Source organism: Ursus arctos, unplaced genomic scaffold (assembly GCF_023065955.2).
Source record: "Ursus arctos isolate Adak ecotype North America unplaced genomic scaffold, UrsArc2.0 scaffold_28, whole genome shotgun sequence".
Taxonomy (NCBI): domain Eukaryota; kingdom Metazoa; phylum Chordata; class Mammalia; order Carnivora; family Ursidae; genus Ursus; species Ursus arctos.
This window is the reverse complement of record NW_026622963.1, coordinates 26,458,695-26,530,783: the sequence shown is the minus strand read 5'-3', so window position 1 is coordinate 26,530,783 and position 72,089 is coordinate 26,458,695.

Below are 72,089 nucleotides of genomic sequence, written 5' to 3'. Positions count from 1 at the left end.
GGCAAAGGCAAATCAAAACCACAAATGGTACACCTGTACATAGCCAAAATGGCTAAAATGAAAAAGGCAATATTAAGTGTCTGTAAGGATGTGGAAAAACAAATTCCTATATACTGTTAGTGGGTGAGAACATACATTGGTACAAAGGCTTTGGAAAACTTTGGTCAAGTTTTATGGTAAAGCTAACCGTGTGCATACCCTATGACCCTTCCCCCAGTTTCACTCTTAGGTATATAACCCGACAGAGTTGTGCATGCATTCAATACGAGACAAGCCCAAGAATAGTTAGAGCAGCACTACTGGTATAATTGCAAAAACAGCAGCAGTATATATTCTTCTGTATCTGAGATGATCAGTTACTTGGGACTCTACAATGGAAGACCATACAGAAATGAAAGGAAGAACTAAGGTTGCATGCAACAACATGGATATTTCACAAAAGAAACAAGACAGCACAAATACATGCAATGCGAGATTTCATTTACCTGAAGTTCAAACACAGAACAACACCATCTATGGTGTTAAAAGTCAGAAGTCTGGGGGTGTAGCGGCTAAAAGCCATGAAGTGGAATTTCTGGGATGATGTCAAGGTTTTTGTCATTTTGGTCTGGATTCTAGTTACATCAAATTGTTGACTTTGAAATTCACTGAGCTGTAAACTTATGACTTGTATAATTTTCTGCATGTTTACTAAGAGGAAAGAAGAAAAATTATGAAGCATGGCCATTTTATTCCTAATTTACAATAAAAGAAACTGAGGCTGATTACTGTTAGTATTTTAAACATGAAAGAAGAGCACTAATCCAAATAAACATTTTAAATTGTGTAAGAGTTGGGAGTCATTTTAAACAAGCCCAAAATGGACAGTTCCTCAATAATCTCATTGCGTTTGAATATTCAATGGTGTCTCACAAATCAGTCGTCATTTTGAAAAGATCTTCATTACTAGGAGTACAAAAAGTGACTTCCTCTAACTGATCATCTACAGAAGTGCTTTACATGAGCAAATTGGACCTTGATACCTCAGGATCTGAAGTGTTCCAGAAAGTTCTTTCTTTTGGGGCAGATGGGTGGCTCAGCCAATTACACGTCCAACTCTTGGTTTTGGCTCAGGTCATGATCTCAGGGTCCTGATCTCAGGGTTGTGAGATGGAGCCCCGTGTTGGGTTCTGTGCTCAGTGCAGAGTCTGCTTGGGATTCTCTCCTCCGTCTTTCTCTCCCTCTCTTTCTCCCCCAACGCATGCTCACGCTCTCTCTTAAATAAATAAATAAATAAATAAATAAATAAATAAATAAATAAAATATTTTGAAAAAAAGTTTTCTCTTTTTACAGGTTATACTTAATGTTCATTGAACCTGACAGTGCAAGTAGTTAAGTTTTTGGGGGGAGTCAAAAGTTATACCCGGTTTTTCCACTGTCCAAAGGGTCAGTGTGCCTAAACCCCTGAATGGTTCAAGGTTCAACTCTACACACATACACAGATATTCCTAAATTTTTTAAAATTTCACATATCTCTAGAAATTGATCTGTAGATTCCAATTAAGAACCCAAGAACCTGTATTTTCAGGCAAAACATTCAGATTTTTCTGAATGATCTCTTTGCCTCTTGCTCCATTTGACACCTTCGGTGGAAGATGTGTTTTTCTAGAAGCCCAATGTCAGTAGGCTGCTCAGTGCCAGCATTCAATTCATTCATTATTCAATCCAGCTTTTTTCTGGGAAACGTTTTATTAGGCTAGTCTTTACAGCTGAGAAATCCTGAGATTTCAATTTGCTTTCCATTCCTTTAATTCATTACAATAATACATACAAGCTTCTCTTCTCCATGTATTTTCATTATCAGATCAAAGCAACTGGTTGGAAAGGCAAAGACACGTGGAATCATTTGTTCAACTGCATGATGAATAGCTGGCATAACCGATTTCGTAACTGCATCTACCAGATAAATTGTGATGTGCATAGTGGTAAAGGCCATGGTTTTTTTGTTTTGTTTTGTTTTTTGTTTTTTGTTTTTTTGTCTTGTTCTGTTCTGTTTTGTTTTTACCTCAAAAGTTCTGCACAAGCTGGAGAAGTGATCCAGCAAAAAAAAGTTAACAGGGACAAGTAGAATGTTCCTTTTACAATGAAAGGAGACAGCAGATTTTTTTTTTTCCTAATTGAGGCATGGATCACCTGCATTGTATGTCTACTGCACGTGGGGCTGGGCCCAGGGAGAGAATGGGGTTTGCTGAACAAGTGAGAGACAGAGTCTCTCTGACTTTTTGAAAGGGTTGGACAGCAGTGGCAAGTTGTACAGAGAGCTGTGATCCTGGGCAGAGCTGAGCTCACACGGGGAGAGACACGGGCATGTGTTATCTCCAACTCTGAAAGTTTTGCCCTAGACTATGTTTTTTGTCAATCTCAGCAACTTGTGCCCCGGGGGACTTGGAAGGGCAACCCAGAACGTGACTCTGATCAGAGAAGCCTCTTATCATGTAAGAATAGCCTTTCTTCTTTTCATAATACAGTATATTCCATTTCTAAATCACCTAAAATGTTTGTGTATTTTTTCTCTCTTCCAAACCATTAATAAAGATGTTAAAACAGCACATGACCTTGATTCCTTCCACCCACTGACCAGACACCTCTCTTTAACTAGATCCAGTAGCATTTATCACTCTGACCACCTTGAAAAATATAACTGTCAACTTGCCAGTGTGCCTTTTTTACAGCAAATTAAACTTAAAATTGGAGCTTTGTGAGATCCCGCTGTATCTTCTCCTACTTATTTCTTTTTGAAGATTTTATTTATTTATTTGGCAGACAGAGAGAGAGCAGAAGCAGGCAGAGCGGCAGGCAGGGGGAAAGGGAGAAGCAGGCACCCCGCTGAGCAGAGAGCCTGATATGGGGCTCGATCCCAGGACCCTGGGATCATGACCTGAGCCAAAGGCAGCTGCTTAACCTACTGAGCCACCCAGGCGCCCCTCTTCTACTTATTTTAAATAGCAAACAGATCGCAGGATTATTTCTAGATAAGCACCCCCACTCTAATCAGGTTTCAGCTTCATAATTTATAGCAGTGTATTTGCTTGTAAGACTCTGGACCCAGTTATAACCATCCCAGTAATGACTATTTATGCACTGTCACTTACAGTCAAGGCACTCTAAAATCATAGTTTTAGTCAATTACAAAGATATTTTGCATAATTAACATGGTGTGTCTGGGCTTAAGGTTTTGATCTGTGCTCTGATTCTTGATTTTACATGAACCACTTCAAAAGTGTCCTGGTTGGGGGGAGGGGGGCTTGAGGAGTGGTGAATTCTCTCGGGTCTGAGCAGTTTTAGAACTATTGACTTTTGAATGATGAGGTTTCCTGACATTTTTTCCCCCTTGCTTCTTATAAATGGTTACTTGGTCAGACTGTCCATTTCTTCCGAGTATTCATATTGGCTGTTCCCGTGAAAGATTTCCTAATGAATAGTGTCACATTCATTTAATAATTAATGCCTCCTTTTCTCCTGACCCTTAGTTTTTAGCCTGGATTTCGATTATTCATAGTCATGTGGGAGTGTGCGTGAATTCAATTCACGTGTGCTCCTAAAACTTCCCATTAAGTGTTAAACTCTAGTAGTTTCAAACTTCTCTCCCAATGTTCTGATAATCTATAAAATTGCTACCTTATTTGATCTGTTTCACCCACTTTCTCTTTTTTATGGTCGTCCATTCTCTAATTCAGAGGCAACAAAAATTTTACATGTCCTAGAACAGGCAATTTAAGAGGGGAGAAAACTCAGAGGACTGCTTGACCCCAAATTTGGACTATACTGAAATAAACACTAGGTGTTTTGTTGTTGTTGTTGTTGTTGTTTGTTTTGTTTTGTTTTTTCCACCTGCCTTTTGTTAGTATTTGATTGTGGCTAGTTTGGAGTTGGGTGAGCTCAATGTCCTGGAGCCAGAAAGATAGGGGTTCGAATCCAAGATCTGGTACTGTGGTACCAACTTACTGTTTGTCTTTGGACATCCCATTTATCGTCCTGGAGCCCCAATTTCCTTTGCTACAAATAGAAATAATAGCACCCAAATTATGAGGGTTTTGAATAAAAATATATATCCTCAGTATATACGTTCACTTTTATTGAATTAGGATACACACAGAGTAGTAGTAGGTATACAGCTTCATGGTTTTTCAAATTGAATATTCTCATGAAACTAACACCCAGATCAAGAAACTTAACAAGACTAACATCCTAGAAGCCTCTATGTGCCCCTTTGGATTACTGCCCCTCAAGGGTACTTATAAAATTTCTCAAACTCGGCACTATTAACCTTTGGAGCCAGATAATTCTTCATGATGGAGTGGTGGGATACTTACCTCTGCAGGGATGTTTCACAACATCCCTAACCTCTACCAAGTAGATGCCAGTAGTACCCCTCCCCCTCCCCCCGATCTGGGAAGATATGACAATGAAAATGTGTCCAGATATTAGCAAATGCTCGGGAGACGGGGGCGGGGGGCAGTGTGAGGAGCAAAATATCTCCCTAAGCTGAGAACCACTTCTTTATACTGTGCATTATGCTGCCAGAACCCCAGGCCAAGGGGGACCCCTCCCCTGTGAGCTGTCCTTTGTTCTCCAGTCCTCCCCATTCTGTGGTAACTCACCAGCCCCAGCGGCAGAAACTTTAGGTAGGTTCCTAACTATCAGTCCTGAAAGGAGGGCGTCCCTGGATCTGGGCCCCCAAAGGTCTTGCTTCTGTTCCCATTTCTCCACAGCTTCTCTCACCCCCTGCCAGTGGAAGTTTTCATTGGTTCAACCATGTTGGAAAACTGTTGGCCCTATTTATTAAATATTTACTAAACTGAGCGTATGCTTACCCTGGTGATTCTCTTTTGAGTATCTATTCAATCATTTATAACTAACCTTTTCCCAAAAGAATTGAAGTAACTTGCAACTACAACATTATTATGTTCATTAACTGTCCTAGTTTAGCAGAGCCTTACAGCTGAAAATAAGATACATTATTTCTTGGATATGTGGGATAAGCATCCAGGAGCTCAGGATTAGTATTAATTGTTTTGTAATAAATGATCTTAAAATTTACATCAAATTCTTAATGGATCTACGAATTGTGACTGTTGGATATGTCTCTGAAATCTCTTTTAAGTCATTATGCTTCTACTCTTTTTTTTTTTCTTGCAATTTATTCGTTGAAGGAACTGGTGTTTTCTCCTGTAGAGCTTCTGACCATCTGAATTTTGATAATTGCACCCCCATGGTGTGGTTTAATATTTTCATCTGTTTTTCATGTTCTCTGCAAATTGTAGTTGGAAAGAAGTGTCCTCAGATACAGCTTTGATACTTTTGGAAATACTTCTCTGTAATGCTGGTATACTCTGCCACCAAGAGGCGTATAATTTGGGCAGTTGTTACAGTTTAGATCCATTAATTCATTAGAGCTACAGTATAGGAATAGTTTAAATCTTGTTTTTCTTCTGTATTTATTAGTTTATACTGCAAAAAAAGTGAATGCCTCATTCTACCACTCGTTTAACCAATAGTAAAAATTTTTTAAAGTTTTTATTTAAATTCCCGTTAGTTAGCATACATTATATTAGTGTCAGGTGTACAATATAGTGATTCAACACTTCCATACATCACCCGGTGCTCATCACGACAAGTGCCCTCCTTACACCCCGTCCCTTATTTCCCCGACCCCCTCAACCACCTCCCCTTTGGAAACCGTCAGTTTGTTCCCTATAATTAAGGGTCTGTATCTTGGTCTTTCTCTCTCTCTCTTTTTTCCCCTTTTGCTCATTTGTTTTGTTTCTTAGGAAGTGGTATATAAAAACAATGGGATATTACTCAGCCATTGAAAGGAATGAACTCTTGCCATTTGCAATGACTTGGATGGAGTCAGAAGGTAGGTTGCTAAGCAGATAAACCAGTCAGAGAAAGACAAGTACAAATAGTAAAACTCTTATAGGAAACTGAGGATCTTTCCCTTTATTTACCATCAAAAAAAGATGTATTCACCAGCATCGAATGATTAATTACATCTTTTGTCTATAAACCAACAGGTTTAAGCTTTTTACTATGTTTCCAATTATTATCCCTATATACAGATTGTCCCATTTTTGACCAATGAAGGTCCCTTTGAGTCAGCTTCTGATTTCTTTTGACATGATCTTAGTAGTTTTTGATTGTTTCCTTGATATTTGACATAATGAGATGTTCCAAACTCATACTATACCTATCTTACTGTGGACCAGAAATCAGTCATTTCTCTCAAGAGTCCTGGTTCCTTTCGATGGGAAATGATATTCCCACACCACAATCTGGGTGCATTAGTTAGGATTCTCCAGAGGAAAAGAACCGTAGGATGTGTGTGTGTGTGTGTGTGTGTGTACTTATAAAGAGATTGATTATAGGAAATTGGCTTAGTGACTCAGCAAGCTGGAGACCTAGGAGAGGCAATGATGTAGTTCCAGCCTGGAAACCTCGAAAACGCTGGCCAATGTGTCCGTTTTCAGACTGAAGGCAGGAAAAAAGCCAGTGTCTCCAGTTTGAAGACAGTGAGGCAGAGAGAAACCTCTCTTACTTACAGGAAGTGAGAATTTCTGTTCTAGTCAGGCTTTCAACAGATTAGTGAGGCCAATACGCACTAGGGAGGGCAATCTGCTTTAGACAGTCTACCAATGTAAGTGTCAATCTCATCCCAAAACATCCTCACAGAAACGTGCATGAAAATGTTTGATCAAATATCTGGGCACTGTGTGGCCCAGTCAAGTTGATGCTTAAAATGAACCATCACACTGGGTGCTGGGGTGCTCAGTACTGCTGAGTTTCCAGTTGTCTCTAGCCATTTTCAGTGCACAGAACTAGGAAATATTTTTTAATGACATACATCATGAATTCATGCTGACACTTCTGATTACAGAATTTTTACTTTATTAATATCAATATTAATATTAATTAATAATATCAATTAATTAAGTCTTTAATATTACTTGTGTGTCTTATTTCCCCTAGATGGTGAATCCCGGGTTTCAATAACCCCCCTAATGATACAATTAAGATATTACATAATAAAGCATGTTCTTTATCCCAGAACACAGTCACAGCAGTCTGAGAACAGTAACGCCAGCACTCCCATTCATAACATTATCACTAAATATTTTAATCGATTTATGTAGTTCTTCAAATTTTTGTCTTTGAGTTACTTAGAATAGTTTCTCTCTGGCACGATGCTAACAACCGCAGACATATGTAGGTTCATTTGTTTTATTTACTTATTTTCATCTTTAGGGATTGCTTTTTAATATTTAATTTTTTGGATAATAGGTAAATAGTCACTCTCCTCCAAAGTCAAATCTACAGCACAAAGTATCATCAAATAAGCCTGATTTCTATTGCTGCTTTCTCCAGATCAGTCTATCCTTCTTCCCAGAAGTAACCATTCAGATCAATTCTGTGGCTTTTCCCGCCATCTTGTTTTTTCAATTTTTTAGCATACGCACATACAGACACACATAATTCTTCCCCTCCTTCATAGAGAATTGGTACCCTTCTAAAATGTTTCCATGCAACTTACATTTTTCACTGGAAAACACATTCTGGAGAGCACCCTGCAACAGCATACAAAGATGATCCCATTCTGTTTTGCAGCTTGGCTGGAACAAGCAATAGATATTTGGTTCTTTCCATCTACTGCTTTACAAATGACCCTGCAATGAATTGTTTTGTACCTACATGTCTTTATAGTTTTACCAATGATTCTTTTGGATAGATTCCTAGAAGTCGGATTTCTTAGTCAAAAGGTAAATATACATGTAATTTTGATAGGTATAGCTAAATTCTTCTTTACAGAGCTCTTAATAATTTTGTATTGTCTCCAGTGGTGTTTGAGAATGCCTGTTCCCCCAGCCTCACCAGTGTGGTCGGTTGACAAACTTCTGGATTTTTACAATCTGATAAGTGAGAAATAGTATTTGAGTATAGTTTTAATTTGAGTTTCTGTTATAATGAGAAATGCTTTCCCTATGTTGAACATCCATATATATATTTTTTTGCATTTCTTGTTCTGTGAATTATCTGATTATTTATCTAGCCCATTTTTTTGTATAGGAATTTTAGTATTTTTTTATTTTTTAGAAAATAATTATATAGGAATATTAACCATCTGTGATATGTTACAAATATTTTTTCCAAGATTATCATTTTTTAAACTCTAATTATGGTGTCTTTTGTAAAAAAAATAGTTTTAGTTTTTATATTATTTTTTGGTTGTTCTATAAAATCATTTCTTCTGTGTTTTTCCATATTGTTCCTGGATTTTGACTGATCATTAAGGAAGTTTTCCTCATTCACAGGTGACAGAAGAACCTACCCTTGTTTTTTGTTTTTTTTGTTTTTTTTTTTCATGTGATCGTTTTGTTTGCCATTTTATTTTTAAGTATTTGAGCAGTTTTTGTTTATACATTTAAATCTGTTTGATTTTCTTCTGACATAGAGGTTGCTGTCAAAAAGTCTAATGTTGGGGCGCCTGGGTGGCACAGCGATTAATCGTCTGCCTTCGGCTCAGGGCATGATCCCGGCGTTACCGGACCGGATCCAGTCCCACATCAGGCTCTTCTGCTATGAGCCTGCTTCTTCCTCTCCCACTTCCCCTGCTTGTGTTCCCTCTCTCGCTGGCTGTCTCTCTCTGTCGAATAAATAAATAAAATCTTAAAAAAAAAAAAAGTCTAATGTCAGTCGGATTTTCTACCGCTTATAAGTGACTTACTATTTTTCCTTGGAAGTTCAGTAGTTTTACTAGAAAAATGTCTCAATTTTGATCTTTGTTATCCAGTATTGTTCAGTTACCCCAAGTATAGAGTGTGCCTATTCAAAATGGCATTTCAGTCCATGTTCAAGTCCTGCTGAGTATATCCTCGGTAGACTTACTGAGTCATAGGGTAAGAACATCAAGCTTTAGGAGATACACCCAAACACTTTCCTGAAGTGGTTGTACCAATCTGCATTTCAACCAGCATTGTAGGAGAGTTCTGATGGCTCCACATCTTCCCCAACACTCCACACCTCCATCCCATTTCATTGTAGCTCTCTGCATGTGTGCAGTAGTATCTCCTTACAGTTTTAATCTGCATTTTTCTGATGGCTAAACACACTGGGCACATTGTCATATCTTCCCTTCACCATTTAGATATGGTAGTCTCCCCTAACCACCTGGGATAGAAATTGCAAATATCTCTCCAAGTTTGATGTCTTTAAGCTCTGATTGTGGTGTATTTTGCAAAAAAAAAAAAAAAAAAAGTTTTAGCTTTTATGTATATTTTCCTTTTTACAAATTTTTTGGTGGTTTTGCTTTCCGTGGTTTCAGTTACCCGTGGTCAGCCGTGATCCAAAAGCAGACGATCCTCTTTCTGGTGAATGGTCAGAAAGTCAATAGCAGCCTAAAGCTATGTCACTTCATTTTATCATCTCACATCTTCACAAGAAGGGTGAGTACAGCACAAGAAGAAATTTTGAGAAAGACAGACCACATTCGCATGACTTTTATTGCAGTATATTGTTACAATCGTCTATTGTATCATTAAGTGTTATGAATCTCTCACCGTGCCTAATTTATAAATGATCATAGGTATGTATGTATAGGATAAAACATGGTACACATAGATTTGGTACTATCCAAGGTTCTGGACATCCACTAGGGATCTTGGAACGTATTCCCAGCGGGGATGGAGGGACTCCTGTATGAAGTGTTTATTCAACCCTATTGCCATTTTTTTCCCCAAAGAGCATTATCTTCTTTTTCTTTCACTCTTTATAAAACCTCCTTCCATGTAATCTGCCTATGAACCAGTTAGCAGAGACATGGATGACAAGCACTCTTCCCATTTTATGACTTGCCTTTTCACTTCTTATGACTTGCCAATGATGTCTTTCAATGAAAAGAAGCTCTACATTTTAACACAGTGCAATTTATTACTTTTGTCTGGTTTTAGGATGGAGATGTGGGTCAGGATAGCTTCACAGCTACTGTTCTTGCAAAGCGATAAAAAAACATGGCTTTGCCCTTTGAGTTCTCTCTCCTCTTTTTTTTATCGCTGGTATCTAAAATGTCTGCCTCCTTCGCCACATTGTTCATGTTGCACTCAATTTCATTTCCACTCATAACAGTTTTTAACTTATCAGGGGACTTTGTCCTAAAAGGAAGCTTTGCTCTGTGGGTTTTGATATGTGAGCATTCATAGTGCCCAGATGGCCCCAGTTCTGTCAGACCCTACCACGCACTCACCTAAAAACCGGAATGTGTGGAAGTCCTTCCTAGTCTCATCTGCTGTCCGCACATTGCCTGCCATACTTCTCTGACTACTTTCTGGAAATTTGTTTTTGTTTTTATCTCAGTTCCATAGATGTCCCATGCCTCCTCTGTGGATACCATGTAGGTCTTGAGACTATCAAGTTTGTCCTCACCCATTTACATTTTGGGGCTCTTGGAGATGTCATGTCATCTAGTTTGGGTGGCTTATGTAATATATACGTTTTGGTTATGATATCATAATTTCCCTGCTTGTCTTCGTGAAATGATTTGGAAAGATTATATATGTATATAATATACATAGTCTTCATCATCCTCCCTGAATTTCTCATACTATAATTATTATCATTCTCATCTTGCAGAGGGGAAACCAAGCCCTTATAGAATCTCTATCAAAGCCAGTTAATGGAGATGCCTGGGAGGCTCAGTCAGTTAAGCGTCTGCCTCCTGCTGAGGTCATGATCCCAGGGTCCTGGGATCGAGTCCCACATCGGGTTCTCTGCTCAGCAGGGAGCCTGCTTCTCCCTCTCCCTCTGCCCCTCCCCCTGCTTGTGCTCTCTCTATCTCTCTCTCTCAATCTCTCTCCCTCTCTCTGACAAATAAATAAATAAAATCTTAAAAAAAAAAAAAAAGCCAGATAATGGTAGTATGTGGAATGGGAATCAAGCCTATTTCTGTGAACTCCAAGGGTTTTTTTGTTTTGTTTTGTTAAGATTTTGTTTATTTATTTGTCAGAGAGAGAGAGAGCACAAGCAGGGAGAGCGGCAGGCAGAGGGAGCAGCAGGCTCCCCGTTGAGCAAGGAGCCCAATGTGGGACTGGATCCCAGGAGCCTGGGATCGTAACCTGAGCGGAAGCAGGGACTTAACTGACTGAGCCACCCACGCATGCCAAACTCCAAGGTTTTAATACTGTTTCACTTCTTCTATTCTATGGCCTACTTTCATTTATTTATTTATTTGTTTATTTAGATTTTATTTTTAAGTAATCTCTGTCACCAACATGGAGCTTGAACTCACAACCCCAAGATCAAGAGTCACATGCTCCTCTAACTGAGCCAGCCAGGTGCCCCTGTTTATTTTTTATTTTTATCTAATAAAACAAAAGTCCTTGTCTGGCATGTTTCATAAAGTATATACTATTTTAATCATTTTGTATAAACATAATTTATAAATAAAACTACAATTATCAGGGGTGTTCAAAATACTTTAATTGCTCAGTATTCATGGTTTCAAATAAAATGTAAAGATATATGGGCACCTGGGTGGCTCAATCAGTTAAGCTTCTGATTCTTGGTTTCTGCTCAAGTCACGATCTCAGGGTCCTGGGATTGAACCCCACATCAGGCTCTGCGCTCAGTGGGGAGTCTGCTTGAATTCTCTCTCTCCCTCTGACCCTCCCCCTGCTCTCTCTCTCTCTCAAATAAATAAATAAAATCCTCAAAAAATTTTTAAGATGTAAAGATCTGGTAACTTACTCAGTATGCATTAAACTATGTAACAGGAAGTTTGAATACTTGCTATAATGAAGAAAATAAGAATCCTAGAAAACAAAGATTCATTTTCATCTTCTTTATAATAGCCAGTTGTTATAATGTGAGGAAAGACAATGAAAATACATGAGAAATTATAAACAACGGCTTTCATATTGTGGATTCTGACGCTGTAGATATCCAAATTTCATATGCAACAGAAAATACAAATTACTGCAGTTTCATATCACATTAGCTGAGTTGGGAAAACAACATCTACTTGGAGGGATAAACATTTGATGGAAATTGGCTAAACACTACACACCAGGCTATTTTTTTCCCTTCCTTCACTGTTGCTTAAAAGTATAATAAAGAGAAGTACAATGAAAATGTCTGGAAGGATAAAGTCTCCCAGAATCATTAAAGAGCACAAGTCAGATTATAAACAGAAATGTTCAGTGAGGTTTAATTTTGAGGCCGTGTCCCCTTTGCAGGTCAAAAATGATAAGATGCATTAAAGGGACTCCTTTGTGTTGGTTTCTATGGCTGCTATCACAGATTGCCGGAAATTTCGTGGCTTGACACAAGACAAATTTGCCTTATAGTTCTAGAAATCAGAAGTCCCAAAAGATCTCACTTGGCTAAAGTCAAGGTGTCAACAGGACTACATTCCTTCTGGAAGCTTTAGGTGAGAGTTGATTTTCCAGGTTTTATTTTTTTTTATTTATTTTTTTTTTTTAAGATTTTATTTATTTATGTAACAGAGAGACAGCCAGCGAGAGAGGGAACACAGCAGGCGAGTGAGAGGAAGAAGCAGGCTCCCAGAGGAGGAGCCCGATGTGGGACTCGATCCCGGAACGCCGGGATCACGCCCTGAGCCGAAGGCAGACGCTTTAACGACTGCGCTACCCAGGCGCCCTGATTTTCCAGGTTTTAGAGGCTACTCCCACAACCCTGCTCCTTGCCGTTCCCCCCACCCAACCCCCATCTTCAAAACCAGCAATGCTGAGCAGTGTCCTTGTCATTCTGCTTTTCCTCTGGTTGTCTTTTCCAATTCCCTTTCCATGTGTAAGCACTATAAAATACTATATATATAATGATTATATTGGCCCCACCTGAGTAATCCAGGATAATCACCCTATATTCAGGATAGCTAATCAGCAACCTTGATTCCCCTCTGCCGTGTAGCCTAACACATTCACAGGTCCTGGGGATTAGGATGTGGATATCCATCATGGGTCATTATTCTGTCTACCCCATCCGCTAAGGTTTCCTAATCTAAATTGACCAGTTTGGGCAGGAGCACATTTCTCTCCTGTTTTCTTAGGAGATTCTGTCGTCCATATTTATTTTCAAAGCAGAATTTCTTATACTTCTGCGGGTTATGCCCATCCATTCACAGGAGCGTGTCGCATATATACATATACACGTCGTTACTTTATTCAGAACATCACCGAAAACTAAAAGTAGGTGAAAAAAAACATCCTATGCTCTTAATGTCTTAATAAAGGCTTCAAGACAGTATGGGATGATATAAAACGCATCAAGCTGAGAATCAGAAAATCTATGTTCTCCACCTGAATCTGCCCTTTTATACACTTTCATGTAAAACATTAGTAGTGGTAGTACTTGAACGAGCTGCATAGAGAGGCACGAGCCTTTATTTCTCTCCGAGGTATTCCCCATCATTAAAATTCCATTAAGAAGCCTCACAGCCAACTCATGGTCAGCTCCAGCGGTGAAGCATGGAAGGAGGATAATCCTGGTGTAAATTTAACTCAGAAGGAAATGCTTTTATATAGTAGGGCCAGGAGAGGAGCCTCATCTCTGTTAGCCAAATAAAAGCCAGACTCCAAAACTCTAATTCTTGATGTCATCACTAATACTAATTCTTGAACCAGCTGAGTACAAAGTTGTAGTACACCCTAACTCAGTTTCTCCGCTAAAGTAATAGGATGAGATAGTTAGGGATGGAACCCTAAATTCTAGTCTTGTGCATAAAATGTTTCCATTTTTGAAGATCTCAGCATTAGATCAGTCCATTTTGTTGTGTAACAATACTGCCTCAATGCTCAGCAAAAGCGGATGTTGAAACTCATCATTAGATACAGTTTGGGCTTATATTTCCCCAATTCTCAGTTTCAATTATCTGTGCTATACTTGTCTCCTATCATTTCAGAAAATCACAAGTTGGCAATCATAATTACATAAGTCTTTTTGAACAAGCTGTCAAAAATAGAGGCTTAACACTAAAAAAAAGAGAGAGAGAGAGAGAGAAGAAGAAATGGCAGTCCTTTAAATTGATTGGTTTGGGGAATTTTCTCTCTGGATTTGGCCCAAGATTGGATTGAAGTAGTTGATGATCTTAATAGTATCCTTAAATTTTAACCACACAGTCACATTACTTGTGACTCACACTAGGAAATGATTATGTCAGAACTGGAAACTATAAAGCTAGAAATTGTATAATAATAGAAATACCAATTAAGCTGTGAGTTGCCAAAGCACGCTGGACTCTGCTAGAACCTAAAACCAACAACCAACTTGCCGTATTTCTTTTGTCTCTAAATCTGTATTCTATTAATATCGGTGAGCTGCGTGGAACTCAGTCTGCTAAAGAGATATTAGGTGCCTACGTGTGGAAATGTACATATGCTTTTCAACAAATAGACAACAGGTCAAGCTAATGAGAAGTGTTCACCTGAGGAATTCATCACATTTTAATAGGTTTGTCATATTGACATGGGGACTGCGTGAGTCATCATTTCCCGCCAAGGTGAATCTCCACAGTGGACAGCAGTTTTGCATTTTAATACTTGATGCATGAAAATTCCACTGCTGGCATCTACTCCTGCCATTTACCATCCTTTGGGACATAAATTTAGCTGGGCTCAATTGTGTAGAGAATTTTTTCAATGCCGGGACCGGGAGAAAAGCTAACTTCCTAGCGGTGCGAACTTCAGTCAGTTCATGCCACTGTGTCTTGGCTTTCAAATGGGGGTTTTGTGCGGAGGAAATCTAGTAATTTCACACAGATAAAAAGAGATCAGAGAGAGAGAGAGAGCCAGACCAGCTGTGTAAGCAATTTGGAAAAGTGCAAGTTTTTTTTTTTTTTTTTTTTTTATCATTATTGGAAATGCTACATTTTTGTGTTAGGTTAGGATAACGTATGTTGTTTAATGTATAGATTTCTGTACTGTGAAGTACTGCCAGGTTAAATTAAAATTTCTTTTTCTTTATGGCTTTAAACCATGTGCCTTTATTTTTTTGTTCTGTTAACTTGAGCCAGTGTTTCAACTCCTCCATCTTTGAATTCAGGATGCCACTGTCCTGCCCTTGCACCATGTCTCAACCCCCTCCCACTTGTCACCTCCTCGTACTGCGAATACCCCTTCCTTTCTCTCTTGGGTCACATCTGTGGCTTCCTGGGCCACATGCCCTCTCTCCGATTATGCTGAAGGACATCTAGAAGCAATTTTTTTTTTAAATTTTTAAAAGATTTTATTTATTTGAGAGAAAGAGAAAAAGAAGGAGCATGAGTGGGGGAGGGGGGCAGAAGGAGACGGAGAAGCAGACTCCCCACTGAGCAGGGAGCCTGACTCAGGGCTCCATCCAAGGACCCTGAGATCATGACCTGAGCCAAAGTCAGATGCTAACTGACTAAGCCACCCAGGCGCCCCTAGAAACAACTTTCTAGGACAGAATATATAGAAAGTTACGTATTTGAGCCCTTTGCGGTCTGAAAATGTATTTATTTGCCACTGGTGCTTGTCTACAGTTCAAAGGTCATGGTTCAGTGCTGACTTCACAAAAATGTTTCTTCCCTCGGAGCCCTGGGGCTGTTGCATTTAGTGGCCCGCAAGAGGTTGGCGCCAATCCGCTTTTGCTCTGTCGGCAACCTTTTATCCTTTTTCACTTTTTTTGGTTGTGTTTGTGTTGTTTTTAAGAATTGTTAGTTTACGTTTGCTTGCACATTTCACAAGGATTCACCGAGATCTAGATCACTTTTCAATTCATTCCTGTTGGCACTCAGGCTGGAATGAAGCCTTTCAAGCTAAACCTTATTACCCAGTTCAGGCCTAAAAATGTGTCCCCTCTTATCTATGGACGTAATTTCTCTTCCTCCTGATTGAGGCAACTGTAGACAGAGAAGTTAGACTTTGAATAATCCTTTGTCCCTCTCTCTCTCTTTTTTTCCTCTTATATTTCTTCTTTTGCTCTACACTCTGGGAAACTTGACTTTCTGTTTCGATCTTTCGATTTATTATTTAATTTGACAAATCATATTTTAAATTCTGTTATTGTTTCCATAGCAGTCTGTTCCCCTCCCCCCCCCTCCTCCTCCTCCTCCTCCTCCTTCTTCTTCTTCTTCTTTACTTTTTCTCAAATCTGAAGGTAATAGAGTGGTTTTTTGTTTTGTTTTGTTTTGTTTTCATCTGTCTTTCTGAATCATCTATTTCTTCCATGTCAGTTCTTCTTTCACATTATTTGTTTCCCTCACAGATCTGTAGATCCATTATTGATTCTTCTTATTTGGGACCGAAGAGCTGGATTGGCTGTCCTAGGCAACACCCGCAGGTCTTCTCTGCTGGTGGGTAAGTAGGTCCCTCTCCTGATAAATCCATCTTTGGAAGAAGATCTCTGTCAGTCTGGGGAGAGTGTGCCCACTGGCTGTATGCGCTCAGGTAGGCAGAGAGTCTGTTCCAGGCTGTGAGTCCTTCCAGAATAAGAAAGACTTGGTTCTGAGCTTGCCAACACCACCCTATGAATGTTGATATTACTCAGAGCTGACATTTAGGCAGTGTTGTAAGTATTGTAAACATAATAATTATTTAATCCTCAACACAACCATGTGCAGTAGTTATACTATCATATCCCCATTTTACAGAAAAGGAAAGTAAGGCACACATAGTTACAGAAATTGTTCAAGGTCACACAGCTAGTAAGAAACAGACCTGAGCTTTAAGTCCAGCCAGGCTGGCTCTGGGGCTTGTGCCCTTGACTATTACATATTCTGCCTGAAGAAAATCCATTGATATTCTCAAAAGGAGAAATCTTAAGTTTTATGTATTGAGGCCATGCCAGCTTCCAGTGAATCTCTCTCTTCCCAGAACCTCTTCTCATTCGTGCCCCTTTTATTTATTTATTTATTTTTAAAGATTTTATTTATTTATTCGACAGAGATAGAGACAGCCAGTGAGAGGGGGAACACAAGCAGGGGGAGTGGGAGAGGAAGAAGCAGGCTCATAGCAGAGGAGCCTGATGTGGGGCTCGATCCCATAATACCGGATCACGCCCTGAGCCGAAGGCAGACGCTTAACCACTGTGCCACCCAGGCGCCCCTCATTCATGCCCCTTTTAGACCCTGCCAACTTAAAGATGAGCTTTCTGAGTGTTGCCAAGGACCAAGTTGCTTCCTGCTCCACTCCACAAGTGCAGAGACTCCACTGGCCTAATCCCCTATTTGGCATTTCCTCTCCACCTGCTATTGTCATGTTCCATTCACCCCCACACTGCTCCACAGCTCGTCTGTCATGACTCCTTTATACTCTCAGCTTTTGTGCGTTTATTCTCTTTTGTATGATCCTCTAATTTTATTAGCTTCTTATTAAAGAAGAACCATTCCACCGCGTTCAGTTCAACAGATTTTATGAAACCAAATTAAGCATAATTTTTGGCCCTTATGTACATATTTATCTGTTCAAATGGTTTAAAACAACCTGTGCCAATTACCACTATGACATTATCATTCTAAACTAGTAATTAGTTTTGGTTAACCCAAGTTAGTCTAGTGATAAAGACGGGAATGTATTTTACTGTTTTCCATATGCCTAGACTTACATATGTGCTTTGATATATCTAAAAGCCTAGGCATAAGAAAGTGTCTGAAGACATTTGAAATTTTATTCTGAAAGGGTCTTATCATAAAAACGTATTCAATTTCCACTAGTTCCTTCCATAATTTTTGAATACTGACTATGGACGGAAGCACTGAGCGAGTCTTAAGGATCTCAGACAGGAGAAATTCGCTGCCTTTTAAAGCCCCATAATTTTTGTCGGAAAGCTTAATTATAGGTCTATTTCTCAGGTTTTAGAAATAAGTTCTACTAATATAATAAAAACTAATATTTTAAAGTTTAAACTTTCTTATTATTACTTAAAAATGACCCAGTGAGGCCGGTTCTTAGACATGTCAAGTCACTGAATATTCTTTTTTCCTGTGAGAGAAATATCAGTAGAATTTGAGCCAGAAACTTTACTGAAAGTCAATGCCACCTCTTTGCATTTATCACTGCCAGTCTGGCTCTGCATATTTTTTTCCTATTCGCCATGCATTGTTAACGGTGATTGTCATGTAATTAAATCACTGCTCATCACAAGAGCCTGTTTTTATGCTGAGATAAGCATCAGAAGCCTGCTGCAGGACCCCCAGATCAATAAAGATGTTCCCAGTAGGATTACAAAGAGGCTGGGGTTGAGCAGGGCACCAGAATTAATTAGGAATGATTTCTCTTTTTCTTTCTACTTTCAATATATTTTTTAATTGTTTTTCCATTTTCAATGGGCACTGCCCCCCTCTTTTTTTTTTTTTTAATTCTACACTAAAGCTCAGACACTTCTGTGCAGAGACCTGTGGAGGCTGAGCTCTTAATTTCACCCCCTTTTTCAGTCCTATTCTGAACTTACATTAGTCCCAGTTATCTCCGAGTTTCATCATTGTTAAAGAAACTTTGGAAGCAGAGGTGGTCTTCCAATTTCAGAAAGCTATTTGGACATTAAAATACAAGCTTTGAACTGCAGGTGGATTTCTTGTTTGAGTTGGCATGCTCTTGAGACAATGTGATAGCCAGGTTTGGGAAGTATGAGTGTATTCTAAAATGGAACCAAATCCAAATCAAACGTGAATTTAAAAGAAGAAGAAGAAGAGAGGGAGGAGGAGGAGGAGGAGGGAGAAGAAGGAGAAGAGGAAGAGGAAGACGAAGGAGCAGGAGGGGAAAGTTTTCGATCCTCCACAACTCTGTATGACATCCTCTTGTTGAGTGATATGTGAAAGAACCAGAAATACTAAAGCTCATTTTCGAGACTGAAAACATTGTATTCTAAGTAAGAGGTGTGTCTGGGGCAGATGGGGATGCCATCACAACAGGAGCTCCTCTATTCCTCACTTCAAGGATTATTCAAATTCCTGGCCGTGGAAATGGAGAGCAGAAATGAGTGAGGCCAAAGCGCCAGAAGGTGGTATCAGTGGGGAAAGGGAGGCGATGGTTTTCAGAGTAAAAGATGACTGGAATCTTTCTGGGACTTGAGACACATATTTCACATGATAGGAGAAAAGAAGGAAATAATCAAATATTTCAGAACAGGAAAAAGAAACAAATGGAGATGAAAATACATCTTTATTGCTGCTAGTGAACAAGGAGGACGAGTGGGTTTCCTAATACTAAGCCCCAGAATTAAATAGTCATACCCAGCTAGACACAGAGAGTATAGGATACCAGAAGCCTCTCCACGCAGGGGAATTACCTGATCCTGTAAGCCTCAGGGCAGAGAAGAGCAGAGTGAAATGCCCACTCTGTGCAGACAGGCAGATTCCAAAGAGAAAGAGGGAATGGCTCTGATGGGCACACCTCCTTCCTCCCCCCTGGGCAGGTGTATTGATAGAGGCGCTGGAGGAAAGTCAGGAGTGTTACTCCAACATAACTCTCTTTAAGGCAGTCTCTTAAGTGGTAGACTAGGGTTAAGGACGCTTCCTCTAGACTGGAAGACATACACATATAGATTCCTGCCGGGCAGGAACTGGATATAGTCCAGTATGGCAACTAGAGCAATAAATAAGCAATAATAATGTATGTGACCAATTTTCTTTTCCAGCAGGTGGGGCATGTTGGACAACTTAGAAAGTAGTTGGCCCATGGGGCGTCTGGGTGGCTCAGTCAGTTGAGCATCTGACTCTTGATTTCAGCTCAGGTCATGATCTCAGGGTCATGAGATGAGATCGAACCCTGCACTGGGCTTTATGCTCAGTGGGGAGTCTGCTTAAGATTCTCCCCCCCCCCCCCAGCTTAGGCATGTGCTCTCACTCTCACTCTCAAATAAATAAATAAATCTTTAAAAAAAAAAAAAAAGTTAGAAAGTAGCTGGCCACAACCTTGTTTTCCAGTCCGATATAACCATACTGTCCCCAAAACTGGGTCGATTTGACTCAAAATGCACTACTCGGCCATCCTTAATACATACTCCTGCTTTGATCTGGAATAGCCTTTTCTCCTCTCTCTCTCTCTGTCTCCCAGTGACATTCATTTTCAGTGCTTTTCCCATATTGCACCTCTCGAAGAAACATTCTTTGATCCCTGCAACTCTGCATTCCTGCTTGTAACAGAACCGGCCACTTTGTTCCTTTCGCGGGGCTGTTCCGTGCCTCCGCGCTGTATCGTAAGAATGCCTATGCTGGGCTCATCCCTTCTCGAATTGTGGCATCCCCACATCTACATGCCTTCTAACATCTTCCTCGGAGGCTTTGCAGAAGGGATGTGAAGTTAAATGGAAAGAAGCTAAGCGCCCCTCCTTTCATGACCGATCAGGCTCTTGCTGGCTTCTCAATTCGCTCTGTGTGCTGCGATCTCCCGCATCCAGAGGACGCAGGAAAGAACCAGAGGGCTCGCACAACCGCCCTGAACCCTCTAGCCATCGTGCCTTCATTTCTCCGTGCAGAACTGCACGGGCCGTTTACCATGGGAAGGTATTTAAATCTAGAAGGTGGCAGACGTGTGGTCAAAGGGAATTTGGGTTTTTCTGAAAAGTGCCGGGGGAGTAAGGAATTTCATGATTTGCTCCCTGCAGTCTTCACGCTATCCCTGCATTTTGTATTTTTCATAAAACAAAACATTGTGCCGTCACAGCAGAAGCTCGAGTGACCTTCGTGCTGTTTATTGCCTCCCTGGCTGTATTAAACCTCCAAGCGGTGCAGCGGGATTTCTAAAGGACACAGGCCTCAAACCTGCCAACCTATCAATTTAGTGGGGAGAAAAAATAAAAGTTAGTGTGCCTCTCACACGCCTGAGATTGTATTTGTAAGTAACCTTCAGCGCAGACCGCATTGCTCACGAAGAGAGACCTATTCTCGCGGTTTCGATCACCTGTCCCTCTCCCCTCCCCGTCTCGGACCTTTCCGCGGCTTGCTTTTGTCCCCCAAGACCGAATCGTTCCTTCTCTTCCTGCAAGCAACTCTCCTCTCCAAGGACGGTGATATAATGTCTAAAGCGAACCACTTCAGCCCGCAAGTCCCCACAGCGGCCTGGGAGGTGACGTGCAGTGTAATGAGGTCTTGCTGCCACTAGGGCCTGAAAGACAATTACTAGACAGAGTGTATCCTTGGCAACTTTCCAACTTCATGTGTGACCCTCTCCACGGGCAACCACTTTCTTGGTTTTTGGTTTGTTTGTTTGTTTATAAGGATTTGAGGTTTTTTTTTTTTTTTTTTTTTTTTTTTTTTTTTTTTTTTTAATTTGAGGACTGGAACAATACCCCTCCCAGGTTCCTTCTTCTGCCTATGGAGTGTTAACTCTCTATTTCGCAGAGGCAGGTGACCCAACCAGGACTGGAATTCGGTTCTGTACATAGGCATTGAAGAGACCTGTTAGATTTTTATCTCAATTTGCCAGGCTGGAAGGAGTTCCTGGCAGCTATCTTGTCGCCAAGTGGACAAAATCTGCCGGCCGAATAAAATCCAACAGACATGACGCTAGGAGATGAGAGGGAGCTATTAGGTCCTCCTGGGACTGAAGCAACGTTCATCCCCAGATATCCCAGTTAACTGATCCAATAATTTCCTTCTCTGCATAATTTGCATTGTGTTGGGATTCTGTCGCTATGACATGAATCTTGACTAATGCAGATGATAATGCAAAAGTGCTTTCTTCTGCTAATTTGCAGAGCTTTGATTACACATAAGACTGAGCGTTAATTCATGTTTGCTGGATATTTCTATTCCTTCACTAATTATTTCTTCATGGTTGCTGCCCATATTTGACAATTTTCTTTTTGTTTTGTAATAGCTTTTACTGTACTTAGAGTATTAGTCTCTCTTCTGTCATATGTGTAACAAATATTTTTTCCCAAATTGTCATATATTTTTGACTTCGATAGGTTTTCTTGGCAAATAAATGTATTTTTTTAAAAATGCATTCTGACCTTGGCATTATGCTTTAAAAAGGCCCCCCTAATTCAACATCGTTTTTCAAGTGAGCAGCAAAATAAAATTTGAAAATCAACAGCATTCGTCCATACTGGGAATAACCATTCAGAAAAGGAAATAAAAAATATATCTTTTAATATAGCAACCAAAGCTCTAAAGTGCCTGGGTTTAACCTAACAAAGAATAAACAAGGATGCATGGTGAAAATCTTCAAAGAATTACAGAGCATTAAAAAAAAAGATTTGATTAAAGGAAGAGGTATTCTTTGATAGTAAAATTTAATAATGAACTTCAGATGAGTTAATATCTGTTGAGGGGTACAGCGTGGTAGGTGTTTTCTAAAGGGCTTCTCATGTGTTAGCATTTAAACTGCTCACTAACCCTACATAGTAATGTTCTTTCAAGAACATCAGGGTGGATTCTTGGAGGGGTTGAAGAGTATGGAGCCAGAGAAGTACAATGGGAATGATGACGGGGAGAAAATCAAATAAAATGATGGGAAATGCGTTTTATAAACCAATGGATGATAGTGAGCCGTAAACTAAGGAGTATTGTTATATCATGTTTGTTCCTGAGGTCCAAAAACAAAGAAAGAACAAAGTGAAGGAAAACGAAATGAAAATATGAACCTATATTATCTTCTAGTATTTTTAATGTTTTATTTTTATTTGGTGTAAATTGTGAGAAAAGTATTGACCTTATCTGGTTCTCTCCTCCTCCCCCTAAAAATATTTAGCCAGTTGCCAAAATACATTTTATGGATAAGTCCTTCTTTCCCACTGTTTTAAAATGTCAAGTTGATTTTATAATAATAGGCATATGGGTCTGTTTCTGTTGTTTCTTCTGTTTGGTTGTTTGCCTCTCTTACACCAGTGAAAAACTTTAAAAGAAATCAGCTTTATATTGGTCTTTTGAATTTCCAGTCCATCAATCAACAAATCTCATTAATTCTACCTTCTGAGTATTCGTCAAATCCTTCAATTCTCCATTTCCCTGGGTAGTTACATCACCATCTTTCTCCTGGGTAGTTACATCACCATCTTTCTCCTGGAACACAGCATAGCCCACCATGTGGTTGCCCTGTGTGCATTCTTCATTGCATCCAGAACATTCTCTGCACAACAGAAAAGAATGAACTCCTTATACTATTTGTTTCATTATGTCACCTCCTTTCCCAGGACCCTTAAGGAGATTATCACTGCACTCAAATAAAATCTATTCCATGTTGCATGGTCTGCATGTGGCCCCAACTGTTTCTCTCCTCCTCTTTCCCCAAGTCTCTGGAGTTCCATCTTTTGGTTGACGCCAGACTCCTTTTGTTTCTTGACTGTGCCAATATCTGCTTGTTGCAGGGCCTTCAAACCTGCTTTCCTTCCCCTGGGAACTCTCGTTCCCTTTCCATTCTTGAGTCAGGTTCAGTGTCAATCCCCGTGAAGACCAACACTTATGGCTTTGGGTGTGCTGCATGGCAGCCCAGTGACACCATTTGTGTGCCCACTGAAGGAAGTGGTGTTCTCCAGTTTGGGCATAGAAGTACTGTGTAGCACCAAACACTCCTCTCCATGACTGGCAGCTTTCTTGTAAAGCACCTGTTACTGCTTGTAATTAGAGATTTACAATACCAGGGTCATTATTTTTTTACTCTCTCTCTCTTTTATGAGATTGTAAGCTTGTTGGAGGCAGGGCCATGTCTGTTCTCTCTCCCTCTCCCTCTCCCACAAGCAAAATGCACACAGTGGATCCTCAAGTATTTACTTAATGAATGAGAAAGATCTGGTTGGTCATGTCCTTCCCTATCCCTCTTCATTTAAAAAAGTCCCAAGCTATCTATCCCACCTTTTTCTTCTACATACATTTTCAGAAATTTTTCATGCTCTAAAATATCCTACTGGAATTTCATTATATTCATAAATTATTTTTGGATGATTTGCAATCTTCACAATATTAATCTCTCAATGTGTAAACATGACATAATATTTCATAGTGTTTTCTTTCTCTCATACGAGTTCTACTCTTTTTCTATAAGGATTATTTTCACTTTATTTTATATTTGTGGTTGCAAGTGGGTGCAATCTTTTTGGAGAGGAGGGATCCTCTTCTTACTCTATTTTTAACATAGGAAATTACTGGTATTTTATATATAGCTTTTAATTGACAAATGTATTTAAATCAATTATTACTATTTTTTTTAGAGGAGGGAGGGGGAGGGAGACAGAGAGAGAATCTTAAGCAGGCTCCATGCCCAGAACAGAGCCCAATGCGGGGCTTGATCTCATCCCTGAGATTATGACCTGAGCCAAAATCAAGAGCTGGATGCTTAACCAACTGAGCCACAGGTGCCCTTTAAATGAATTATTTGTTTTAATGACTTTAATAGAACTTACTAAATTTTCTAGGGAGGCAGTCATGAAACTTACAGGCAACTCTTTCTTTATCCCTTTCATTATTAGAGCTATTATGTCATTTTTGTATTTTATCCCATCACTTATTATTTACAGAATATTTTTAAATAACAATAATAAAATGAGGTACCTTCATTATGTTTCTAATCCCAAAGAGAATTTATTTGTTCACCGTTAAGTGTGATGCGGTTACCCCTAGGGCATAGATTTGTTTTTGTGTTAAGAAGCCACTTAAATCCTCTTTTACAAAGAATTTTTGTATGAAAAATGATGTTCAAGTTTATTCACTGCATTTGAATCCTCACTATGAGAATTATAAGGAACGTGATTTGGGAACCACAGTAGTGAGAACTCCAGTTTGAACCTCCTCACGGGTACGTTTTTCTCCGAGGAGCAATGATGTTGGCGTCCATACAAAACTCCCCTATCAGCTTCACTGACTTTCCGTGGCCACCAGTGCAGCTCCTTTTGTTCCTTGGTTGCTTTCCCACATGCTGATTTCTTCGCTATGCTTTTTCTCTGATTTGGCTACAATTTAGGAAAGGGCTATTCCTCAGATGTTCATTTCCCAAGAATGGCGGTTGAAGAAACAAATGTAGGAAGTCCGCATCTAAGGGCTACTTGGGCTTATCGTATTAACGCCGAGATAGAAACTGTCTTGCGATTTGTTCGGTCCTCTAAGCTACTGCAGAACTAAACACGAATGTTTCCATGAGAAGTGAGTGATCTTTGCTGTCCTTGTGTTACTCTTTGTTACTCTGCTTAGGTGGGCCAAAAATTAGCCAGAAAATTATTTAGAGAATTCTAGCTCTTTGATCATTGCCGTTACAGGGGACGGATTCTCTTCTCTCCCTTATTATGAAAAGAATTTTGATTGTGTGTGTGTGTGTGTGTGTGTGTGTAGATGTATTTTGAAGTAAAAAAAATGAAACATAAGAGCCATCTAAAAAAGGCAGCAAGATCCCCTTGTCCTTGGGTGCCTAACCTTAATCCCAAGTGGTGTGGACACCCACCTCCTGCCACGGTCGGTCCACCGGTGCAGGGAACCAGCCCGCTCCCCTCCCCCACCCCTCCCGGAGGAGCTGGTAGTTCTTTGCCTCTTCCTTGGGCATCTGTTGTCCCAGCGGCCACCACAAAGTCATTCCTCACTTTCACCAAACTGATTTCTGTTTGCGGAGCAGCTGGCAGGAGCCTGCCAAGGCCAGGCGCTGCCTGAGAAGCAAGTCTGCTTCTTTCCACTGTCAGGGAGCTTTTAGAAATAACACCCTCCTTGGAGGAAGTCAGAACAGCAACAGGAAAATAAGTAAAACCTATTATAAAACAGTTGTCCAAGAACTTGGGCACGGCGCGGGGTGGAGATCGATGCACTGTGAAGGTTAAATCTATTTTCACACTGTGTTCTATTTCACAGTTTAATGGTGTTTTAATGTGTCTGTCACTGAGCCCCTTCATGTTATGCAGGTAGAGCCTTTAAAGTAGAAGGAACCCGGCTTTTCCAGCTTCGCTGTAACATCTTATTTACCAGCTACGATCTGACATTTTCTTTTCCCGTCCAGAGCGATGGCAGATCTGGCTCTCCCTCTCCAGCCCTCTGGCTCTTCTTCCAGTTCTCTTTCATACTCTGAGTTTTGCAGGAGGCCAAGTTGGGACCCTTGGAGACACTTCGATATCTCTCTGACAAGCTCTCCAGGATAGTTCCCTGTATTTAAGAAGGTGACGAAGACATTTCTGACCCTTCCTCCCCATGTCATCCATTGGCTGTCTTCATTTTGCAGGTGACTCAGGCTGGTTTTGGCCAAATCTCACTGCCCTCCCTTTCCTGCCTGCGTTTTTTGCTCAGCCCCCAGCCTTGTCTCTCTCTCCACCCTACAGGTCAGTGAGCATATGTTGGGGGTCTTGCTCTTGTTTCCCCACCCTTATGAGACAAACCCTGATTCTTTATTCTTACCCACGAAAAGATCTTTGTTTGTACCTTGACCCACTTAAGCCATGTGGCAGTATAGTCATTGTATTAGTTTCTTAGGGCTGCTGTCACAAGGTGCCATAAACTTGGTGGCCTAAAACGACAGAAATGTGGTCCCTCATAGATCTGGAGGCTGGATGTCTGAAATTAAGAGGTGGCAGGGCTGTGATCTCTCTGAAGTTTCTAGGGGAGCCTTTCAGTTAACTTCTTGTTACTGGAAATCCTTGGCTTTCCTAGGTTTGTGGATTCCCCACTCTAGTCTCCACCTTTGCCATTTACATGGTGTCTCTCAATGCATTCTCTTTTTATGAGGACACCAATCATATTCTTTTAAGGCTCTACCCTATGCCATCATGTCTTCATCTGAACTAATTGCACCTGCAATGGCCCTATGTCCAAAATGTGGTCACAATCTGAGGTTCTGGGAAGGATATGAACCTGGGAAATACTATGTATAATGGTTAATTTTATATGTCAACTTGACTGGGCTGTGGTGCCCACCTATGCAGTCAAATACCATTCTGAATGTTTCTGAGAGAGTGTTTTTGATGGAATTAACAGTTAAATCACTGAACTTTGAGTAAAACAGATTGCCATCCATAATGTGGGTGGACCACATCTAATCAGTTGAAGGCCCAAATGAAACGAAAGACTGACCTTCCCTAAGCAAGAGGGAATTCTGTGCAATGACTGACTTTAGACTTAAACTAAATCATTGGCTCTTTCTGAGTCTTCAGCCTGCCAAACCACCCTGCAGATTTGGGACTTGACAACCTCCATAACTGCATGAGCCAATTCCCTAAATCTTTCTCTCTGTGTATGTGTACACACACACACACACACACACACACACACACACTGGTTCTGTTTCTCTGAACCAGAATACACTATCTAACCCCATACAGCCATGTACATGAAATATATAGAAGGTGTTCCAGGAAGAACACATACTATTTAGTTATGCTCAATAATGAAGAGACAGAATTTAGGCACTCAGATTTCTGTAAGTTAGAGTAATGGAGCCAGCTTGACATCCTCCTGCTTGTCATGAATTCTAAATGGCTGGGTTTTCAGTGGAATTCAAATTACAGGGAGGGGAAGGCACTATGACTAGGTATAGCTTATTGCAGAAATTCTCAAAGTACGGTCGTTGGAGACATCTGAAACTCTTCCAGAGGATCCGCAAAATCAAAATTATTGTCATAATGATACTAAGGTTTTTTTTTGCTAATTTCAATTGTGTTAACCTTTATTTTTTTTTAAGATTTATTTATGTATTTTAGAGAGAGAGCATGCGACTGGGGGAAGGGGCAGAGGGACAGGGAAAGAATCCTCAAGCAGACTCCCCACTGACAGTGGAGCCCACCCAACACAGGGCTCAATCCCAGGATCCTGAGATCATGACCTGCGCTGAAGTCGATGGGCTGCTTAACCTGCTGTGCCACCCAGGTGCTCCATCAGTTGGGTTGACCTTTAAGCCGATGAAACCAAAGTGATGTTGGGTAAAACTAGTATGTCTGAGCATGAATCAGTGCAACCCCACCAATCATTGTTTCTTTACCAAGGTGCACATCCAGGGCAATAAAAACCAGTTTTACTTAAGAATGTCATTGAGAAAACATGAAAAATTATTAATTACATGAATCTGACATTTTTGTTGTGGCAAAAATGGGAAGTTCACCTGTAGCAGTTCTGTTCCATATGAAGTATGATGGCTTCCTGGAGGAAAAATGTTTGTGTGATTGAGTTGCTAGCTGAACTAGCCAGTTTTTCATGGAACAGTATTTTTCCTTGAAAGAACAACTAACAAAGTGTAATTATTCAGACCTGGGCATTTGGCAAACATTTTCTTGAAAGTGAATGAAGTGAAACTGTCATTTAAAGGTAAATGACAGTATTTGTTGCAAATGATGAAAGCAGCCTTTTGAAAGAAAATGAGAATTTTAGAGACCTTGCCTCGCCATGATGAGCTTAATGGCTCTCTGATGAGATTCATGGTGATGTTGATTCACACGGTTGTTATTGCATGTGAAACATACCAAGATTTAGAATGTTTGTCTAACTCAGGGAACTATTGTTTTCCAATGACAAAAGCAAGATGTTATAAAATTGTATGTAATAGATCCATTCAAACAAAAAGACAAACTAATGGATTTTAATGTTCATTCATATAATTTCAGGTTCCATATTGCAACTCACCTGTAAAAATTATTACTTGTCAAGTTTTGGTGTAATATGATAAAAGAATACCTATAATTATCAAATGGGCTATTAAAATGCTCTTCCCTTTTCTAACCAGACAGATGATAAGACCAAACATTATTCATACTCTTGAACCAAAAAAATATATTGTAATATGCTGAATACCGAAGCAAGTAGAAGACTCCAGCTGTCTTCTATTACACCAGACATTATAGAGTTAGGCAAAAAAATGTAAAGCCATGCTCCTTTTCTCACTAATTACTTGAAACTTGAAAATACAGTTATCTTAAAAAATACACTACATATTTTAACATATAGTAGATTTGCTATTATTTTAGATGAATTAATACATAACTACTTTTAAAAAATTCTCAATTTTCATTTCTAGTACAGCAAATATTGACATAACCCAAATAAACAGATGCTCTTTGGAGTTAAAAAAATTTTTAAGAGTGTAAATTCTAATCTTGAGGCTAAAAATTTGGTCTAGAACCACTACTTTAGACAATGATTTTACTCAAAGTGCACTGAGAAGCCATTTAAAAATTTTAGGTAGAAGATTGGCCTGGTTTGTATCAGATGATTATTGGCAAAGATGTTGAGAAATGGTTACAGTTCAGCATATGCTTTGGAACTAACAGGACTTGCAGATCAATTATATGGGGGAAGTCAGGGATAAAAAGCGAGGACTCAGAGTGACTCTGGTGTAGGGTTGTCAGATTAAAGTGTATCATTTGGGGATAAACCAGAGAATGAGACCTGGTAGGAAATTTATATTAAGCAATTTATTGCAAGGAGTGTGTTTACACAATTGTGGGGACTTGCTAGAAAAGTCCAAAATCCCGGGGGGAGGCTGTTAGGCAGGACAGCCTGGAACCCTCTGTACTGAGCTGACAGAACTTCATCCCTCAGGGAAGCCTCAGCTCAGCTTTTCAGGCCTTTCAAATAATTGAATCAGGCCCACCAGGATGATCGATTACATCTAGAAAACAGAGTTTCTAGGATCATCTCCTTTGCTTCAAGTGAACTGATGATGGACTTTAATCTACAAAATGCCTTGAGGCAGACACAGATTAGTGTTTAAGTGGATAGTCGAAGGCTGTTGCCTCATCAAACTGATGCACCCAAACGACCACCGCAGTCCACCCCTTATCACCCTGGCATCCACACACATCCCTTTAAACCATACTCAAAACCCAAACTATGGGCGCCTGGGTGGCTCAGTTGGTTAAGCATCTGAATCTCGGTTTTGGCTCAGGTCATGATCTCAGGGTCATGAGATCGAGCCCAGCACTGTGGGACTCTACACTCAGTGGGGAGTCTGCTTGAGAGTCTCTCCCTATGCCCCTCCCGCCATTTGCAAGCACCTGCTCACTCTCTCTTAAATGAATGAATGAATGAATAAATAAATAAATATATATATATAAATAAAATCCAAGCATTCATTCCTGAAGGATCTGTGCTATTAGCCATCCTGCCTCATTTGGTTGTTGTAGTTGTCCATTGACTTAATCACAGAATGCGGTAGTAATAAGAGATAACCCTAAGGGATATCCTGTATTCCAGACACACGCTTTCATCCCTTGTGTAGTAGTAGCTTATTTAAGCAGGATCAATCAGGATCAATCCCCCTAGCCAGTATAGTGATCCCCTTATTTTTTATTGGTTCAGAGCCCTGAATTGCCCAAAGTGGCTGGATTACAGATCGATCATACTGGACTGCTTATATCATGGATGGAACAGCACTCTCTTCTTACTGGAAATACACAATTAACTTTGAACATGGATCAGCCTTACCTGCGTGCAGCACTCTTGCCAAAATACCATCCGTGGGCTTGGAATACATATTGTCTTTTGTTTGGCTTGAGCAACCTTACTCTTGGGGTTAAGACCCAAGGAATGGTCACTTACTGAGACAGCAAACACTGGGAGAGGAATACTTTGCAGTCAATTGTTGGGTGCATAAGTCGCATACTCCTTGCACAGGTCAGGGTTGGGGATGAAGATGTACAAATCATCAGTACAATATGTAAACCGTGTTTGAATCATGGGACTGGATAAAAGAAGAAAGAGAAAAGATAATAGATGCAGCCCCAATGAAGGGAGATGTAACAGAGGGCAGAGAAGGAGCCAGAAAGAGTAAGAGCGAGTTACCACTGGTGTGAGAGGGTAAAAAATATATCTGTTTGAAGACTGAATGACTTAAACTAGTTTGAATTCTGCAGTGTTTCACAAAGAGAATCATGCCTTCTGCTGGTCTGCCATGCAGACAAACGTCGGACTCATGGTCGAAAGCTTCGTGCTACAGACCAAATACTTATTGATCTCTGCTTCAAAGAAAAGAGAATAATGAAGTTTTGGGATAACTCATTCATTCATTCAATAAGAGGTTTTTCAGAAAATAATATGGTAAGTGACATTAACTTAGGCATGACAAATACACAATTTAGTAAAATTTGTTTCCTAACCTCAGGTAATTAAGAAAGGTTTTGGTGAAAATATAGGACCTTACTCAGCTTTTGGTTTTGATGGGGATGGAGGAGAAGACGAGAAATGTGGGAGAAATCACAGATTTGGATTTAAACATCTTATCACAGGGTTTGACAATGCTCAGCGACTGTGAATTTGGGAGAATTAAGGGGACAAAATGACCAGCATGGTTAACTCCTGAGATACTCTGAAACATTTCATTTCTCCTAGAATTGAGACAATTTTTATCACCGTTTTGTACTTTCCCAGTGAGGTTATGAACCAGCTGCCTATTGAGCAAAAATATTACCATCCAATTAATATTTTGGAAGCAATGACAGGCTCTTCTAACCTCCTGGCTCAGCAGTCTGTTCGGAGAGTCTGATCATACAGGAAGTGGGATAAACGAGGGGCCAGTCAGTTCATCAGGCCCTCACCACAAAGAGCAGAGGCCACTTACTGAAGTCTGTGAACCACAGAAGGCGGCAGCAGGGGATTTTGCATTTGAATTATGAATATTTAAATAGGCTTATTAAAACCATGTCCACAGAGAGCAAAAATGCATTTGCTTTTAAAACAATTAAAAATATAAAAGGCTATGCAGAACAGTCCCTAACTCATGGAATTTGGAGTCAGAAGACAGAGAGTGAATCCCTAGCCCCAGCACCTCCCAGCTATGTGGTGTGGGGAAATGAATTTGACCTCTATAAGTTTTATCCAATGCCCCACTCCTTCACTTATTCTCATTCCTTTAGTCAAAAAAAAAAAAAAATTAAATGCCTGGTTTTTAGAACCATTGTCTGAATTTGAATCCTGGCTCCATCACTTAATAACTGTGCATGTTACCTAACTGCTCTGTGCCTCAGTTTACTTATCTGTAAATGAGAATGATACCAGTAACTATGTCAAGGCCTTGTGAGATTAAATATGTTAGTTCATACAATGTATTTAGAAGAGTGTCCAACACATAATAAGCATAACACAAATGTCAGCTCTGAGATGAAATACTATGTCATTACTGTGTACTAGAAATTGTGCTTGGTGATCAGATGAAATAGTGAGCAAGATGGACAGTCTGTGCCCATATAGAGATAAGAGACAAACGATAACAACAGAGGTGTTCTGAAAGTCTAGTATGGAGACTGCAATATGAAGCTGAGGCATGACAAATGAATAGGAATTATCCAAAGACAAAGGAGGGAAGAATATTAGAGATAGAGAATATATGGATATTGGTTGAAAGGATGGAGAATGGAGACAGAGAGAGAGGAAGGAAGAAAGGAAGGCAGGAAGGCAGGAAAGAAGAAAGGAAGGAAGAGGGAGCAAGGGAAGGAGGGAGGAAGGAAGGAAGGAAGGAAGGAAGGAAGGAAGGAAGGAAGGAAGGAAGGAAGGAAGGAAGATGGAGGGGGGAGGGAAGGAAGAGAACCTGCAGGAAGGATGAGGTCAAGACTGAATATTTATTTTATTTTATTTTATTTTATTTTATTTTATTTTATTTTATTTTATTTATTTTATTTTTTTTCTAAAGATTTTATTTATTTATTTGACAGAGAGAGAGGCAGCCAGCAAGAGAGGGAACACAAGCAGGGGGAGTGTGAGAGGAAGAAGCAGGCTCCCAGCAGAGCAGGGAATCCAATGCAGGGCTCGATCGCAGGACTCTGGGATCATTCCCTGAGCCAAAGGCAGATGCTTGATGACTGAGCCACCCAGCTTCCCCAAGAATGAATATCTTAAACATATGGGGTGAGTCTTAAGTGTGTTTACATATCATGGACAGGGCTGGAAGAGAGGACAAAGCTGAGGACTCCCATGATAGGAGGAGGCCATAGAATCTCAAGGACAACGGAAAAGATGAATCCTCCACGAATCAGCAAGAAGGACAGCGTGGGGTGGGAGAGGTTCTAAACTGAAATGTCACACTCTTTCCTTTGGAGGATGTGTCGTTACTGGTATATCTTGGTTTATTTCATGAAGTCAGCTTGTGGCATATGGACCAATTCTTTTCCAACTTTAATGTGCATACGAGTCACCTCAAAATCTTGTTTAATTGCAAATTCTGACTCAACAGGTCTGGGATGGGGCTTGAGATCCTGATTTTCTGAGGAGCTCACAGTGAATAGCCTGTCATAGCCCTAGAGTATCTCCTTGTAGCACAGGGCTGCAGAATTTTCCATCATGGTCCTGCTCCTGGGTCCTCTCCACCTGAGTTCATTCTCTGCTGCAGAAGCAGATTTCTGTCAGAACAGGACTCTTCCTGGACTGGGATTCCAAATTATATTTATAGCCTAGGATGTTTTCTGTCCTTAGCTTAGCCACAATTTAGGAGTGTTCATCTCTGGTTGCATTCCAGTCACCTAGCGAGCTGTGAAAACCCTGATGCCATGCTTAATGGTAGACCAGTTAAATCCGAATATCACTGAATATTTATGTCCTGAAAATGTAGCCATGAAAAATAGTAATACGCGTATTTTGAAAGAAAAAGGAGTATTTTTATTTGATTTTTAATTAGTCCTAATCACCTACCAGTGGGGGGTGTGTGTGTGTATTGGACATTGTGCAGCTTCTCAAGCCTTGAAATTAGGTTGGACGCCACCACCTCATTTACTGTTCCACACTTATTATACACTGTACTCACTTTTTTAAAAAGATTTTATTTATTTATTTATTTATTTATTTATTTATTTATTTATTTAAAGAGAGAGCATGTGAGTAGGAGGGAGGAGCAGACAGGGAGGGAGAGAGACAAAGAGACTCTATGCTGAGTGTACAGCCTGAGGCAGGGCTCTATCTCAGAACCCTGAGTTCATGACCTGAGCCAAAACCAAGAGCTGGATGCTTAACTGACCGAGCCACCCACAGGTCCCTGCACTTCTTATCACACACAACTCCTAAAAACCCGACTTTCCAAAGAGATGACATCATCAAAAGGGGCATAGCTCAGATAGATTTTGAAATAATTGAATTCCCTTGACTAGTAGTTGCATAGCATCCAACTAGATGTTGACTACTGCTAAGTTTTCCATGTAATTTTGAAATCTCTTTTGGTACCCTGTGAGTTTACTGACCCACCCCCACTTCTTCACCCCCACCCAGAGTACATTAGCTCGTAGTATTGGAATTAAGAATTTAGATTCAATAAATATAATATTTTCTGTCAAATGTAAAGTTTCTAAATTCTTGTTCATAATTTCTGTAGCTATTTTATCATGGGTCAGTAACAAACATTTGAACCACCAGCAATCCAGGGACCACCCTTTGAGTAGCACTGGCCTAGGGTTTCCTCCATGATCTCATTCACTGACATTCCCCCATTGCTCATTTTATACTTCAGGTATGGAGTTCTTCCTGATGCTTGTAGAAGACACCAAGCTCAGTGATGCTCTCATTCTTTTCCACTTGCTCTCCCTTCTGCGTATAAAGTGCCTGTTCCCAGAGCTTCAAATGGTTGACTTCTTCTTTCTATCCGTTCTTAGTTCAAGAGCTATCTCTTCACTTAGGCTTTTCCTGATGACTCAGTTTAAATTACCAACACCCTGGGGTGCCTGGGTGGCTCAGTCAGTTAAGTGTCTGACTCTTGGTTTCGGCTCAGGTCATGATTTTAGGGACTTGGGATGGAGCCCTGCATTGAGCTCCGCACTCAGCAGTAGTCTGCCTGAGGATTTCTCTCCCTCTCCTTCTGCTCCTCTCCCCGCTCAAGCACTCTCTCTCTCTCTGTCAAATAAATTCATAAAATATTTTTAAAAATTACCAACACCCCTAAGTCTTTCTCTGTAATATTCATTTTTTCCACAGCAGTTACTGTTTAACACAATCTTGCCCATGTATTTGCTTTCATTTAATATTATGCATCATACCAGGATCATAAATACTTTATGGTAGGGACCTTTTCTGTTTTTCTCACCACTATAGCCAGTGTTTTAAACAGTGCCTTCTGTGTAGCCAGCACTGTAAAATAATTGTTTGAGGAATGAAAAAATTCTAAATAAGAATTCTTGCTATATTTAAGTGTAGAATGGTCAAGTGATAGAAAGTGGCAAAGGTTTTAGAAAACAATAAGGGAAAAAAACTTAAAAATAAGAAAATCCTATCCGATTACATCATCTTTTCTGTAATTTAGTAGAAATAAGATAATACTGAATTTAACAGCATTCTTTACTGTCTTGGGGAATAAGAGAGGTCTGTGGGAACAGAGCTAAGAGCTGCTGGGATAGCAGGTAGCTATAAACATTCTTTGCATGCTGTCTATTCCTTTTTTTTCTTGCCACTTAAACTTCTGGCTCACTAAAGATAGAGATCATGCATTATATTTTTAAAAATATATCTCTCATAAGACTTGCCATTTGTCTTAATTGATTAGACTGCTCTTAAAAAATGACTGTAAACTGGTGACTTAACAGCAAACACCTGTTTCTTGCAGTTCTGGAGACTGGGACGACCAGATAAAGACACTGGGGAATTTGGTGTCTGGTGAGAATACACTTGCTGGTTTGTAAACAGTGTCTTTTACTGTGTCATAACAGGGTGGGGGAAGGATCTCTCCAGAGTCTCTTTTTAAGGGCAATAATACCACTCATGAGGGCTCTACCTTCATGACCTAATTACCTCCCAAAGGCCCCACCTCCTAATACCGTCACTTGCGGGGTAAGATTTCAACATATGTATTTGGCAAGGGTGGGGCATGGTGGGGGCACAAAACATTTAATCGATGGCACATTTTCTTTTCTAAAAATTTTTTTATTTAAATTCAATGAGCCAATATATAGTACATCATTAGTTTTTGATGTAGTATTCAAGGAGTCATTAGTTGTGTATAACACCCAGTGCTCACGCCCAACTTAGTGCCCGTCACCCAGTTACCCCATCCCCGCATATTACTCAGCCATCAGAAAGGATGAATACCTACCATTTAAAGCACAATCTCTTTAAACACAAAAGTGATATGCTTATGATATTTTGATGTCCATGAATATTTCCCTGTATTTCTTAGTCCTTAATTAACCTTCCAGAGGAACAAAACAAAACAAAACAAAACAGGAGGAAGGAAAGAACGCAAATGTGATTCTATGATTCTCCCATCACTATAAGACTGTTTGGAGTGTTGCATCTATGGACTTAAAAGCTGGCTAGGAGAGCTGATGGTGGAAGAAGTCAACTCAATCTGCCACCATCACTTCAAAGTGATGTGGAGTCTCATTGTGGTTCTAACTTGCATTCCCCTAATGATTTGTGATGTTGAGCATCTTTTCATGTACCGTTTGGCCCTTCATATACGTTCTTTGGAAAGGTGTCCATTCAGATTCTCTGCCCATTTTCTATTTGGCTTGTTATTAGTAATTTTTATTACTTTGGCTGTGGACTTGTATAAGTTCTTTATATATTTTGCATATTAACTTCTTATCAGATATATGGTTTGAAAATATATTTTTTCCCATTTCATAGGCTGTCCTTTCATTTTGTTGATGGTCTCTTTGGCTGTGCAACAGCTTTTAGTTTGATGTAGCCCTGAAGGATTTTTTTTTTTTTAATTTTATTGCTTGTGCTTTGGGCGTCATATCCAAAAAGTCATTACCCAGACCCACATCAAGTTGCTTTATTCCTATGTTTACTTCTAGAAGTTTCATGGCTTCAGGTCTTACATTTGAGCCTATAATACATTTTGAGTTAATTTCTGTGAGTGCTATAGGACATGGGTCCAGTTTCATTCTTTTAAATGTGAATAATCAATTCTCACAGCACCGTTTGTCGCAAAGACTGTCTTTTCTCCAAGAAAAGTATTGGCTCTCTTGCCAAATACTAGTTGATGTGTATGCTCGGATTTGTTTCTGGGCTCCTAATTCTGTTCCACTGGTCTATTTTCCTGTGTTTACACCAGTACAGTACTGTTTTCAATGACCATGCCTTGGGATTGGAAAGTGTGATGCCTCCTGCTTTGCTCTTTTTTCTCAGGATTGCTTTGGCTATTTGGAGTCTTTTGTGGTTTCATACACATTTTAGGAGTGTTTTCTCTACTTCTGTGAGAAAATACCATTAGAATCTTGGTAGAGATTGCATTGGATCTTTTGGAATATTGACATTTTAGCAATGTTAATTCTTCCAATTCATGAATGTGCAAAACCTTTCCACTTCTCTGTGTCTTTTTTGATTTCTTTCATCAGTGTTTTCAGATTTGAGATCTTCGACTTCCTTTGTTAAATTTATTCCTAAGTATTTTATTGTTTTTAATGGTATCATAAGTGAGATCATTTTAAATTTATTTTTTAAATGTATTGTTGCTATATAGAAAAATTACTGATTTTGTATATGAACTTTACATACCGAATCTTTATTGAATTTATTGATTATATTTAATAGTTTGGGTTTTTTTTGGGGGGGGTTGAGTCTTTAGGATTTTCTCCATATAAAATCATGTCATTGTGAATAGAGATAATTTTCATTCTTTCTTTCCAATTCTAATGCTTTCTATTTCTTTTTCTTGCCTGCTTGCTGTAGCTAAAACTTCTAGGATTCCTTGTCTTATTCCTGATCTTAGGGACAGCTTTAAACCCTTTCACCACTGAGTATGATATCAGCTATAGGCTTGTCACACATGGCCTTTATGATGTTGAGATATGTTTTATTCCTAATCATTAAGAATTTTTAACATGAATGGATGTAGAATTTTGTCAAGTGCTTTTTCTGCATCTATTAGGATAATCATATGATTCTTTTCTTTCATTTTGTTAGTTTGATGTGTCACACTGACTTGCATATGTTGGAGCACCCTTTTATCCCAGGGATAAATCTCACTTGATCATGGTGAATGATTCCTTTAATGTACTGCTGAATTTCATTCGCTACTATTTTGTTATGAGTTCTTACAATTATATTCATCAGGGATACTGGCCTTTAGTTTTCTGTTATAGTAGTGTCCTTTTCTGGGTTTGGTATCAGGATAATATGGGAGGGTTCCCTCTCAATTTTTTGAAAGAGTTTGAGAAAGATTTGTGTTAATTTTTCTTTAAATGTTTGGTAAAATTCACCATTGAAGCCATCTGGTCCTGGACTTTTCTTTCTTGGGAGATTTTTGATTCCTGATTCAATCTCATTACTAGTAATTGTTTTCTACAGCTTTTCTATTTCTTCCTGGTTCAGTCTTGATAAATTGTATGTTTCTAAGAATCCTTCCATTTCTTCTAGGTTGTTCAATTTATTGGCATGTAATTGTTTATAGTAATTCAGGATCCTTTGACTTTCTGTGGTATCCATTGTAATGTTTCTTTTTTTTTAATTTATAATTTTATTGATTTTGATTTTTTTTTCCTACTCTTGGTTAGTCTAGCTAAGGGTTTGTCAATTTTGCTTCTGTTTTCAGAGAACCAACTCTTAGTTGGCTAATTTTGTTTGGCTGATCTTGTTCATTTGGGATGATTAGATTTTCCCAAACAAACTAAAGCTGAGGGAGTTTATTTCAAAAAACTAAAGGAATTTTCTTACAAGAAATGCTAAGAGGATTTCTTTGAGTGGAAGTTAAAGAATGATAATTAACATCATAAAAAAATTAAAAAAGGTACTATAAATTTTACCAGTAATGTAAATATATAGCCATGGTTAGATTCTGTAATATGGTGATAGTGGTGAAAAGTTTTTGTTTGAGAAAGTCTAAATCTAATCTTAGTTAGGCTGTTCTTGTTTATTTGGGATGACCGTCTTTAATGTAGGCATTTATTGCTATGAATAATTGCTATGAACTTCTCTCTCTGAACTGCCTTTGCTGCATCTCACAAGTTAGGATATATTGTATTTCCGTTCTTATTTGTTTCAAGAACTTTGTTTATTCCCCCTTTATTTTTTTCGTTGCTCCACTGCTTGTTTAGAAGAGTGCTGCTTAGGGGCACCTGGGCGGCTCAGTCGGTTAATCGTCTACCTTTGGCTCAGGTCATGATCCTGGAGTCCCAGGATCCAACCCTACGTCGGGCTACCCACTCAAGCCAGAGTCTGCTTCTCCCTCTGACCCTCCTCCCTCTCGTGTTCTCTCTCTCTCACTCACACTCTCTCTCTCCAATAAATAAATAAAATCTTTTTTTAAAAAAGGAAAGTGTTGTTTAATTTCCTTGCATTTATCAATTTTTCATTTCTCCTCTTGTTATTGATTTCTAATTTCATGCCATTGTGGTCAGAGAAGATACTTTGTATGATTTTAATCTTCTTGAATTTGCTAAGACTTGTTTTGTGACTTAACATATGGTCTGTCCTAGAACATGTTCCATCTGTACTTGAGAAGAATGTGTAGCTGTTCTATAGAAAGTTTTGCATATATGTGTTAGGTTCATCTGATCTATAGTGTTAGTCAGATGTACTGTTTTCTTATTGATTCTCTGTCTGGATGATTCTCTGTCTGGATGAGTAGGGTGTTAAAGTCCTCAAGTAGTATTGTATTGCTGTTTATTTCTCCTTTTAGCTCTTAGTTTTTGCCTTATATGTTGGATGCTTTAATGTTAGGCACATAAATATTTATAATTGTTAAATCTTCTTGATGTATTGATCCTTTTTTCATAATATATTGACCTTTGTCTCATTTTACCATTTTTAGTTTAAAATACATTTTGTTGATATAAGCATAGCTATCTCTGCATATTTTTGGTTACAATTTGCTTGAGTTTTTTCCCCCATGTTTTCACTCCCAGTCTGTGTGTGCCTGTTAAGGTTAAATTGGGTCTCTTGTAGGCAGCATATTTTTGGATCTTAAAAAAAAAAAAAAACTATTCAGCTATTTTATATCTTTTAATTGGAGAATTTAATCCGTTTATGTTTAAAGTAATTATCGATAGGTAAAGACTTACTATTGCCATTAATTGTTTCCTAGTTGTTTGTAGGTTCATTGTTCTGTTTCTTATCCTGCTGTCTTTCTTTGTGTTTTGATATATTTTGGTATCAGTGTGCTTTGACCTCTTTATCATGTTCTTTTGTGTAATTTGTGTTTATGGTGAAGTTTACATAAAAGATCTTAAAATTATAATTCTATTTTAAACTGATAAGAGCTTAAATAGAATTTGTGAAATTTACACTTTTACTTCTCCTCCCCCCTCATGTTTTTGGTTATAACTGTTATAATTTACATGCTTTTTAAATATTGTGTAACTAATAATAGATTACAGTAGTTATGGTTATTTTAACTACTTACAACATTTTTTAAAAGTGAAGTTATAGTGAATTATGCACTCTCATCATAGTGCAGAATCTAACAATGACTATATATTTACCATTACCAGTGAAATTTACACTACCTTTTCATGTTTTTATAATATTAATTAGCATTCTTTTACTTCCACTCAAAGTATTCCTTTTAGCATCTCTTGTAAGGAAATTCCTTTAGTTTCTTGTAATAAACTCCCTCAGTTTTTGTTTTTTTGGGAAAATCTTTATCCTTCCTTTATGTCTGAAGGACAGCTTCAGCAGTTACAGAATTTTTGAATTTTTTTTTCTTTCAATATCTGAATATATTATTCCATTCTCTCCTGGTCTAAAAAGTTTCCCTTGAGAAATCCGTCATTAATCTTCTGGGAGTTTTCCTAAATATAATTTCTCCTTTTTCTTGTCACTTTTAAAATTGTTTGTCTTTCAGTTTTGCCTATTTAATTATAATGTGTCTTGATGTGGATCTATTCAGGTTCAACATAATTTGGTGGTTTTGGGGCCTCATGGATCTGGATGTCCATTTCCTTCCACAGGTTTGAGAACTTTTCAGCCATAATTGTTTTAATATACTTTCTGTTTGTTTGTTTGTTTGTTTCTTTCTTTCTTTCTTTCTTTCTTTCTTTCTTTCTTTCTTTCTTTCTTTCCCCCCTCCCTCCTTTTCTTCTTTCCTTCCTCCTTCTGGAATTCCTATAATGTGACAATTGTTTCTTCTCATTGTGTCTAATAATTCCCATAGGTTTTCTTCACTATTCTCATTATTTTTTATTTTTGCTCCTCTGACTGGATAATTTCCAATGTCTTATCCTTCAGGTCTCTGGTTCTTTCTTCTACATGGTTACTTGAAATACTCAATTAAAGTACTCAATTCAGCTATTGCATTTTTCAACTCTAGGAATTTTTCATGATTGCTATTTGTGTGCGTGTGTGTGTGTGTGTGTGTGTGTGTGTCAAACTTCTCCTTTTGTTCATGCATTGCTTTCCTGATTAACTTTAGTGGACTTTCTGTGTTTTTTTGTAGTTCATGAAACTTCCTTAAGAGGATTATTCTGAATTCTTTGTCTGACAGTTCATAGATCTCCATTTGTTTAGAGTCAATTTTTGGAGACTTATTAGTTTTTTGTAGTAATGTCATCTTTACTTGATTTTTTTTTTTAATCATTCTTGATTCCTTACATTGTTTTCAATGCATTTGAGGAACTGGGCCCCTTTTCTAAACTTTACAGGCTTGCTTTAGCAGAGACACTTCTTAACCAGTCAGCTCAGTTTGGGTTTCTGGATGTGTCTGCTGGTAATGTCCTTGGGCAGGTGGGACCTGATATTATGGTCTATTTTCGGGGTAAAGTAGTCACTTTGAACTATGAGGATGGGAATGAGCAGGGTATGTTACTGGCTGGAAACAGTTGGCTAGAACTGCTGGCTTTGTTCCATACCCAAGTAAGGTTGTAGGATAGGATTTGCATTTGTCTGGATTGTTGGTCAGGCTTACTAGATAGTTGACGCTGGGTACTATATTCAGTATTTGATGGGGCTATGAATTATCTTCCCTGCCCTGTCAAGACAGCAGGACAGGACCCAGGGCCTTTACAGGTCTTGTTTGGGGATCCAAATCAGGCCAGAGTGTGCACTGAATTCCCTGGCCAGGTGAAGTCACTGCTTTTTCTCTGCAGATAGGTAAGCTATAAGCTGTGCTCTCTGTTCAGGTGCTACCATAAATAGGGCTGCTGAATGGGCTATGTGGCTTCCTATGTGCTCTGGTTAGGTTCCCTGGTTGGATAGGCTGAAGCCTGTATTTAGTGATGAGTGGAGCTGTAAATTAGATTTCTTGCCCACATGTATAGCAGAAGCAGCTCTAAAGCTAGTAAAGCTCTTTGTTGTCTTAACTCAAGCCAATCCATACCCAAATTCCCTGACTGAAGAGGGCCACTGGCTTTTCTCTGCAAACACTGGCTCTGTTCTTCAGCCTCTCAGTTCTATTGCTTCTGGGCTGTATGGCTTCCAGGAGTTGTTGCCAGCATTTCTGGTCAAATGGGGTTGAAAGACATTCTCCACAGCAGGTGGGGTATATAGCAGCTTCCTTGCCTCCACAGCAGGTGGGAGGGGGAAGGGCTGGTACAGGCTCCTCTCAATTTCCCAAACAGGCTTTCTGATTGGGAGGGGCTGGAAGCTGCCCTCAGCCTTGCCTAGGAAATAATCCTCCTGCCTGTGTGTGCCACAGGAATGCTCCATGCCACGTACTGGCTTTGCTCTAGGGATGATCTCTGCCCACCTGCCTCCTCAAGTGCCATGGAACCTCACTCTTTCCAGGAGTTTTTACCAGCCCTTCTGATCAAATGGAGCTAGAAGACACATTCCCTACTGAGTGGGGCTGTAAGTCAGCTCCTTGCCTGGTTGTGGGCAAACTAGGCTCTAGGGCCACAGAATTCCTAATTTGAGGATCTGAATTAGGCAGATAGCACCCGTTTGAGTTCCCTGGTCAGAGTGCACCCCTGACTTGCTTCTGTCACTGAGCAAAATCACTGGTTGGGATTAATACTTAAGCACTAAAGGTATGAACTTGGTGCTAAGATCTGTGTGCTGGTTGCTCAAGCCCTCCCCACCTTCTGGTTCACAGTCAGATTCCCAGTGGTTGAGCTCCACAGATTCCCCTGCAGTCTCCGTGGTGTGAGATAAGAAAAGGGGCTCTCCCAAAGCAATCCACAATGCTAGGGGTGGCTGGTTGTCCTCCCTGGGTTCTCTTATCCCATTGGAGGATCTGGAGGCTCAGGAGAGACCTTTCTGCCTGGTGCTGCCCTGGCCTGGGGGAGGGGCAGTGTGGTCCATGTATAGCTTTCTAATGTAGCCTGTTTGGGCCTCTATGGTACTGAGGGGTCTTCAGCCTCACTCCTGCAATTTTAGGATTCTTTTGGTAGTAGACTTGGTTTTGAATGGTTGGTAGTTGTTCTTCTTGTGAGGGGGAGTGAAGTCAGGAATAACCTATGGCACCATCTTGGTGACCCCCTTTTTTAAAAAATAAATTTGATTTTGTCTTATATCCTCTGCCCCATTTCCCTTTTAAGACTGCTGGCAAGTATGAACATAAGTAATTGCTATTTAATAGTAGGTGCTCAAATGGAAAATGGATTCCATCACATGGTTTCAGGCACAGAACTGGAATTTTCTTTGTGAGAAATACAATAAGAACTGAAAAGTGAAGATAGTTGAAAATTACAATTATGAATGTTATTTTTAAAACTGTGAGACAATTAGATATGATGAGATGTGGATGTTCTCTGATGTGTTATTAAACCTCAAAATATTAGCGTTGTAGCATTAGCAAAATATTAGCTAGCATAAGTTTTGAAAATGTTTTCCAGTGGCAATATTTTATCCAGAAATACAAACTGCACTGACCAATTTTCACTGTTTAAATTCATCGAGCCCTTCTTCCCAAAAGCAACGAAGACCATGTTTGTTTGCGAGTTAGAGGAAAATTTGAAAAAGAGTTTGATGTTGACATTAAAATGCCCTATTTGCTAAAACCCATTGAGTGGCAGAGTTATCAGACAGTCCAGTTCAGTTCTTAATGTGTGTTCTTGGTGAAGGGAGGGATTAGAGACTTGGGCAAGCAGATCCAGTTTTCCTCTGTTAAACTGCTCTATTTTTTTGGAGGGGAACTCAAAGGTCAGTGGTAAGTAAACAATTATCTTTGTTTCAACATGGACTTCAGGCCAGGGAGTTAACAAAGTTTGAGGAGGAAGAGCCTCTTTCTACCCATGTTTTAGGGAAATTATTTAGTATGGCACTTCAACGATGTATCTGTATAGTGCCCTGAGTAATAACCTGTCTTTTTTGCACCTTTCCATGGAAAGAAGAATCCACAGTAGCCTACAGCCCTGGGACCAGTGTCTGTCCCTAATGTTGGATGCCTGTCCAATCTAAGGAGCAATCATATGATTAAGTACAGGTCTAGAGAAAACAGACCAACTCCTTAATACTTTATAGGTTTTAGGTAAGTTTACATATCAGGGAGCGGCTATTATTAATGAAATTCTTTGCTTTTAACGTAAGATTAGGTGGCCTTCGCTCCCTGAGAGTTAATTTCCCTACATCTAACTTAGCAGCCACCTTGCTTTCTGTGGAATCCACCCACCCACCAAATATTACTAAGTTCTCTTCAATGCCAGGGTCTGGTGTTACATACAATTTTTTTTTTTCCTTCATAGACTTCACATCTACAGTTAAATGGAAACAAGTAAAAACATAAAAGATACGGGTGTGATGTAAGAGAGGGAGAGGGCGGGAGAATCAAGGAGTGCTATACAAACCCACTAGCTTCAAAGCGCTTACAGATGTTTCTCTAATGATTCTCTTCACATCTGTTCAAGGTTCCTACAGTGGGCCAGAGCAGATCAGGATTCAAAAGTCCTCTGACATGAACATCTACATCTGAGCTCCTTCCTCCCCTGATAGGAAGTCGAGTCCAAGCCCCGCCCACCCACTCCAGTGCTCGGGGTTTCCTTGTACCCCAGCCATCGCTACTGTCCCGAAACCTTACCTTCACTGCTTGTTTCCAGCTCTCATTTCTCTCATTGATAATTATTACCCAGAAGTAACAACTAATCAGTGTATTAAGCCCTCAGAAGCTTATTGTTCAACCCAAAAGTAAGACTACTGAAGTACACTGGTAACTGGAAGTGAAAATTAGTAGTGACTTTTCAAAGATACTTGTATGAGTAGTCCTAAAATGCAATGTCACCCACATATTTTGGTTCATCCAAGAAAGTCCCTCAATAGAACATCCTCAGACATTGTCTCTGTAAAACACTTTTGCCCATTTAACCACATGACAAGCTTGTTGCTCATGAAATGATCATGAGTTTCCTTTTATCCCTACGGAATTAATATAAATCATTAGTTTTTCAAGTGTGAAGTGGTTCCAAATGAAGAGAACACTTGTCATCAAAGATGCTGGGAATATGGTAGAGAATGAGACAGACCCAGTTCTTCTCTAATGGAGCCTATACTTTGATGAGAAAGACATGGTAGACAAACTTCAGAAATAACTAATTACAATGCTACCAGGAAAAAGCACCAAGATTTGTTGAAAATTCCAAACGACAATCTGAGATACTGGCAACCTGATATTTTTCATCCAACTAATAAATATTGCCTCTCCTTGCTTTAACTTACTGCCTCTGGAATCATAGGGTACTTAGGTTGCACATTTTCCAAGGTCTTTGAATTTCTTCTTAAAAATAAAAAGATTACTTTCTACCCTTCAGAAATTAAAGCAGGGAGAAATTACTAGTAAATTTTGAAGTAGGAGAACATAGGAGAAGTTTGTGCTACTTAAAGTTCGTTTTCTCAGGAAGACCCTCAAGTCCACCCCGTGAGTCGAGTTTGTACTTCCTGTGCGCACAAAAGGGCCCGCTGCGCAGTGACTTCAGGTCCAGGATAACCCTCAATTCTAATTAAGGTGCGTTGCAAGCCCACTGATCTGATGGGACCATACAGCAAACTATAAGTGAGGGTGTATGCCTCAAGACTACGGGATGAGACCTTGGTCTCGAAATCCAGTCTTTTACCTCCTCCCTGTTTAAACTCTGATTGCCTTGAGCATAAAAGAAGCAGTGACAGCCCTATCCCTGGCTCCATGCCACGGTAGGGGTGGCTCAGATTGCTTCTTCTCCCCAGTCTATTCCGCTAAACACACTAGGGAAACTCATTCCAAGGAGTGACCAATTCGGCCATTATATTGACACAACCACAGGTACTCTGATGAATGACATTTCCGTTTTTTTTTTGTTTGTTTGTTTGTTTGTTTTTTTGCGGTCACCCAGCCGTTGATTGACTCTTGTTCATTTGACAACAAATGGGCAAACAACCACATCTGAAAAGTTGCAGTTTGCAAATATTCTCCTTTTATGGCATGGCTTTTTGCTCTTCCTTTTTCCAGAATAGCAGTCTCTTTGAGGAGACAGGGCCTATGAAGTGTTTATATAATTTCCTTTTATTTTTTTTTAAGATTTTTTTTTATTTATTTGACAGAGAGAAAGACAGCCAGCCAGAGAGGGAACACAAGCAGGGGGAGTGGGAGAGGAAGAAGCAGGCTCCCAGCAGAGGAGCCCTATGCGGGGCTCTATCCCAGGACTATGGGATCACGCCCTGAGCCGAAGGCAGATGCTTAATGACTGAGCCACCCAGGCGCCCTTATATAATTTCCTTTGTAAAGAAATACATAAAAGTGTGATGGCATGGAATTAGGGTAAATGGCCGAAAAGCATAGGGTTTTGGTGATGAAAAGAATCTTGGGGGATTTTATGTGTCTACACCAGCTTTCCCAAAGAGAATATTAAGAGACAGAAAGATGAAGTGAATTAATCAGGGTCACATGGGCAATGAAAGGCTTATTGAGCCAAGAAACTCAGACCTTCCATTTAATCCTGCAATGCAATATTGTCTACGTAAGCACTGACTTTAAGGAGCAAAACAAACAAAAACACTACCGAGTTGTTAAAGTAAACATTGGACACACATTCAATAATCACACTATTTGACAAGCAATGAAATGGAATAAACATCAAATGTAAAATGGTTGAGAAATTTTAGGGGAAAAAATCAGTAAGATGAATCTCACGAGCATAATAAGAGCTTATAAAAAATCCAAATCACAAAGAGCACATGTTATAACCACTTGGAGAAAAGGGTGATTAGAAAGGAGTGAAGGGTGCTGGTCATTTCTTTTTCTTTTCTTTCTTTCTTTCTTTCTTTCTTTCTTTCTTTCTTTCTTTCTTTCCTTCTTTCTTTTTTTTTTTTTAGGGAGAAAGAGAGCATGAGGGTAAGTTTGGGGGCGAGGTGCAGAGGGAGAGGGAGAGAGAGAATCTTAAGCGGGCTTCATACCCACCACAGAGCCTGAGCAGGGCTTGATATCATGACCCTGAGATCATGCAAGGTCTGTTTCTTGATGTGAGAACTGGTTACCTGTTTGTGTTCACTGTGCAAAAAACCCAGCAAGCTGTTCACTTATGATTTGGACCTGTTCTTATACATACCACAATTAAAAATTTATAGTTGTTTTTTTTAACCTTAGGATGTTAGCCTTTCCTAAATTTCACAGTTCACAAGTAATGAGGCTGAATCCTAATTCGTATTTTTTAAACTGTAGGAATATGGGAAGAAGTGGTCTTGCAAGAACCTTGGAAAATCAGGTTAATGGCTTGAATTGGGGTGAGGGGTCTCCAGATCCTATCATATGCCACTTAACTCACCTGCTGGGTTTTGTCTATAAAAGGGTGGTCATAAAACATTTACCTCCTTGAAAACGAGGGGCCATGTGGGAGGGCTGTTGAAGTCCTTCCCATTAAAATGGGTATTGGCCTAGTGGTGAACCAATGTGTCCAGCTTGGAGCAAGCAGAGCCCCTCACTTACCCTCGGCCCTATGTGTCTGTAGAAACACTACCTCATCTGTTCTGTAATTCAGCCCTATAATTCATCCTTCCAAAATCATTCTTCTTGTGTCAGAAGCAAACGTAAATATCTTTTTCTACCATACACCATCCAATCTTTGGTCTAATTATTCAAAGTTTCTTAGTTTGGATTTCTCTTTGTCATTTTTGTAAAGCCAATATTCCAAAGATGAGCAAGTAGATTTTGGTTAGGAGCTGGGGTAGTTTTGAAACATGGTTGCAAAATACCTCAACATTCCCTCCCACTGAGAAAATGCCTCTTGTGTCATCCCTTGAAAACAAAAGGGCGGTCACCCTCAGGCCAACAGAGTGGGAGTTCTGAGGCTGAGTCATAAATGGGGACATAGCTTCCTCCTTGTTGGGATGCTTGGATGCATGGCCCTGAGTGGCCATGTAGAAAGACCAACTACTCTGAGACTGCCACGTTATAAGGAAGCCAAAAGTGGAGATGGCATGGGGAGGAACTTCAGTCTTTGAGTCTTCCCTGCCCAATGTTTGTCCCAGATGACAAGTGAAGGAGCCTTCAGATGATTCCAGGCCTCAGCCATTAAGTCACTTCCCTCCACCCAGCCTATCCCAGCTAAGGCCCCAGACATGGAGGCACAAGTCATCCCCACTGTGCCCTCACTGCATTCCTAGCCTACAGAATCCCTGAGCATAATAAAATGGTTATTTCAAGCCAGCAAGTTTTGGGGTAGTTGTGTAACAACAGAACTAAGGAATTCTAAAAGTCTAGCGAAGCTTAGCCAGTATCATTCTGCTAGAGGACGGGACTCTGTATGTATAAGGATGAGAAAGGCCACTTGAGATGTGAAATGGAGAAGTCTCGTGGGGCAATATCAGAGGGATGTGGGTCCCAATGCCACGCATGGCTATTGACAGAGTTACAGCTGTATCATTCACCAGGAGAGGCGTTCCAATGCCTTCTTTAACATTGTCGCAGAGTTGTCCCAATTATCATAGTAATACATTTAAAGGAGTAGCTTTCTAAACTGTAAATCGTCAAAGCAGTAGTTGCTATTCTTGAGTTCTGTTTTCCCCTTGGTGCAGATTCTTTCCTACTGATCCTATTGACAATTTCTTGTCTTTTAGCCCAGGTGAGAGACCACAAGTATATCTAGAATGCCTGGACCATTGAGAAGAGCCATCTTATTGGCCATTGAAAGATAAAGCATGGCTCATGGTCAGTTTTGAAACTGGTTCTTGTGATTGTCGTCGGGCTGAGAAATGAGCACAAGTTCTAGTTAGAACAAGTAGCAGGCTGAGTGTCAGGACAGTACCATGTGCATTTGTGGCCAAGGCACATCTCACCTACTGCATTTTTTCACTCAGAGGAAAATGCTCTTTGAAGGGTGCCAAATGGAGAAATGGTTTTCATAATTGTTGGGTCCTATTTCTTCTGTCACCAACATTTTAAACTTGGCAGCTTTGAGTTTTCCAAGCTTTAAGGGAGAATTCTCCCTCACTGGAAACTAAAGACATCCCTAACCTCTTCTGACCACAGAAGACTTCAGGATGAAGTATTAACAGTAGTCTGGCCATCATTGCCTCCTTTGGTCCTACAGTAAAATGGGTGTAATATTCCTCATCAGGAAAACTTTTAATAAATAGAAATATTTGGAGCTCATAATGCAAGGAAAGGATCAGGCAATTGCTTAATACTGTAGCAGCTTTGGCAGGGGTGGGGTGCTAACCTCAATAAGATATAAGGGAACTAATTCTGAATATCAGATTAAATTTGCTCTTGTACATCCTGTTTTGTTTTGTTTTTTTCTCCAAACAGTATTGGATTTCATACGTCGTGGTGAAGTCTCCTCCCTGCGTGGATGCTGGATTACATCCCCCACCCTGTATCTCTTAACAAGCTCTTTGGTGCAGCTGGAATTAATGCTTCCTGTCGTTTTAAATAATGTGACATTGAAATACAATTTTTTAATGTGCTGGCATTTAACATGCCACAATATTTCAGTTATTTTACATTCATTTGGGTGCTCTAGTGTTATTACAGCTGTTATGAAATTCTGACAAAGAGGTGCATTTCTTTCTTCTGTTCCACCATAATTGCTTTTTGCCGCATCTCTGAAGCGTAACCATGGCGATCTGCAACATTCATCAGAGGACCTCTTGTTATTTCCCTCGTGTGAATGAAAAACAAAGTGATATAAATACTCAGAGAAGTTTTTAAAAGGCAGCTTTCTCTTTCTTTCTTTCTTTCTTTCTTTCTTTCTTTCTTTCTTTCTTTCTTTCTTTCTTTCCTTTCCCACCATTTTCCTTTTTTCTTTCTTTCTTTCTTTCTTTCTTTCTTTCTTTCTTTCTTTCTTTCTTTCTTTCTTTTTTTTCTTCTTTCTTTCTTTCCTTCTTTCCTTCTTTCCTTCCTCTCTTTCTCCCTTCCTCTTTCTTTCTTTCTTTCTTTCTTTCTTTCTTTCTTTCTTTCTTTCTTTCTTTCTTTCTTTCTTTCTCTTTCTTTCTTTCTTTCTTTCTTTCTTTCTTTCTTTCTTTCTTTCTTTCTTTCTTTCTTTCTCTTTTGTTCATTTCCAAAGGTGGAGGGACTGTTGAGGGGAAATTAAGTTTCATGGCTAGAGATTTTTCATTATATATTTACTTTTAATGAGAGATCATCTACACAGGGCCTTTCTGTGGCAAGCACAGAGAGAAAATGAGAACTTTAGTCAGTGCCTTCAGGAAGAAGGAACTGCTGTCATCGAGAATGAAAAAGGAAATGAAAGATTTAGTCTTTTCTAAATTTGACTTGTTACAAATGAGTCCTTGTTTGAGCTGCTTAATGTGGAATATCATTAACATATTGGAACCATTTTGTTGATGTTTTGACTTGGTTTTCCTTTTTATGGGGGGTGGTTGGAATTACCATGTTCTGGTTGCACTTTAAATTGCCATCTTTCTGACAATTTGGAAAAGGTTGGGAGGTCAACCCTGTCCCATTTATCTGTACTCTTCTCATCGCTTTAGTCCTTCTGTTCTGGCTTATCAGGGATGATGAAGATTCAGGTAAAAAAACTGGTACAGAATTCCCATCAGATATCATCTGTGAAATGACAGTGCAGGTAAACTGGAGGGGTCTTGCTCTATTGGGATTCTAGTACCAGCAATAAATCTGAGAGTCAGCACCTGTTAATTCCCACTGGTGCTGCGATTGCAGTGATGTGAGGGTAAGGAGGTGGGGATCCTTCTTAATTGTATTTTCCTAGAACTAACTTCAAAATATTTACCCCATATATTTTTTTTTTCATAGTTTCTCCAGCATTTCCTTTTGGATACTGAAAAAATTAAGTACTTAGCCTTTTCTATTAAGTAAGAGATTTACAAGAAGGAATCTAGTGTTCAGTGGTATCTAAAGCTAATGGAATTAATTCTGGCAAGTCCTAAATATTTGATGCAATTTTACCATTGTGTCTGTTGTGATCTACTGTTGGGTTTTTATGGCAAGATATATCGATAACAGTAATATATTTTCGAGGCACAATCATTGCAAAACCCATGACTATGAATAAGAAGTATCCATGCAATGGCTTGTACCAAACCTTCAACATTTGTGAAAGAGAATTATTTTTATGGAAATTCAGTATAATTCTGGGGTTAAAGTGATTTGAATTTGAACTCTGGTCTCATTATGTTCACCTCTCCCCTAAAACTTTCAGCCATCCTAACAGACTACTTCTGCTGGCCCCTAGCAATAATATGTCTACAGAAACTTTTAGTAATTGTGATAGCCATGAGAATGTGCTTTCTGATGTCCAACTTCATGGAGCTTAAGTTGTCAAGACTTCCAGCTGCTATGCTCTGAAAACCATTGCCCTATTTGCATGCAGGCCATATTTCCCATGAACTACATGATTGAGCCAATGATTGAGTGTACATCAAGTTAATATTCTACAAGCAACTCTAATTCCATACGTTGGTTACAGAAGCCATTATTATCCTTATTTTGCAGATATGGACTCTAGAACTCTCAAGTAATATGACTTAACATTTACGGCAACTTATTCCAGGTGTTCTAGACCCAACTTCTCTTCTACATGAACAAAACTTCATTTACTCATCCATTTATGTATTCAACAAATATTTGGTGACTATCCACTAGGGCAGACACTCTATTAACTGATGACAGTAAGTCACCAATAATATTTGTTAATGAGGAATATATGTTGCTGTTAATGACCTATGAGCCCAGAGACAAATGTCCAGGTGATTCACTCAAACCAAAAGGGTTAGAGAGTGAGGTATATCTTCAGGGCAGAGGACACAGATTCTGCAAGACAGTATTTTGAGATGCCAAACACAGTTTGAGTGTTTGTCTGACTGTCCAAACCTATCTCTTGCTTCTCTACATTCTTTTCTAAGTGGGCCCAGATAAAAGAGTCTCCAATCAGAGTTGAGTCATAAACATACAAGCCACCTACATGCTATAAAAATAGAAGGAAATTCATATGAAGAGCCAAAAGGGCTTTAAACTTTATTTCAGAAGGAGAATTCTCTGCAGAAACAGAAAAAACAAAACTGATACATAATTAAATATGAAAGCCAACTGGAAAAACACAGGAAAAATGGGAAACATAACAATAAAACCAACACACACATATTAGAAGCAACGACAAGTGGGATAGATGCTTCTGGGAATGGGAACCATATCTGAACTAGAATAGGCAAAGTTTAAAAAAAAGAAACAGACGTATAAATAATTGGTTCATAGATTTAAGGAAAGTTTGCATTGCAGGTAGACTCAGAAATACCTCTAACAATAGACCACAGTGCCAGGAATCCTCCTCCATTCACATTTCTGCTACTGGACATGTTAAACATATACTCTCTTACCATGGGCTTTCTTTCTTCATGCGGCCATTGATGGCTCCATCATTGTGAAAATTTGTACCCACGAATAGGGAATGATTAGGTTTCTCAGTTTCAGTTAGAAAAATTCCACGAAAGCATTCCTAATGAGCCACTTCTTGACTGATAAATGGTAGTTGGGGAAGGGCAGGGCCAGTGACAGGAAGGTCCCCAGTGAAGGGGTAGCAGGTGCCAGGCAAAACCAGGAATATGTCCCCTACAGAACAGTGATTGGAAAACATGTCAGATCCTGACAGCATGTCATTATCAAAATAAATTCCTGATTGGATAACATAAGATGTAGAGGAAAATATGTTACTGATTAAACAAGGAAGAAAAAGTAATCTTTAAAAATACATATCTTTAGATAGAAGTGATCTAAAAAGAAGAATAAAAGACAAAAGTATCATGTTGATCATATACATTTCTATGTTCTCTTTGAAAAATATAAGAAAAAAACAAAAGGCAAATATAAAACAGAAAAAATATTTTGCAAGTTATTACATGCAGCTGATACCTATAATAATGTGTCAATCAATTTTTTTTCATTAGTGAGAAAAACACTAAAATATTAAGGAAAAGGTATGGGCAAGGGATATAGAACATACACAGAAAAACATATATATATTTAAAAAATATTATAAATGTATCAACATCATTAGTAATCAAAGAATTCCAAAGTAGAACAATTAAATGTCATTTTTGTTCATTGAAATGGTGAAAACTTAAAAACACTCAATGGCGGTGAGCCTCTAATAAGCTAAGCACACCCAAACCAAGTGTAAGGTGGGGCGCCTGGGTGGCTCAGTAGGTTAAGCATCTGCCTCCGGCTCAGGTCATGATCCTGGGGTTCTGGTATTGAGCCTTGAGTTGGGCTCCTTGCCCAGTGGGGTGTCTGCTTCTCCTTCTCCTTCTACCCCTCCCTCCCTACTTGTGCTTTCTCTCTTGCTCTCTCTTTCAAATAAATAAATAAATAAATAAAATCTTAACCCCCCCCAAAAAACAAAGCATAAGGCAAAATTAATATAACTTGTGTGGGGGTAACACAGCAGCATGTTTGCAATCTTGACAGTATCTATGTGATTTGATTATTTAATTTCATTTTGAGAAATCCACCTTAAGAAATGAGAAATGTGAGACTTCTATATAAGGATGCTCCCTGCAGTATAAGTGAAACAACCCAAGTATCTGACAATAAGCGATTAGCTTTCTCTGTCTTCAGTCCTCTTATCATTTCCATTAAAGTGAAAGGCTCACTGTTTTAATGGGTTTTTATCATTACTCTAAACTGTCTTGTCCTCTGGATTTTCATCAGTCCCGTGTCTGACAAGTCCCCAATCCTAGATGATTCTGTGCACCAGTGTCTAGTTAATTCCGAGTCACTCTGATGAGCCATCACAGATACCAGTCTCTTTAATGAACCCCTGAAATTGGCTTCTAACTCACCCTCTTGCCTCCACTTATGTTCCCACCCATTTTCTTCAGGAGAGTCAGAATGATCTTTCTGTACCTCAGACCTGCTAGCTCTCATTTGCACCCCTCCTCACATGGCTGCCTTCAGCAACTTAAAACGCAGAAGACAAGAGATTCTTCTCAGGGTCTACAATTCCAAGTCGGTGTGTATCCCGCCTACCTCTCCAGCCTTATTATTTACTTCTAGCCTTTGGGTTTTAGTTACATTCTCCTTATAGTTCCTCAGATATACCAAGATCTTCTTTGTCCGTTGGCTTTGCATATGCTGTTCCCTTTGCCTGGAACAGTTTTTCTCACTTTGCTCCATATGTATGTTTTTCAATCCATTTCACTTCAACTGTTCCTTCAGATCTCTGTTCAATAGTCATTTTCTCATTCCCTAACCTCCCTAGCAAGGTCAGTTCCTACAACATGAGCTTTTCTATTTCAACCTATCTTTACAGTACCTCTTAGTTATAAATGCATGTTGATGTGCCTGAGTCATTGATGAATGTACACTTCCTTTACTACTGTCTAATGAGGATCTTTAGGTATAATTCCATATATGCACCTACTTCTCCCACTGCCCCCACCCCTGCCTCTGGCAACCACCGATCTGTACGCTATTTCCATGAGGCCCTTTTCCTTTCTTTTTTTTTTTTTTTTTAAGATTTTATTTATTTATTCGACAGAGATAGAGACAGCCAGCGAGAGAGGGAACACAGGCAGGGGGAGTGGGAAAGGAAGAAGCAGGCTCCCAGCAGAGGAGCCTGATGTGGGGCTCGATCCCAGAACGCCAGGATCACGCCCTGAGCCGAAGGCAGACGCTTAACCGCTGTGCCACCCAGGCGCCCCCCTTTTCCTTTCTTGAGATTCCACATATAAGTGAGATCATACAGCATTCGTCTTTCTCTGTCTGACTTATTTCACTTAACATAATGCCCTTAACATTCATCCACATTGTTACAGGTGGCAGGATTTCCTTCTTTTAGGGGATGTAATGGACAGCACGATAACCGTAATTAATGGTACTACATTGTATATTAGAAAGTTGCCAAGAGAGTTGACCTTCAGAGATGTCATGGCAAGAAAAAAATGGTAACTCTATGAGATAATGGATGTTAACTAAACTTACTGTAGTAATCTTCCCACACATGTACATGTATCAAATCACTTTATCTTACAGCTTAAACTTAAACCATGTTATATGTTAATGAAAGCTCAATGAAACTAGAAAAAAAAGATCAACGTCTGCAGATTTGCAAACTGCGTGTTCCCAGGAAGTAGCACACATCCTGAGATATAGTAATATGCAACACGTATTTATCGAGAATGATGGATTGAATTACACTATATCCTTATAAGGAAATATTATGCATCTTTACAATTGAAGACTTTTTGTAAAAACATGGAAACATTTTAATATAAAGACACAAAACATTTTAATACAAATGCAATAATATTTTAATACAAAAGCATAAAGCTGTACAGAGTATGATCACATGTTTATACAGTTAGCTACGTACTCTATGTACTCATTTTTTTTTTGCAAAAAAATGCTTAAAATTAATTATCTCTGATATGCCTCTGGATTTCTATGATGATGCTTTATGTACTTTTTTCTCATTATCTTGTCATTTGAAACATTTTTACAATGAGTTTATAGGAGTTTTATTTTCAGGAAAAAAATTTTTAATTGGTGTGGCCTATCGCTACACCAACTTGGAGGAGATTTGTTGTTTCAATAATTGGTCACCTCTTCAACCTCCTCTGTCTTGTATTGTGGAACTACTGGTAAATAGATTTCTCCTCTTGGCCTACATTGGACCCCCAGAGAGGATTGATTTGTGGGCTTGGAATTCAGTAGGCACCTTCATGGGAGGGTTAAAGCATCTTGCACTTAAATGCCCTGATTATTTTGGGCCTCCTGTTCTCATCAAGAGTATTGGCCCACACTGCTCATGGCCTTGGGGTCTTTGAGCCATATAAATATGGTAGGTTGACATGTCTCTTAAAACTTTAGGTGACCTTTTAGAATGGCTGTCTTTGAAAACCAAGTGACAACTCTAAGCAATACATTTTTTAAAAATTATATATATATATATATATATACACACACACACATATATATGCATGCAGATGGTAGGAGATGGATAACGCGGTCAATTTTAGGGAACAGAAGACCTCACCTCAAAAGGATTCACCTTGTTCTTATTTTATATCCTAAGGAAAGATAGTCAATTCTCTTCTTCACAATTTTAAATCCTCAGGGTCCCAACTTCCTTTCTCAGTAAATATAACCTTCTAGACAAAGAATGGCAAATACATCCCCTCGTAGTTGTAAATTCTGATAGACGATTAGTGGCTACAGGAGGATAGTTCTGAGAGTCCTAAGGTCATGTCTGGGCTCAGGAGGAAGTATGTTTTGGTCAAGAATGGAAGCTACTATGAATTTCCCACACTTCTTATGCTTCTTACAAACAACTTCCCTCTGAATGAGGTTGACAACACTATGTTTGACAGTTCCCTGAGCTCATGGCCCAGGGTCTGTCTGACTTTACTGATTCCTTCTTTCTTTTTCTTTTTCTTTTTTTTCTTTTTCTTTTTCTTTTTCTTTTCTTTTTCTCTTTCTTTTCTTTCTTTCTTTCTTTCTTTCTTTCTTTCTTTCTTTCTTTCTTTCTTTCTTCCTTCCTTCCTTCCTTCCTTCCTTCCTTCCTTCCTTCCTTTCTTTTCTTCCTGATTCCTTATTTCTTAGAGGCAACAGAGGCAGCGTGTGAAACTTCCTTCTGCCATTTTAAAGAACACAATATCATTTTCTGGCCCAGACAACTTTGAAAACCATACAGAGCATCTAGTGTTTTATTTTAACTTAATTTCCCTTTCTTTGGCTTCTGGCAACACAAGGCAGATCAAGGGCACAGAGTGAGGCATATGCCATTGAAAGCTGCCCTGGCTTTTCCCTTCATAGTACACTGGGAGACACCATGTGGCATAAAGCATTCATTTGCGGGTAAAGAGTCTGTAAAATTGTATTTGAAAATTAAAAAAAAAAATTAATTAGAAGGCAGCATCTGTGAACCTTTTGCAGGAAGCCACTTTTTTTTTTTCTGATAAATGATCCCAGCTCTGTGGCCCCTTATCCCCCTTCCCCCACGTCAGTGACTAAAACTGGCTCTTCCTTTCATTGTGATACTGAGTAATGGTCAGATGGAGATTCCTCTGTTTAATATTTGACAAGCTATTGATGCCTCCCAGAAAACTTTGAAAAATATTTAATTTAGAGCCACTTCTTTGACAGCTTCTCTTGGCTGCCCTGTTTTCCTCTCAATCTCTGACTTGCAGGAACTGTGTGACTTGAAGCTTCTGAGGAGTGTATCAGCTCCATAATCCCTACCTGATGCCACCCCCTGCTGTTTGAGACAATATAATTCACTCCAGCAGCCAATGCAGGGAGCCATGGATAAAGAAATTTTTATTTCAAGTGGGAGCTATTTAATCAAGTGTGAAAAAAAAAAAAATCCTCCTAACAGCAACGGTGTTATGTTCTCTTTCTCTGAGCTGAGATGGGTACGTGTGAGCCAGCACTACAGACACTAGAGCAGACAGGCCAGAGGTATCTGTGGATGTTGGGGGTCTGAGCAATCAGAGTTCATGGCCAGGGTAGTTGGAGACAAAGAGCTAAGACGTGCAGGTGGGCTGTCGGGGTCTTAGACCCAGTGGTGTGTTGAAGCAGAAAGAAGCAGGTGGGGAGTGAAATATGAAGACCAGCTGGGTCTGAATCCGTGAAATGAACACAGAGGGACAAGAGATGGGTCCAGAGAGTCTAATTTCCAGGGCCAAGAATCAGGTATGATAAATCAGCAGAGATGAAAGTCATAGAAATAGACTAGTAGTAGCCTAAGGAGCAAAGAGTAGAGAATATAGATTGGAGAGGCCTGGGTGGCAGGGCTTTGTGAACCTTACTAAGTAGGTGTGATGGGTTGAATTGTGTCCCTGCCAAAGACGTTGAAGTCCTAACACTCAGTACCTGTTTTGGAAATAGAGTCTGCAGGTGATCAGGTTAAGGTGATGTCAGTGGATGGGCCAGTAGAACTGGGTGGTTATAAAAATGGGTAATTTGGACATTGGGGCAGGCACAAGGAAAACACCATGTCAAGATTAAGGCATAGATTGGGGTGTGGGATCTACAAGCCAAGGAATGCCAAAAAAATCCCAGCAAGCCTTCAAAAGCTAAGAGAGAATCACAAAGATACTCCCTTAGAACCCTCAGAAGGAACCAAGCATATGGACACCTGATCTTTGACTTCTAGCCCTCAGAACTGTGAGACAATACATTTCTCTTGTTTGAGCCAACCAATTTGTGGTACTTTGCTAAAACAGCCCTAGGAAACTAATACAGTAGGATTCACATCCACTAAGCAGATGTGGCTAGTCTCCCCATATCCAGCCTCCACTCCTTTTTAGTAAGAAACTCTTGATTTTTTTTTTTTTTTTTTTTTTTACTGGTTCCATTGCCAACTGAAATAAAATCTATATTTTCCATTCTTCTTTGCAGGGGGCTGTACCAGGAAAATGTACTATGACAAGCTGTGGGAAACTTTAGGAAGGCTTTTTAAAAGAAAGGGAGCAGTAAGTGTTTTGTCCCTTTCCTCCCTCCCTTCCTTCCTTCCTTCCTTCTTTCCTTCCTTCCTTCCTTCCTTCCCTCCTTCCTTCCTTCCTTCCTTCCCTCCTTCCTTCCTCCTTCTCTCCCTCCTTGCCTCCCTCCTCTCCTCCCTCCTTCCCTTCCTTCCTTTTCTGCCACCCTCCCTCCCTCCCTCCCTCCCCCTGTTCCATGCTTCCATCCTTCCATTCCTTCTGTTTTTTTAAATTTCGGTTATATTGAGGTGTAATTGACAATTTCTTTCTTTTTTCTTGTTTTGTAGTCTACTCTGCTTTCTAATTCTGGGATCCGGTTCAGGTGTGAGGGCTGGAGGTACAGGAGCCATGAAAGTCAGTACTGGAAGGGTAGAGCAGAATGATGGGAGATGCTGGATTCTCTGCTGCTTACGGAGCAACTCTGCACTGCCTTCCTCTATTCTTCTTTGTTTTCCCCTCCATTCTTCTTTTGTATGAAAGAGAAATAAAGCTCTATCTAACTTAATGCTTGTTTGGAGCTTACTGTGTTAAGAAGTGTCTCCTATCCCTTACCAATATGTGGCAGTTATACCCATGCTGTGATGGAGTCATAAAGGGGATGTGGTTCATGAATGACCATGTGGCCTTAGTGTTTGGCAGGACCTCAAAGAAAGTCCCTGTTTCCCTCCATACTCCAGCCTTTATCAAAGTGTGGTCCATGTACCCCCATTTAGAATCATTGAGAGTTCTGGTAAAAAAATACCAAGTTAAGTCTGTGCTCAGCCTTTCTGAATTTCAGCCTCTGGAATTGGAGCCTGGAAATTTACATTTTAATCAGAAACTATATTGATTTTAAAAAAATATAATTAATTACTTTTGTTTAGAGAGGGAGAGAGAGGGGGAAGGGACAGAGGGAGAGAGAGAATCTTAAGCAGGCACCACACCCAGCATGGAGCTCTGTGCGGGGCTCAATCTCATGACGCTGAGCCGAAATCCAGAGTCGGATGTGAACCAACTGAGCCACCCCAACCACTAAGTTATTTCTTAAGCACACTGAAGATTGAGAACCTCCCCCAATTCAAGCCACTTCATACTCAGTTACTGAATCTGGGAAGCAGAGTTGGGGACCTGCAGACATTATTCCCTATTCCTGGTTTTATAGTTCACTGACGTGAGGACACTATTGGGGTGATCTCTTCAGTAGTGAGTGAACAAGAAGCACAGCCATCTACCACATTTGCCCTAGTAGAGGATGGTGTGTTAGGGGACTCCCACATTTCCTTGGGTATGTAAGAAGGAGCAGAAAAAAATCATGGTCACAGCTATTCCCGGGCATTCTTCCACACTCTATAGCGTGAGGTGAATATGACTCATTCCTGCTCCCTATTGCTGCTTCTGTGTGATTGTTCTTCCTTTCCCCCAGAACCTCAGATTCTTTGAGTCTCCATCTGCTTATCTACCCTTTCCTTTCTTTCTCCCCATCTCAAACACTTACTATCCTCTTCACTCCTCTTTAATCATCAAAAACTTCAGCAACTGGTATATAGTCTCCCTTTCCATCTCAACTCAAAATCCTGGCCTCTTGCCCTTGAACTTCTCTTTTCCAATGATCTCCTTTCACCCCAGCCACACACTTCCTTTCTCCTGCTCTGCAACTTACTAGCAGAGGCTGCACCATTTCTGAAATCGCCAATCAAAACAGCTAATTCTCCCAAGGTGACCCTTTATTCTCCTAGCTCCTCTGCTCAAGTACCTCTACTGCGATGCTTCATCAAACCTGAGTTTCAATCTTGAGCCCTCTCCATTCTTTCCACCAATCAGCCTCTCTTTCATCCAATTTGTGCACATCCAGCTTAGAACGCCTGCTCCATTGAGGCTTGCATTCTTTTGCAAACATACATCCCTCCCTTGCCTCTTTGTCCATTCTGCATGAACAAAATCCCAATCCAGAGCAGACCCAATCACTTTCGATCTCCAGCTCATATCCATCCTAAAAATTAAGCCCTACTGGGGGTAAAATCACACAATTAGGCAGATTAGAATCATTATGAATTCATAATCTTTTAATCACTTGCCTCAGCTGGGCTCTCATTAAAGTCTAGCAAACAATCTATTTCTCTCATCAGCTTGTACCTCACCGTCCTATCAAAGGAAGATCCATCTGCCTGTGCACTGGCTCCCAGAGATTGCACTGCCTTATTATTTCCTTTTTACCCAATATCTTAATCATTGTTCCCACTTCTTCAACCTTTCCATCAGCATATAAGCTTACTTGAGACTCTCATCTTTAAAAAACAAAGGCAGGTGTGAAAGCCAGAACCTTTTCTTGGAACCTACATCACTCCAGCTACCACCATTTCATTTTACTCACATTCAAAGAGTTTTTTAGACATGCTCCCTTCACATCAGTACTTCCCAATTACTTTGTAATTTGCTGAAGTCTGCTTCTACCCCTGCTACTAGAACTGTTCTTACCATACTCCTTAGGACTCTTCCCATCCTTGGATAAAGTCATAGGAAAATGGAACAAGCCTTATTTTATGGAGGACATGGGTTTCTGTGGTTCTGTTTCCTGTCTTATTCCAGGGTCCAGGCAGTTGGCGGCTTCTCCCTGGATTATGCCTTGAGACATACAACTCTCATCCCAGAGGGAAAAAAGTAAGTGTCAGTTGAGCAAAGGCTTTTATGTCTTCTATCAGGATATGGGAAAGGTTAAGTCTGCTTACTTCACTTTGGCCAAATTAAGTCCCATGCATGGCTAGATTCAACATCAATGGATTGAGTGGGACAGGACCCCTCTCAAGGGTGGGGGCAGGTAGTACAGCGACAGGTGTATGCATGTGTGGCATGTACAGCGACAGGCAAGAATGCGTAATTCTCTTACAGGGAAAGGGTGGGCAAATATGTGGGACAGTGTTACAATCTGCCACAATGATTTGAACCCCTTGATTATTCTCTGTTCTCTTATTCCATCATGAATGTCAGTCTTACTCCTCTCTGTAACTTCCTGGACCTCATGTCAAGGCATTCACAGTTATTTGCCAATTCTTACTGACTTGACGGTCTGCCATTTCTATCTTGCAGATTAATTCCCTTTATCCTTTCCCTCTCTCTTTCTTCCTTCCTTTCTATTTTTCTTTCCCCTATTGTTCTTGTGCATTAATAAATAAAAGGGAAGAGAAGAAACAATTGTTGACTGAGTCCACTATGTGGCTATAATGTTGGGGCTCTCACTGCTATAGTTTTTCTTCCATTTGTTATTGACCTCACAGTGCATGTGTTAGAGTGGCCATTACAATAGCTTCCACATTCTCTGTCTGTGTCTCTCTCACTGTGAATGTCATCATTTCAGTGCATAAACAGGTCTTCAGTTATGCAAAGATGTTTGGAGCCATGGGATTTGAGTTCCATCAATTGTCTTTCTTGCTAACTCCAAATATTATTGCCTATTCTCCCTCTTTCTCTCCTTCATCCTTCACAACACGAGGAGCGTTTCTCTCTCTGGAAACATCCAATTCTTCTCTGTGCACACTTGTGACAATATAACAAGCTTATCTTATTCCACTTAACACTATTTACCGAGAATGCCTTAATGACTGGTATATGGAAAATACGAATAAATAATGTGACTTTATTTTCCCAAAGACAACTGGGGTTACATATGTGTCAAATAAAACATAATAGATAGGGATTTATTTCTCCATTAGCTTTTTAGGTTTGCTTATCTTTCAGAGTAATTTAAATTGAAATGGAAGACAAATCCTTATTTGATTGTTAGGCAATTCAGTTCTATTTATATTGTGTGAGTTGGTGTGGGATCTCAGTGCACTGTTGTTAAAAGGCTATTTAATGTCATGTAGAGGGCCTATTAATTTTTTCGATAAATTGCTGGCATGTCCAGCCAATTGCATACATTTAATAGGGAGAGTCCGTTCTTCTAAAAGTCTGTCCCTATACTTTGTGGTAATGGTGCTATAGTTTATGTGCTGTTAGACATACTAAGGCACTGCCTTTGTTATCAAAAGTCTGGAGATAAATCTCAAAGTAAATGTGTGATTCTGTTGGAAGAGGGTCAAGAGAATGACAGAGCTTTGCAGTCCAACTTGTAGTGATGAGGCATAGAATAGTGGGGCTTTAAAAATAATTTCTGGGTAATTTGCTTTGTATTAATAATGAAACACATGATCATTAATGTTGAATTTTAACATAATGTTGGTAAGGAAGCATGCTTATTTGGGCTTGAAAATAAGACCTTGTCATGAGTATTACTTTTTTTACTTGATCTGAAAGACTGAAACTCACAAGGTTGTTTTGCTTTTCTTATGTACAATTGTTTTATAATGCTAATTAGCTAATGCTTATTTTAGGTATATATGAATTGCCTGCTGAGAACAGAGAGAATAGGAAGGACAGGGACCAGATTATCATAAATTTCAAATACAATCAAATATTTACAACTGACTACTTTGATTTTTCATGTAAATTTTTGATAAACAATGTAAGATAGAATAAGTCCATCAATCAAGAGCCTTCTCTGTTTTGTTTGTCATTATTTCCTTAGAACCTAGCATAATACCTAGCACATAGTATAGTCAATAAATATTTACAAATAAATGAATGGATAAAGATATGATGAAGAAATACAAATGGCACCTATGGTTTAAAAATGACAAAGTAAAGATGCTATCTTCTTTTCTTTCTAAACGTCAGAACACTCACCAGAAGAAAGTCACCACAAAGCAGATGACAATTTTGACAAAATATTCTGCAACAACAACAATAATGGTAATGTAAACTTGTGGTTAGTAATAAATAATAATGAAGTTGTGGTCTTTATTTTTTAAAAAAGCATATTAAGAAAGGATATAAATATTGAGGGAAGATAGAGCAAGGCACACAGAAGAGATAAATCACTGAGCTGGCAAAACCTGGGGGTGGCATGAAGAAAGAAAAATAAAATCATCACAGAAACAAGGGCCATACTTCCAAGAGCATGAAGTAAAATGGCCTTGTTGAAAATACAGCAAGAAAGATGGGGCCAGATTAAAATACACAGGCAGAATAAAAGAGAAACAAACAGAGTTAAAAGGACTATAATAAACAAAGAATAAAAGAAGATCCAGGGTGCCTGGGTGGCTCAGTTGGTTAAGCAACTGACACTTGACTTTGGCTCAGTCATGATCTCAGGGCTGTGAGACCGAGACCCGTGTTGGCTTTGTGCTCAGTGCCAAGTCTGCTTGAGATCTCTCTCACCCTCTGCTTCTGCCCCTTCCCCACTAGCACTCTCTCTCTCTCTTTCTCTAAAGTAAATAAATAAATGTATAAATAAATAAATAAATAAATAAATAAATAAATAAAATCCAGCCTACATATTATTGGAGTTTCCAAAAAAGAAAGCTGAATTAATGGAACAAATAAAATCATCAAACTAAATAATTTTTATTTTTTAACTTGTTTTTGAAAGCTTTTACTTTTAAGTAATCTCTACACCCAACATGGGGCTTGAACTTACAACCCTAAGATCAAGAGTCCATATGTCTACTGACTGAGCCAGCCAGGTTCCCCTAAATAAGTCATTTTTAAAATTTTCACAAGTAAAATAACACCTTGAATCTGAGAGTTATAGTGCCCAAGGGGGGAAATTAATGCAGAATAATCCAGCAATAAGATTTAGACAAATAAAGTTATTGAACTTTAAAGATAAAGAAATATTTTTTTGGAAATCCAGGTAAAAATATCCAGTCCATCCCTAAAAAGGAGAAAACCTGGCCTAAGTGTTCTTTTTCTCTATCTTTCTGCATCTCCTCCCATCCCTCATACTGTATATATATTAGAGACTATACCATGAATTATATAAATGTGTATATATGTGTGTGTATTTATGTATATATGTGTGTATATATATACTGTATATATGTATATAGATACACATATGTGTCATATTAAATATTTATACATATTTATGATACAAGAGATTGGAGTAGTGGTTATAATATCATCAAGGAAAAAAAAGGTGACCTCAGAATTTTATACCCAGTGAAACTACTGTTACCATATAAATGCAACACACACTTTCAAACATGAAAGAATTTAGAAAATAGAGTTACCATGAGACTGTATTTTAAAAAAAAATCTAGAGTTTTAGGTAGAAAAAAATAAACAGAATTTCCAGGCAAAATTATAAAAGAAAATAATGAAAGAGAACTAGCCATACTAGATGTCACACTTATTACAAAGAATCAAAATAATTAAAACAGTGTGCAGAAGAGAATGTCCAAGTATAGCTCAAAGATGTATAAGACTTCTATACATAATGAAAGATATACTGGTGAGCAAAATCTGAATTACTGAATTGTGGGTAGATACTAATCTGAATGAAAAGAAAAAGCTAGGTTTCTATCTCACACTTTATACCAAAATAAACGCTAGATTCATAAGTTGTAAAAATTAATGCTAAAACCATAAAATACTATAAACACTATGGGAGAACTTACATTTATGATAGTATAGCAAGGAAGGCTTTTCTAAAAATGATAAAATCTTAAAACTCAGAAAAAGTAGATAAAATAGATAAAAGTCGAAAATTGCTATATGACAAAAAATAAAAGACCAGAATGTAAAAATATAAACCACAATTTTGGAAAATAAATGTTTACTAGGCCCCAAACTATTCTCCTTATCATGTTGAGAGTTCCTGGTAATCAACAATGAAAGACTAAGGACCTAAGAGTCAAAGGGCAAACATTAGACAACTAACAGAAAATAAAATGAGCAGGGCTCTTAAATCTATGAAGAGTGGCTCAAACAAAAATTCTTACCATAGGGTAAATGTGAATTAAAACTATAGCAAAACTATTACTAAGTACAATATTGGCAATAAAAAAAACGTCAAGTCGAAGACAGCCAAGTAAAATACACACTTTTGTATTTTGCTCTAGGAAATAAAAATTGGGTTGCCTCCAAGAGAGAAACTGAATAAAATCTAATAAATTTTAAATCTGTGCATACTCCTCGACCTGGGAAATTTTACTTCTAAGAATTTATTCTATAAAAAATATACAAAAAATATATACATTCAAAAATATTTATGGTTTAATAGTACAAGTTTGTAAAAATCCAAAATGTCCATAAATAGAGGGCTATAAATAAATTATGACACAGTCTTACAATTGAATACTAGAAAATAAATGAAAAAGGCAATTCTATATAAAGTGGTAGGGAAGGATCTCCAAGAGTTATCATTAAATGAGAAAAGAGAGGGACTGGAAAATGTGTAACGTGTGCTGTCATTTTTCTTTTTCTTTTTATGAACATCCACATATGGCTGTATAGCCAGAGACATCTGCAAAATTCAAATAAGAGACCAGTAATAGCCTCTGGTGCGAAGAATGAGGGAACCAGAAAAGAGTGTGAGAACATCTTAGACATCTTTGATTCCATCTTGTTCTAAAATAATTACTTAAGAAACACATCTAGGTGTATTTAGATTCTTTTCAGACCCATCTACAAAAGTTTGGATCATAACTCTTCTATTACTGATTTCAAGTGAAAGCATTTAACTCCTGCTCTCTAGCAAAACTCACTGGGTTTTCACATAGCTTGGCAAAACTTGGTTAGGCTCCTACTGCTTCCCCGGCACATGAGGGTATTCATTCTGGTGGTATTTCTCTCCTTGGTGCAAGAAGGAACTGGCTTTGGTGGGGAGCACCAAAGTGTGGGGTTCGGCATTCCAGTTTTTGGCTCTCCACCAGAGCTTACTACTTCCTTAATTTCCCAGATGGAGCAACACATTTTTCTTTGGCTGCCCTTTCTCCCATTTCGTTTGGAACCCCCTCAACCTCAAGACTGGGAACTTAAGGATGTAATGTTCACGTATATTTGCTCTACATTTCTTAGTGAAGAAACTAATTACCTTTTTTTTTTCCCTGCAAAGTGCATTTATTAGCCTCCTGATACACTCCAAAAACCCCTTCCTATCTCATTAAGAGAAAAACCCCCCAAACAAAAAGCATCATTGGACTGTAGAAGTTCAGTTTAATTATAAAGCCTTGCATTAGCAATGTTGTGCCTTCCTGACAGTGGAGCCTGATTCATGGAAGTTGTGGATGGAACATTTGGAATTAATAGGGGAATTTTCAGGAGGCCCCCAGTAAACTGTTACTTGGTCATTATTAATGATGTTCTTCGTTCACATCCATGCCAGACTTATTTTAGTATTTTAAATTTCTATCCCAGGGTAGAGGGTGTCAAGGGGAGAGGCATGACTATTTCTATACCTAGAATCTTCTCTGTGCTGCTAGCCTCGTTAGCAGTCTGGCATCCCTGTCCCTACCACCTCCATATATATATATATATATATTTTTTTTTTTTTTTGAGAGAGAGAGAGAAAAAGAGCGGGGGAGAGGGGCAGAGGTGCAGGGAGAGAAACAGAATCTCAAGCAGGCTCCATGCCCAACACAGAGCTCAACACAGAGCCCAATGTGGGGCTCGATCTCAGGACCCTGAGATCATGGCCCGAACTGAAATCAAGAGTCGGAGGCTTAACCGACTGAGCCACTGAGGAGCCCCCATAGGTATCTATTTCGAACACATTTTCTCAGACTCCTTGGAGTCTTGACCTGAGGAGACTGGCTGCTGGACTGTGAAATTTCTGATTTAGTCCTTCAAGTTAAGCAGATGATATAAACTTTTTGTAAATCAAGTCTTCTGGAAACAGCCACGGTTATGTGTTGGCTGTGGTTCTCTCATCCTACAGCGGTGCACCGACTGGCTGCAACAGAGGCCCGATGAAGTGTGCTGACCTCTGCTCTAGAGCGTTCGGAGTCTGTAATTGTGCAGCTCCAAGTAGTTGGAGACACCTATTTTTCTGAATTCCAGCCACATCCTTAACCCCCTTCTGAGGGCCACTCTCTTACAGCCTGTTTACTTTCGTGCTCTCCTGCGATAAATAACCCTCAAGAAGAAAGGAATCCCCTGAGGCAGGGAAGGGAAAGGTACAGAGTGGATAGACTGGTCTCTGGAGACTGAATGTTATCTGGATTCCATCACCTCCCATCTGGATTCCATCACCTCCCATCTGGATTCCATCACCTCCCATCTGAATGGTCTTGCACAAATTATATAACCTCTCTTTAAAAGAAAGGAATAAGCATGTACTTCATACAGCTGGTAGAAGTTTAAATGAGAGCTTGCACTTGAAGCACTTATCTCACTGGCACACGGTAACGGTCATTCAATGTTACTTATTACTGTTGTTCCTCAGACCCCAATAACCATGTTATTTACTATACGGCTGCAATATCTTGGCCAGCCTCTTTGGATCAAAGAAAACCTTTAATCTAAGAGCAAGTAGATCCACTCTATGGGCTGCAAAGAGTCAATGAAGTGGCCAGGAGCCAAGTGTTTGTTTATCCACTGTGGCTTATCACTGGGGAGAATATATAGACCCCAGTTTATCCAGGACAGTCCCAATGTATGCATGTTGTCTTTGCATAATTATTAATAGCTTATCTTTTCATTTTTAGAGTGTTCCAATTTGGACAATAAATTATGTGGTCCCTGTATCCTTATTGAATGGTGACTCTCTACAACAGATAGCTTCTCTGATGAGTTAATATTGGGAGAAGGAAGGGACCCAGAGGAATGTCAGTAAGCAAGGGCTCATAGACCACCAAAGACTGCATGGGTAAGCAGGCAGTGTAAGAAGTGCTGTGATAGACCAGTTGGGAGTCTGCCATGATCTCTAAATCTAACTTCTGAGATAAAACTTGTACATGCGTGGCTGTGGTTTGACACACAGCAACAAAATGAGGCTTGTCAAATCCAAGTAGAGAGAGAGGGGAATTGCAAGGTTATGGGTTGGTCTGAGGTCAAAGTTTCCTGGAGTTAATGAGGACCTGAGGGGACCTAGACCAAGAAAGGGCTTATCAAAATGGCTCACAAGGATGGTGACTCTTTGTATCAGGGCTGTTGGGACTCTTGGGATGGGGCTCTCCCTCCTCAGTGAACTTCCATCTTTTCCTGAAGTGTCAATCCTCAGATACGTTTGACTATAAATGAACCAACTTGATAATAGCTTTTTGTGGGGAGTGGGAGTGGATGTGTAGAAACAAGTGGATTTTAAAAAGGCAAAAACACAGAGACAAAAACCATGAAATGTACTCATTTATGAGACAAATCTTGATTTCAGAAATGTTAAACTATAAAAATATATTTGTCTGAGATTTATAGAAATGTGGTCTTTGGACTGAGGCGATATGGCTCTGAAACTTCAGGCTGGCTGTTTGGAAGAGGGTCTCAGGCTTGTGCCCAGGGTGGGGAGATCTAAAAAAATAGACCCATTTGAAAGTACTGGCTCTCAGGATCCGGCTGGACAGGCCAGTGTCTACTTATGTGTACTAATCCCAATTATGTAGATGCAACAATAGAGGGTCCACTGGGGGAGGCCCAGCAAGGGTGACCCAGATGGTAGTCACCCAGGACATCTGCCACATTCAGCATGACCCATGGGACAAGGCGGAGGCTCAGGCGGTGGATCCTATCCTTTAAGGGTGAGGTGATCTTGGGAAGGATGAGAAACTTTCCATCCCATTTTCTTGTGAATTTGGGCAAAGAAAGAGGTGTATTGACATTGACCTTTTTGGTGAGTTACATTGTGAGATCACATAAAGCTCTAGGCAGCTATGGAAAGACCAAAACTTGTGATAAGCTGGGGACAATCTCTGGCAAAGAGTTTGTATAGTGAACCTTCTAGATTGTTCCATGTAGTTTAATGAAGAGCTTCCTTTGGGACCAGAAAGGACCATACCCTGCTACTCAGGAGTTACTCTTCTACAAAGTCAAAGATGCAAGAGAGAGAGAGGAGGAGGAAGAGGAAGAGGAGAGGAAAGAGGAGGAAAAGGAAGAGGGGGAGGGGGAGGGGAGGAAATTAGGGAGAAGAGGTAAAGGGGGAGAAGGGGAAGAAGACAGAGGGAGGAAGGAAGGGGGAAAAAAAGAAAATGACATTGAATTATACAAAAAATGCAATAATGCAATATAATGTTAAAATAAAGTTAATTTGATGCATATTGTATCAGCAAGGTTTGCATCAGAGAAACAGAACCAATATGATATAGACATATATAAAGATACTTACTGCAAAGAATTGGCTTATATTATTATTAGGGCTGACTAGACTAGTCTGAAACCCAAAAGGCAGACAGGTAGGGCAGGCTGGAAACTACCCAGCAGGGGCTGACTACAAGCTACTGGCTGACTTTCTTCTTCCTGATCCTTAGATCAGGCCCACCGACATTATCCATGATAAACTCCTTTGTTAGATAGTGTGTGAGTGTATATATATATATACACACACACATATTAATCACATCTATAAATTGCCTTCATAGCAACATCTAGATTCACATTTGATTAACTAGGACTGTAGCTTAGTCAAGTTAACACAGAAAACTGACCATCACCATGTATCTAGTGATTTCTATAATTATATCTGTTGTACCTAAGAAATTACAAGTAAGTGCTTCTCAGCTGTGAACCTATCTATTGCCTTTGTACAGAGTCAAACCAAACTTTTACAACTTTAATACATTGTGTTGACAAGAGAGTATCAGAGTTAGGCATTTTTCTTGACTAGGGGTGTTCCATAATCCTCAGTGGTTCCTTGTTGTCTCCAAATGTGCCCTACCCGGTCCCAATCTACCATTCCCAATCATGTCTTTACTCCATGCTTCCTCATTTCATTTTACCATTGTTTCTTGAGGGCACCATATTCCTCCATGGCACATCTGGTGATGCTCTTGTGTGAGCCTAGAATGGAGGGGAAATACCCCAATGAATGAGTGGGAGACAGAAAGATAGATAGATAGATAGATAGATAGATAGATAGATAGATGATAGATGATAGATAGATAGAGTGAGAGAGCAGGTGTAGATAAGAAAAAGCACAGACAAGCAAGATGGCCAGAGGCTCAAGAATTCAAGAGCATATGAATGTTGGAATCCTCAGGTGAGCACAATCATGCTGACTTTCCTCGTCGCTTATCCTGAGTCAGGACCCTGGCTCCTAGTAATTTACATCACATGTTGTTGCCCAAACCCACAGATCTCCAGTCTGGGACCCAAGTGCTCTGCATGGTCCCTGGGAAGGGATCTTATGAGGGCTCCTGGTTGCAGAGGAAGTACCAGAGCCCTAACCTGGTCAGTTAAGTAGAAAATGGGAGGCAATGGGAGGCTTTGTAAACATTTCTTTTCTGAAGAAGGCAGCAGGGAGTTCTGTCATTCTTCCCACAGGCTCTGTGGTCTGAGCCTAGAAAGTGCTAATGACATCCTCTGAGTTCTCTGTCCCCGAGCTACGGGGAGGTCTGCCCCAAGCTTCCTCTTTGGGGGTTAAGGGAGTTTTTTATGGCAGGAGAAACAGTGCCTCCTCTTTTCTGTAAGATGTCAAATACAGCTGAATATTTTTTTTTTTTACTCTTGGAACTCGAGTTTGGATAAGATTAGTTAAGATGTTTGAAATAGCATTAACTGGGATTCAGAATTAAGCAATCTTAATTAGATGTTAACTCTTCCAGTGATTAAATGACTTTAAATACCAGTTTTACTGGATGTCTGAGTTCAGGGAAAGGGTCCATGAGTGGAAGCCAATGAATCTTTAAATCAGGGCCAAAGATAAACTATTTCCACTGGCCATCAAGTTGAGGCCCACCTAACTGATTCTTACACCTCTGGCCATTAGAAATTTTCCTGGAGCAGCATTTCTGATAGGTCGAGGCTATCCTCAGCTTAGAGAAAACCTCATAGACAAGAAGACAAGGAGAATGCCTTGCAGCTCTGGCCATTGCGGCACCTTTTCTGCAGGATTCCAATGTGACAGCTTGGACAAATTCACATGTTTGTTCCTTATCTATGATGGAAATTTCTGTGTGCTTCCAATGGATCGTTCCTCAAGTAGATGAAAAATATGGGTGCACCAGACAGCAAAGTTAAAGGTGAGAACCTTTTAGTTTCTGAAGGCTTGACTATTTTACTGAAGAGGTTGTGAAGAGTAATGGTTAAGAACCAGGCTACAGAAGTTCAAATCCCAGCCCAGCCACCAGCTACTGTGTGGCCGGCTCTCCATGCCTCAACTTGATCATCCATGGAAAGGATCCGGGGGTGATATTTTCTTTTATTTTATGTTTCTAAAATAAATTTAATCTTAATCCAAGCTCCCACACCCTGAGATATGAGATACCTGAATGCATGCCAGGCTTGGGGTACCTCCCCTTTCTAGGGTGACACAAGGAAAATGCAGGGGTGAGGGCTGGTGTACCCATGTCTGCTTCCCAGGGAGGCGTCTCTTGACAATGAAGTGCTCACTGTCCAGATGCATTGTCTGACCTGTCGCTCTATCCTCCAAGCCAATATTAGAGTTTGGTTCTCCCCCCATTTCAGGTCACCGCATCTGAAGTCCTGATACTCGTCCAGCCTCTGGAGCTGGATTTGAGCTCTCTCAGTTAGAGGAAAACAGGGGACATAATTGAAGAGATTGTTTTTAATGGCATATTTGAAAAGATTTCA